Genomic DNA, 72,089 nt, shown 5'->3' with positions numbered 1-72,089 from the left:
AAGTGACATCATCTCATGATTTTTTTTCACTCAGTATGTAAGAATGATAGCAAAGTTTTGCCACTAGTTGGCAGTAGCACAACAGTAAATACATTAGTATGCACAAGTCAATATTGTTTTCAGGTGGAAATGTCATTATTCAACTTATACCCCTTACATACCCCTATTATTAATGGCACAGGAAGAGTGCCCCTTGTTATTGATAGCACAGGCAGAATGCCGCTTATTTTTAATAATGCAAACTGAGTGCCCCCAATTAGGGTTGTTTCTATACCAATATTTTGATTTGGGTTCGATACCATAAAAAAGTATTGCGATACTCTATACCTTTCGATACCACGCAAAAATAAAATAAAACACAAAAAAGCCTTTTGATTATTGAAACATAAAACATTTATTGAATTAAACAGAAAAACCTGCACCAGATATCAGATTGTCAGAGTTCGATATTGAATTTGACAATGTAACAATGCTAATGAGGAGCCTTGGCTTCACCTCTCCTGCCCGACTCCTCTTTAGGCAAATAATTCATTCTATGTTTTACAAACTCTACCCCAACATTAACCCCATGTTGCCCATTATGTGAGATGGTACACTACTTTGGGGGTCACTTACTATTAATGTGAGGCACATGGGGTCCAGTCCAAATGTGCCCAGCCTGACAATAAAAAGAAGTGACCCCCATCATGTTTAAAACATGGCAGTGGCAAGATTGGGGTTAATGAGTCACATTAACCCCAATCTTGCTGGCTGCCTGATACAAATGTTTTTTGCCTGCCTTTATTTTGAGGCAGGCTAATCACTCTAGATTTTCACTTTGCGGTTGTGGGGTACCTTCTATGCTGGCTGTTCAGGGCGCTGGGGCTTACAGTGAGCTGTGCACTCAGGAGGAGGATTCTGCCGCTGCTGCCGTTTGCTGAGCTCACTAACTCAGCCGGCGCAGCGGTAACTTTATTACCTCCCCCGTCCCTCTTCTTGCTTTCATTAATAGCAAAACATTCATTGGCGCACCGTGAAAGTGGTGCGGGCAGCTTCAGAGCCCGCTCACTTCATTGGTCTTACAGCGGCCTCGTCATAGGAAGGAGGGATTCCCTCCCTCTGTCCCTTCCTCCCTCCTTCTCCACTGTCTGCCGAGCGCGCTCAGCACGGCACACGCCATATTGTCATATAAGAGGAGCTCAGTCTAGCGCAGTATAGTACCGAAAAGATGAACATCCCGATAACGAATCGATACTGGCATAAAAGTATAGATTGGGTATCGAAAGTTTAAAACCCGAAACAACCCTACCCCTAATTATTAATAGTGCAGGCAAAGTGCCCCTTATTATTTAATTGTTCTCTTTCTACAATTGACGGTTTTGTGTTTATTGTAATTTATTTTGTGTCATACATTTTTTTGTATTTGCCAAAAATGTATATAAAATGTCCTGGTCTATACAGATATATCTGTATATGCAAAAAAGGCCAAGGCAGCACTGGCCTTTTTTGCATATATCTAACAGGACCGGGTCAGTGGTCTGCTTCAAGGTATTGCACCAGCTTTGATTTGTGTGCTGCTCTTCAACTTTTTTAATACAGATATATCTGTAGATTCCAGAAAATTCCATTATACATCTGAATACAAAAATACTACTGAGGCTTTTAGCCATAGATAATCTTCCATTTGTTAGCATTGAGCTCTATGGCTCAGTGGTTAGAGTCTTTGCCTTCAATGCAGACGGTTGTGGGTTTGGCAGAGACTTTATAAATGTTAAATACAAAGTTGACTTTTTACTGTGCCTCTTTCGCTACATTTTATATCTGTATGACATTTCGCTATTTTTTCTTACAAACATTCTACACTATTTTAATAAAATTATTGGAATTTTTTCTGTATTAACAAAACATAAAAAATAGTACTGTGACCATGACTGCAAATTTTGTGGACAATCTTAATCCTATGTGAGCTGCAGACCTCTTGATCTTTCCTTTAAAAACAGGGAAGATTGTGATCTTGTGTTGCTTATTATTATTCATAATAACAATAATGACTTTCTTCTTCCAGCAATCCAACACAATATGTGGAAAAGAAGAAAGTTTCCAAAATTCAACGTACAAGTTATCTATTGGTTCATGTGTCAATGCTGCCATCTACTGGTCACTTTCTAGTAAGGCAGGATTTACTTATGTGCCATAGCAAACGATGTCGTTACTTAGATTAAAGCGGATATCACACGAGAAGTATTAATATGGGCATTTCAAATAAAGTATTATTGTAATATCCATGCAATAAAACTATTGTTTAATATTTTATATACATAGCATTCTCCTGTCTGATAGCTCCCCCTGTTGTTTATCCTTCTGCTTCACCTTCTGAATTCAGAGGTGGACTAAGATGCTCAGTAGCTTCCTTACTCCCCTCCACTCCCCTCTGGGTCTATATGTGAGGGGCTATTTTATATGTGAGGGAGGAACGGGGTTAACAAGAGCTATTAGCAATGTAACCAGGGGGGAAAGGGAAGAAAGTCCTCCAGATAAGGGAGTAAAACACTGTTCAAAATTCATGGAATAGCCCCTTTAAATAAGAAACAATCCTATTCTGAAAAGGGCTTTCCAGGCTACCCTAAAATGTGTCCAATGCCACTAAATGCTTTAAAATAAAAAATAACCAAATAGCATCATATACTAGGGTAGTGGTTTATACTAGAGTAATAGTGGCTCTCCCAAATTATTCCCTTGGAATGGTGCTCTTGTCGGAGGTGGTTCACCTGCCCACTGGTAAGTATGTAAGTGATAAAAGTAAGAAAAGTCGACAGGCACTCTATATCTGGTTTTAGAGGATATTTATTGGTTGATATTGTACAAGGTTTTTATAAAAAATATTGCTATTTAATTTTTAAAAAATTGAAATATTAAAATGTTGAAATCCCTTATTTGTTATGGTGGGGGAAGGGTGGTGTGGTCTGGGTACCAAGGTGTAACCTGAAAAATATCCTGATGAGGGAGGGGTTGATGTGGACACCTAGGTGGAGGGGGACTAAATGGTGGAACAAAAAATTAAATTCAAATAGTGAAACAGAAAATTATTGTAAAGAATTATTATTAAAAAAAAAAAGAGAAAAAAAGAAAAAAAAAAAAATGAAGAAATGAAAAAAGAGGAAAACATCCAGATCCAGCCAAACAAGATACACATGGATAACATAAAGCAAAGGCATACACGGAACACAAGAAATTAAGACTTTAGACCAAAAATAACCTCACTATCCATGATAACTATCAATATTTTGAATTCCAATACCCCAGGAAACAAACAAAAATACTGGATGTACAAAAAATTGTCAAAAAAATACAATCTGACTAAAAACGCATATACCCCCAGAAAAACGCGTCAAAAACGCACCTGCGTTTTTTTATGCCATTCAGTTCACAAACATATAAATATTCTATCTCTGGCAACAAAACGAGGAAAAAACTAAACAATACCTTAAAAAGAGAATATAGATAAAGGAATACCATTAAATAAGATCGAAACACATTTACAATTAAACACAAAGAAAAAAATCACAATTAAATTAAACTTCCTTCCCTAAAAACATGATAATTGGTAACACCCAACTCCAATTAGCAATATCCAGGCCGGGTTTTTGGTGGGACAACACAAAAAGTGGGTATAAAAAGTGGGCAGTTTAATGAATCCAATATGGCCACTGATGAAGAGGTAGGAACACCTCGAAACGCGTATGGCAATTGGCAACTTCGCATATACAATTTTGCGACTACCCACCAAAACCCACGCCTCAACTAAGAAGATCTTGAGAAGATCGGAACCTCATAAGAAACTTTATTGGAACTTTATTGGAACACCTTTGCGACTTATAGAAAGAAAAAGTCACTTACTGAACGGCTAACAACCACGTGACTAAGCACGTGAGACGCCAACCCAGTGAAAAAAAGGCGCGCAACACACCACGTGCACGGACAAACTATCAGCGCATCAACTACTGCCTATTCAGAAGCCGATCCAGCGAAAGAAAGCAGTGGAACACATAGTGCGCATCAGTTAGAGCTCTATCGAACAGGTACCTAACTCAGACCAAAGGGTGAATACAATTACTGTGTGGGACGCCACCAGCAACTAACTGTAAGCAAATATGACATTACCAACTCTTGGCTTGAACTAAGGACAAGTTCCACCTATATCATCGCATGTGGATATACCTGTAGAGACTATTTCTCAGCTATCCTATTTTATCTTTATTTTTATTTTTATTTTTTATTTTTATTTTTATTTTTCTTCTTTTTTCTATCCATTAAGTCCAACATATATATATATATATATATATATATATATATATATACACCTGCATTTTATCCTAAACTTTTGGACATATCTTGGAGACATTTTTGAACATCATCAGATCCTTTTATATTTTCATATCGAATATTTTCATATCGAATATTTTCTTCACTTTGTACTAGACCAATTTGCAAATCAACTTTTTTCACTCTCGATCATATTTCGAACCATCATATACTAACCTGTTTCTCTGTGCCACAGCTCCTGCCCTCCTCCCCACTGTTTACAAGCGTTGATGTGCAGGTATACCGTATGGCGCCTGGATGCAGCAACCAATCACTGTCCTCACGGGACCAATGAAATCAGTGATTATGGCAGTATGGTGAATCTCATGAACATCTATGGTAAATTCAAAATAGCTGCAAATAATATAATAGATGAATGTACCTTTAAGTATCATTAAAGGATAACTGTCATATATTTTTTTATTTGCTACTTTATCAGAGCTAGGCATGTATACCTGAGTTAGCCTGTCAATGATTGCCAAAAGATCTGTAATTACCTTATAATAACAGCTTTCATTAATGTCTCCTGTCTCTTTCCACTGCTCCTGTAAAAGACCGTTGCTATGGCTCATCTGTCTCCGGCTAGGAAGACAGAGGGGCGGTCCTTCACACTGCATGCCTGCATTAGGCTTCAGAGTGAGGAGGCGTGTCTCTCAGTAATCCAATCTGATTGGCTGGCAGGAAGCTGCTGGCTACAGCAAGTTTGTATGTGACCTAAGGGAATGCAGTTTTGGCCTCAGAGAACTGGCAGAGGAGCCATCTTGAGAAGATCCTCATAATGTAGGATTCAAAACAGCCGTAACTAAGGGGAAAACTCAAGGAAAACAGTGATAAGTGAAGAAACTAAAGATTGCTTTTTGCAGCAGTAAGATATGCTAAAATAAAATAAAAATTTATGAAAATATGACAGTTATCCTTTAAATAAGCTCCCATATATGAAAACTGGTAAAGACAAAAAGTAGCAGTTCTGTCAATAGAGGCTATCGTTATTCTAGTAAAAGAACCATGACTCGGCTCAGTAGCATACCTACCACATGGACAGTCCACACGACTGCTATGGTGCCCTAAGGGGCAGGGGTGCATCTAGCCTTTGTGCTGCCTGAAGCAAGAGCTGAAATGGCGCCCCAACCCCCCAGTGCCAATTTCTTAACCTAACCTCTTCCCTCCAGCCTTAATGTTAAAAACATACTTAGAAAACATTACATACAGTTCTACAAAACATACAGGGTAATACAGCGCCACATACGTACTGTGCCCACTGTGCTTCCCAATACTATACTGCAGAAACAGATAATCCCCCTTCTGCTGCCCCCCTCTTGCCCCTAACCAGGTGCTGCCTGAGGCAATCGCCTCACCTTGCCTCATTGGTGGTACAGCCCTGCTAAGGGGAGAGGGTTCAGCATTATGCTGCTTCTCCTGTTCCCTACATAGATTTACTGCATTTTCCATCCTCTGCCACTTGGCGGAGTGCAATGCATAAATCGTCTACATTTTATTGGGTTCAGTAGTGAAAATTCCTATGCATTGACCTCCCCGTGGTGGTGTTTGCAGTCACCAGTTTTGTGATATACTGTGTCTAGGGAAGCAGGTTTTCCTATGTATTATACCAGTTGTCCAGGGTAAATACATTGTGAATATGGTGTTTAGAATGAGCACCATATTTATAATGCACTTAAGACCGATAAAGTGGGTGAGTTTGGAAATTTTACACTTTTTGTATTAAAAATGTCTATCTCTTCATAAAACAAAAATGTAAATTCATGAGAATTCATGTTTTATGTTCCACGTTACCTGGAAGTGTTTGATGCACGTGTACTGGGAAACTAGGTGGTACATGGGTGGGGGCTCTCTGTATGCACCTGAACTGGCTGCATATGTTACAAGCCATTTTTGTATGCTATACAGTATATATATATATATATATATATATATATACAGGTCCTTCTAAAAAAATTAGCATATTGTGATAAAGTTCATTATTTTCTGTAATGTACTGATAAACATTAGACTTTCATATATTTTAAATTCATTACACACCAACTGAAGTAGTTCAAGCCTTTTATTGTTTTAATATTGATGATTTTGGCATACAGCTCATGAAAACCCCAATTCCTATCTCAAAAAATTTGCATATCATGAAAAGGTTCTCTAAACGAGCTATTAACCTAATCATCTGAATCAACTAATTAACTCTAAACACCTGCAAAAGATTCCTGAGGCTTTTAAAAACTCCCAGCCTGGTTCATTACTCAAAACCGCAATCATGGGTAAGACTGCCGACCTGACTGCTGTCCAGAAGGCCATCATTGACACCCTCAAGCAAGAGGGTAAGACACAGAAAGAAATTTCTGAACGAATAGGCTGTTCCCAGAGTGCTGTATCAAGGCACCTTAGTGGGAAGTCTGTGGGAAGGAAAAAGTGTGGCAGAAAACGCTGCACAACGAGAAGAGGTGACCGGACCCTGAGGAAGATTGTGGAGAAGGACCGATTCCAGACCTTGGGGGACCTGCGGAAGCAGTGGACTGAGTCTGGAGTAGAAACATCCAGAGCCACCGTGTACAGGCGTGTGCAGGAAATGGGCTACAGGTGCCGCATTCCCCAGGTCAAGCCACTTTTGAACCAGAAACAGCGGCAGAAGCGCCTGACCTGGGCTACAGAGAAGCAGCACTGGACTGTTGCTCAGTGGTCCAAAGTACTTTTTTCGGATGAAAGCAAATTTTGCACGTCATTCGGAAATCAAGGTGCCAGAGTCTGGAGGAAGACTGGGGAGAGGGAAATGCCAAAATGCCTGAAGTCCAGTGTCAAGTACCCACAGTCAGTGATGGTCTGGGGTGCCATGTCAGCTGCTGGTGTTGGTCCACTGTGTTTTATCAAGGGCAGGGTCAATGCAGCTAGCTATCAGGAGATTTTGGAGCACTTCATGCTTCCATCTGCTGAAAAGCTTTATGGAGATGAAGATTTCATTTTTCAGCACGACCTGGCACCTGCTCACAGTGCCAAAACCACTGGTAAATGGTTTACTGACCATGGTATTACTGTGCTCAATTGGCCTGCCAACTCTCCTGACCTGAACCCCATAGAGAATCTGTGGGATATTGGGAAGAGAAAGTTGAGAGAAGCAAGACCTAACACTCTGGATGAGCTTAAGGCCGCTATCGAAGCATCCTGGGCCTCCATAACACCTCAGCAGTGCCACAGGCTGATTGCCTCCATGCCACGCCGCATTGAAGCAGTCATTTCTGCAAAAGGATTCCCGACCAAGTATTGAGTGCATAACTGAACATCATTATTTGAAGGTTGACTTTATTTGTATTAAAAACACTTTTCTTTTATTGGTCGGATGAAATATGCTAATTTTTTTAGATAGGAATTTGGGGTTTTCATGAGCTGTATGCCAAAATCATCAATATTAAAACAATAAAAGGCTTTGAACGACTTCAGTTGGTGTGTAATGAATCTAAAATATATGAAAGTCTAATGTTTATCAGTACATTACAGAAAATAATGCACTTTATCACAATATGCAAATTTTTTGAGAAGGACCTGTATATATATTTGTTTTTCTATTACTGTGGATATCAAGGATTTAGCTATATCAGTGCTGAGGCCAGGGGCAGATCGGCCATAGACCCTACACGGAAATTTCCCGCTGGGCCAATGCCTAGGAGGGCCACCCAAGCCCTCCTCACAGCCGACAGCCAGGTACATAATGATCTCATTCTTTCTTACGCAATTGGCCAGCAGCCGCAGGTGCCCTCCTGAATCCTCAGGACAGTGATACAGTTGAATACTGTGGAGCAGATGGCAGTATTATGTGCTGCACTGTGGTATTTGGTTCAGCTGGGACGGTGTCATTGGCGGATCTAGGGAGGGGCAATGGGGCAATTGCCCCCCCCCCCCCCCCCGTCGCCGCAACGGGTCTCACACTGACAATATCAGATTCAAACTTTAGTTCAGACTTCAGTAGTAGTGTAGCGCATGCGCAGCAAGCAGGTCTGACTCTGGCCGGAGCAGCTGCGGGCGGCACTGTCTGCACTCTGCAGTGTACTGTTGTAAAGGCTAAGGCAGTGTTTAAACCTACTAACGTTACGTCACCCACTTCATCAGGCAAGCGGCAGCGCCTACTCCTCCTCCTGCTTCATTAATAAAGTGGGAGGAGCTGGCGAGTGACACAGTGAGTGACGTCACGTGCGTGCCTGCTACGCTCTGTCGCAACGGCCAGCCGCTGCCGCCAGTTTATTCTAGTAGTGACTGTGAGGACTGAGGAGTCAGTCACTTGAGTGAGAGTCCAGACTGTGAGACTTTACTTGATAGTCTTGAGTAAATTAGAAGACAGTGACAGACTAGTACCGGCAGTATTAGTAAGTAGTGAAGTGATGAGTCATGAGTATTATATGTTTAAACTGATGCACTTTGTTTAAACTGATGATCTATCCTCTGGATGGATCATCAGCATCTGATCGGCGGGGGTCCGACACCCAGGACCCCCGCCGATCAGCTGTTTGGGAAGGCAGCGGCGCTCCAGCAGCGCCGCGGCCTTCTCACTGTTTACCGCTGCCCGAGTGACGTCATGACTAGTATCAACTGGCCTGGGCACGGCTATGCTCCGTTTACTTGAATGTTTAGGAAAAGAGACCTGTTTTGAGGCTGTTGTATTATATCTATAATGAATACATCTGTGGCAAGCTTTACAGTTCTATTGTAGATGAAAGGTGGCCACTGATTTCTATTTTAATTTTTAGGATAATGGGATGCTAGTGCTACGAATTGGAACTTACATAGGCCCACACCAGCATTGTGCAGTGTACTCAGGAGGTAGGTGATGCTTTCTCTGTGTCACTGCTATAAGTCAGTGAGTAAGTTACCCCCAGGGCTGGCTTAATTGGAATGTTCTGCTTTTCAGGCTCCTCAGACACTGTGACCTACTTGGAGTAAAAGGAAAAGACATCCTGTATGTCGGGGACCACATCTTTAGAGACATTTCGAAATCCCAAAAAAGGCAGGACTGGAGAACTTTTCCAGTTGTGCCTGAACTGGCCAAAGAGCTCAACGTCTGGACTGAGAAGAGCGTTGTCCGGATCCGGCGTGTACTCCACTTGCCGGAATTACACGCCGGATCCGGAAAAACGCAAGTGTACTGAAAGCATTTCAAGACGGATCCGTCTTCAAAATGCTTTCAGTGTTACTATGGCAGCCAGGACGCTATTAAAGTCCTGGTTGCCATAGTAGTAGTGGGGAGCAGGGGAGCAGTATACTTACAGTCCGCGTGGCTCCCGGGGCGCTCCAGAGTGACGTCAGAGCGCCCCATGCGCATGGATGACGTGCCATGCGATCACGTGATCCATGCGCTTGGGGCGCCCTGACGTCACTCTGGAGCGCCCCGGGAGCCGCACGGACGGTAAGTATGCTGCTTCCCCGCTCCCCGCTACTCTTTACCATGGCTGCCAGGACTTTAGCGTCCCTGCAGCCATGGTAACCTACTCTAAAAAAGCTGAACGTCGGATCCGGCAATGTGCCGAAACGACGTTTAGCTTAAGGCCGGATCCGGATCAATGCCTTTCAATGGCCATTAATTCCGGATCTGGCCTTGCGGAAAGTCTTCAGGATTTTTGGCCGGAGCAAAAAGCGCAGCATGCTGCGGTATTTTCTCCGGCCAAAAAACATTCCGTTCCGGAACTGAAGACATCCTGATGCATCCTGAACGGATTTCTCTCCATTCAGAATGCATTAGGATAAAACTGATCAGGATTCTTCCGGCATAGAGCCCCGACGACGGAACTCTATGCCGGAAGACAAGAACGCAGGTGTGAAAGAGCCTTAAGTGTGGCCTCTGCAGAGAGATCATTCTCAACCCTCCGTCGTGTTAAAATATGGCTTCGGTCACGAATGTCAGAGGAAAGATTAAATGGATTGAGTTTGCTTTACATTCATAGAGATGTTCCTGTGAATACTGACCGAATAATTGAGCTATTTGCAAAGCAAGGAAAACGCAGTATTGAGCTAATTCTGTAAATTATTCATGTTATTTAATGTACAAATGTGATGTGTCTGTTGCTTTTAGTGTTTGGAAAGTGACACTGTTATCAGTATATTTCTACCTTTTTACACATAATTGTGCAATGTGTGTTACTGTTTTGTCTGGGAATATTCTGTTCTATAATCAGTATACAAACTCCTGATGAAAATGTCTCCAAAACTGTTAAATAAAGTTACATGTGGTTAAATATCACCTATTTGTTTGTAATTTTTAAAATCCGTAATTTGGAAAGATAAATGTGACTTTTTAAATCAGGTTAGAGCTGTATGATAGGTTAAATAAAATAGTCTGTTCTGTAAGCAACACATTATTTTCTGTCTGCCCCCACAAAACAATCTGGAAGTGCCCCTCCCGAGACCAGGCTCTGGATCCGCCATTGGACGGTGTATTGGCTCTGCACTATGGTATTGTTGGCGCTGCCTAAATATTTTGCCCGGCCTTCAGTCAATTTGGACCCGCCTGGCTAAGGCAGCAGTCAAATCTGGGCCTAATGCCCTAAGAACACTATGGCCTTTTAGCCACATAATAGAAGACACCAGAATTATACATTTCACATGGCTGGTGGGCGTCTGGTACAGGAGTCTGGTGTATTGTGGTGCAGGAGCTTTGAAGTGCTTGGCAAGTGCTCCATCTTCTTTATTGTTTACATTGCTCTATACTGCAATGGGACATGAAGAGGGAATTGGCTACTCGTTCGGTCCCTTCAATTCCTACTTTACCTGCCTCTTTTCTCCCTTCCCATAAATAACCACACAACGCTACTGCTTGGATTTAATCGGCCACAGCAGCCGTTTATTAAATAAATACATAACATAATTAACATAAATTAACCCATGACGAGGCAGGTCCTAGAAGCACCAATAGTCTCATAAACACCGGGAAAAACCCTGCGACTCCATCTTGCCCCCAGCCGTTGAACCCAGCTCGGAGGCAGCAACTGATGGACGCCTAGTTCGTTAATCCCAGCTCCTCCATGAGAGTCCAGCCCCTCCCGCGGGGCCCTCCCATCCTCAGATCCCACCATCTTTTTCCACTTCAAGGACCTCCCCCGCCTCCAAGAACGCGCAGATTGACTTCCTCAAACCTGCGCGTCCCTCCACATCTGCAACGCTATTTCCACTCCATTCTGAATCCCCAACGACCACAAATCCTGTCCCCACCGCGTTCAGATGCACCCCATCCATCCTCCAAAATGCACCAACTCCCTTCTCCAACTCCTCATGCCGCACCGCCACAGCCCCATTCCTTGCCATAAATCGACCCACCGCCCTATTCGCCTTAATCCGGGCCTTATTAATGCTCTCCACGGACCGTGCCTCCCTCCACGACTTACGCGGCACGATGTCCGACCAAACCGTAACCACCCCAGGGAACAACGCCCAGATCCTCAACAAGTCAAATTTTACATCCCGTATCAATTCCCGAAATGGGCGCCTCCCCAAGTCATTTCCCCCAACATGTAGCACCAACACATCCGGGGCCCGATCCAACCGAGCAAACCTCTGTACCTCCCGCAACACCCCCCCCCCCCCAAAAGCATCCCTCTAACCCCCAACCACCTCACCGTAGCCACCTCAGCACTCAACCCCAGCTGCCGACCATTCGGCCTCACATCCGCCCGGAGCGCCCCCCAAAAGACGTAGGAATGACCTAAAATCCACACCAAAGCCGCCGGCAAACCTGCAAACAAACAAAAACACAATTAACACCAACCCATATCACTGTGCCCCAACTACAAAAAACCCAGCCTAACATAAGACCGAAATCGCACCGACTCCCAACGCCCGATCCTCATAATGACCTCATCACTGACCCCCAACCTGGCCGCCTCAGTCGCAGCGCCAATCCGAAATGAGTGCCCGGAATACTCTGTCTCCCGAACCCCCAATGCCCTCAAACATTTCCGAAAAACAGCCACGAATTGAAATCTGGACAAAAAGGAACCATCTGCATGGCGGAAAAACGGCAATGAATCCCGCACAACACTCAAACGATAATTCCCCACACACCTAACCGGGCACATGCCACACCCTGGAACAGGAAACAACGTAAACCGCTGCCCACTGCCTTCCTGATCAGTCTTCGACCTACGAATCCGAACCACAACCTGGTCCTCGCCCCACCAACCCTCACTTTTCAAATGCCCCAACAACATCACCATCTTAACACACCCATCCTCCCCACCGGCTCCCCAGCCACCGATCCACTCCTCCCAGATGTCCCACGCCTTACCATACTCCCTCCACGTACCCGGGCTCAGCGAATCCCTAAGCAACCCCATCACCTCTCCTCCAAGATCCCCCACAGCCATGACGGACACTCCAGACCCTCCAACTCCGCTTCTGGCGCTAGAAGCCGGAACCGCTCCCACTGTGAACGAGAATCCGCCACAGAATTAGACACACCAGCGACATGCTCCGCCACCAACCACACGTTCAATGACAAGCACCGCAACACCAAAAACTGCAAAAGCCGCACCACTGGAGGAGAAGATGCAGACAAACTGTTGATAGCCTGAACTACCCCCAAGTTATCGCAATGAAAACGCACCTTCCTATTTTCAAACTGTCCCCCCCCCCACAACACAACCGCCATGACAATAGGAAACAACTCTAACAAAGCAACATTCTTCACCCAACCCCGCACCACCCAAGACTCCGGCCACCCGCCCGCACACCATTGCCCCTGACAATACGCACCAAAACCAGCACCCCCGGCCGCATCTGTATACAACTCAAAATCCGCGGTGTCACAAACTTCCCCCATAACCAACGTCCGCCCATTATACTGCCCCAAAAACTCTGCCCAAACCCTCAAATCCCCTTTTAACTCTTTCCGCAACCTAACAAAATGATAAGGCGCAGACACACCAGCCGTAGCAGCAGCCAACCTCCTACAGAAAATCCTACCCATTGGCATAATCTGACATGCAAAATTAAGCTTCCCCAACAACGACTGTAAATCCCTCAACCTAATCTTATCCCGCACAATGGCCCTATCAATTTCCTGCCGTAAATCACGTAACTTGTCCTCCGGAAGCCTACACTCCATCCGCTCCGTGTCTATCACAATCCCCAGGAAGCATAATTCCGTCACCGGACCCACCGTCTTCTCCCCCGCTAACGGCACCCCAAAACGCGCAAACACCGACTGCACTGTGTGCAACAACAACGAACACACCCGAGAATTCGCAGGCCCCAGACACAAAAAATCATCTAAGTAATGAATAACCGAAGAACAACCCGAAACCTCCCTCACTACCCACTCCAAAAAAGAGCTAAACGTCTCGAAGTACGCATACGAGAGAGAACACCCCATTGGTAAACACCTATCCACAAAATACTCCCCCTCCCAAATGGGCCCCCAACGGACCCTCAAAGCACACATACACTTCCCCACGCGCCCGATCATCCAACCTCTGCACCTCCTCCTCCCCCCCAGCCTGAGTCTCCACCGACACCGCACCCCCGCACGACCCCACCACCGGTCCCGGCGGCACCCCCCCACGCCGGCAATGGTGACACCCCTCCTGACCCCAGACTGGACAACCAACCCGCCAGTCCCCCCAACAACTGCCCCAACCCTTTACCTAAATCCCCCATGGCCACCCCCCCCCCCAGCACCCCCCGCCGGGAAGCCCTGCGCTAACAAGGGACCCCAAGCAAGCTCACCAGGCACCACGGGCGCTGTGACTCCCGCTGCCGCCAATCCTGACTCCCGCTGCACGGACTCTCCTTCGGCGCTGCTCCTGGACGTCGACGGTAACTCATCCCGGACGACTGGCACGGCCCTCTGGATAACGCTGGCAGGCCGCTGACACGGCTCCCCCGTCGCCTGGAACGTCGCTGGGCCTGCACAGCTCTTCTCTCACACACTGTGCAGCCCGAACCACCTGGAACTCCTCACACAGCTGAGTAGACCGCCCGCTGGGACCTGGGCTGGGCCGGTCCACCGTTCCTGGTCCTGCATCCCCACGACTAGCAGCAGAGAGCGGGGGAAGGGGCGTCCCGCTCTGCTCCGGGCCCCGCCGTGTGGTGGGATTCCTCCCGCGACGAGAGGGCCTTGCAGAAGACCGGGCAGACCCTCTCCGCCGGGGAGGGTCCCTTGAGGGGCTCCCGACTCGGCGCCGGACCCTGGGAGTGCTTTCCGGGCTTAGGCGCGCCGGCGGGACGCCACGCCGCGGCCGGACCGCCCGTACATTGGGGGTAGCTGCAGGAGCAGGAGCTAAAACACACGCACCAACCTGCTCCTGCAACCAGCCAGGCCCCCGCACCTCCGCCTCCCTGCGCAGCCGTTCCAGCATCTCCTCCACAGACCACGCCGGCGCCGCCATGCTCCTCCGTTCGCTTCCCCTGGCCGAATGCCACTAACACCGCCTCCCCCTCGCTCTGCCTCATAGCCCCTCCCCCGTTCGCATGGCAACACGCGCCATTACCTAACCCCTCCTCCGATCCTTAACACCTTACCTGCCTGTCCCCTCACGCCAAACCCTCTTCATGAGCGGCTTCCGCCTAACGCTCCGCTCCATGTCCGGCCTAACTAACCAGCAATACCCAGCACAGCCACTACTAACAATACAGTTTGTGCACTACTGAGCATGCACCCGAGCCCCTCTGCCTCTCTAGAGTACATTCACATTGTACAAATGCACCCTTCTGTCATTTATTTGTTTGCTTTTTTTTTTTTTTACTTATGGTAAATGCAACAATCCTACCTGTAGTTTACAAACATTTTTACCCTGGGTTCAGACCTGAGCGTTCTGAAACGAGCGCTCTGTATGCGCGATTGTACGGGCGTTTACAATCGCGCATACAGAGACAGGCGTGCACACATTGTCGCGCGTTCCCGAATATCTATGTGGGCGCGACAAACGCCCCAAAAAAAGCTCAAGAACTTGTTTGAGCGTCGGGCGTTTTACAGCGCAATCGTACGCGCTGTAAAACGCCCAGGTGAGAACCATTCCCATAGGGAAGCATTGGTTTCTCCTTGTTGAGCGTTTTACAGCGCGTAGGAACGCGCTGTAAAACGCTCAGGTGTGAACTTAGGGTTATGGCAGTTTTTGGCAATAAAAAAAAGTTGAAGGACTCCTTTTTGCAATTTTTTAAACATGTTTTTACGCTGTCCTCACCACTTTTGAGTGGCGGGGGCTGGGACGGGACTTCGGGTCCAGCACATTTACAATCATTTGCACCTGAAAAAAGACATAAAACACGAAAAAAAAACTACCGCAGTCCGGGGCTGACTGAATGCCAAAGGTGCACCTAATTTATGATGAGGCCCATGTCTTGTCAAATTAGGCAAATCCTCCGGCAGCACGGGGAAAGGGGGGGGAATAAAGGTCGGCGTGAAAAGCTAGTCTTTCTAAATGACGCCCATTGAATGGGGCTAAACCGTGAGTAGACACCTGCCATGGTTTCCAGCGGCGTCCTTGCAGAAACATGTCCTTTCTTGGTGCAGTCACCACGGCCACATGAACAGCAACTTGGTCTCCTATTGAAAACAGTGGGAGCCACTTACGGGAGCCACTTTGTTATTTTGGTACAGAATTCCAGCCAAATTCCACGAGGCTTGAAAACAGTTGAATGAAGTCAGATGACCAGTTTTGGACCTCCAACAATCTAATACTGATGGGATATCGAAAAGATCGACCATCGATTTGAAAAACCTGCATAACCCCTCTAAGTTATGCCCCTGCTAGATACCTAGAAGGTCATTTATCAAACTGGTGTAAAGTAGAACTGGCTTAGTTTCCCATAGCAACCAATCAGATTCCACCTTTCATTTTGGACACCTCCTTTGGAAAATGAAAGGAGCAATCTGATTGGTTTCTATGGGCAACTAAGCCAGTTCTACTTTACACCAGTTTGATAAATGACCCCCCTAATATTCTATGGCAGTCAGTGTCCCCCACTGATGTTTTAGTCTACTTTCCCTTTAATAAATCTTCACATTTATAGAGCATCTGGACCCTGCAGAAAAAAAGAAAGAAAAGAAAGAAAGCCGATAGTTCTACAAACCACCGAATGATTGATATCATGTTTATTTTCACCTGCTTTGCTCCAGAAGACTTGACTTTTTTCCTTTACCGTCTCTCGTTTGCTTAACATGTCTCACAATCGCAGTGAAAGCTTTCGGGCATTCAGCATTGTGGACGTTACCACACCCAGAGCGACTGCCAGATATCATCATGTACTCGGTACCTGCGAGGCTGGATTTCTTGCTGGGATAAATTCATACAAGCATGAAGGTTACAGACTGACCTAAATTGTACAAGCAGCACGAACCTGAGGCAGATCACGGCTCCGGCACACATCTCCTCCTCTTCTATTGTCACACCAGAAGTGATTTCTAATTGTTTCTGCTGTTTTTCAAATGTGACATCAGGAAATGGCTGCCATTCCAGATTTATCATTGTATAACTAGATGGATTTTTAATTCAGGAACCTAGGAGAGTCTGGTGACAACCCCTCACCAGAGCCGCATTAGCCGCCATCTCCTATTTCCAGTGTATAGGTCTCGTGGGCAATGTGGTCACTTCTGTTACCAAGGGGAATTTAGACACTGTATGTAGGTATTATTTGAGAACTGAATGCGGTATTGTGTGTGAAGTATACGACAGTGTTATTTGAGCACTATCTGGTAGTATTAGGCTACATTCACACGACAGTAAGTGTTTTGCAGTTGACAAATTGCGGATCCGCAAAACACGGAAATTGCTTATTCTTGTCCGTAATTGCAGACAAGAATAGGACATGCTTTCTATATTTTTGCAGAGCCGCGGAACGGAATTACGGATGTGGACAGCACACAGTGTGCTGTCCACATCTTTTGAGGCCCCAGTAAAATGAATGGGTTCACAGCTATTCCGCAAAATTGAGGAACGGATGCTGACCCAGAATTACTGAATGCATCCTTATTTGGATATTGTATGGTCATACAGTGGCTGTATTACATGGGCATTGTCCACTGTGGAGGTCACTGTTAAGGGGGTGGGGTGCTGGGGAGGTCATCTTTAAATCACAATCACGGTCCAATCACAGCAGAGCGTCACAGCCAGGGAGAAGGTGAGTTTTTTTTTTCTCCCAGGTTGTGACGCTCCGCTGTGATTGGACCACGCTGTGATTGGACCACGCTGTGATTGGACCACGCTAGAGCCAGAGAGAAGGAGACGCCCATTGAGAAACAGGGCAGTCTCCTCCTCCCCGTACCGATGCTATTTATTAGCATACCAGTGGGGAAAAGTGCAGGGGGGCACAGCGGGCAAACGGAGAGGCGCCCAGACCAACTAGTAAGCAATATTACATCCATGCACTATGCCCTATTTATCCTGCTAGGTATTTCATAATGTCTGGACCCAGGTCCTCTTTAAGGGGGTGCTGTCATGGTGACTGTTATGGGGAATAGTTCAAAATAAAATAAACAGTGTGTAGCTAACGGGGTATATAGCGTTACTAGCGAGGGCATGGATTGGCTTCCTGGGCACCCTTGAAACAAATCCAATGAACACACAAACAACCAACGCTTCATAGTCGAGCAGCGCACAACACATGCTATTACATGCAGCGATCTCCTCCGCAATATGAGGAGGAGCGATCGCTATGCCAACGCTCGTCCCCATGCCGTCGAGTGGTTTGCCAGCTGTTAGCGCGATCTGCTGTCGGCAACCACAGATTTTTAGGCATGCTTAAAAATTATAATTGCCCAATGAAGAAGCGTTTGTTCATTCATCAGGCAATCGGCAGCAGTATTATACTGCAAGATGATCGCTAAAGAGCTTTCATATAGCCGCTTGTTAGCGATCATCTTCCGTAAAAATCGGCAGGTGTAATACAGCTTAGGGGGTTCATGCACACGACCGTATGTATTTTGCGGTCCGCAATACAAAGATCCGCAAAAAAATACGAATGACGCCCGCGTGCAGAACGGAACATCTGACCCCTAATAGAACAGTCCTGGCCTTGTCCGTAATGCGGATAATAATAGTACATGTTCTATTGTTTTGCAGAACGGACATACGGAAACGGACTACACATGGTGTAATGTCCGTTTTTGTTTTTTTGGGGGACCCACTGAATGGTTCCACATACGTTCCACAAAAAAAAAACGGAACGGACATGGAAAGAAAATACATTTGTGTGCATAAGCCCTTAAGTGTCAACCCAAATCCTTCCCCACCATGTCATCCATCAAAGTTATGACTGCCTCCAGACGTACCACTAACATAATAAACTGCTGTGTCATATAATATTTAGATGCTCATAAAAATGACTGTAGTAACGGAATAAGAACAGCTTTGTACGCGCACAAGAACAACAGATGTTCAGTCTTAAAAACATAGACACTATCTGGGCAAATGCACCAAGGACTAATTTTCTAAGGATGTGTGTGTCTAGGGAATTAGAAACACTTGGCAATGATTAATAGTTGTGTGATGACACAATATGCTGTTTGCATGTTTAATATAACCTCTAAAAACAGCATGTAAATCACTCAATAAATCCATCATCACTGAAGACTGACTATTAGCACGTTAGCCTAGGTCCACCATGTGGTAGGCAAAGCATTCTTGGAAATTCTTCTGACGTATACATCTGATGTTGTAATGTTAAACTGACTTATGCAGCTAAATATGCCTGCCATTCAGAAAAATGTATGCACTATTCTAAAAATCTGGGACTGTTGGATCCCAATGTATACCGGCCAAGTAAATGCCACAAGGACCCCCTCCTTTTGGCATACGTTTGCCTGATACATTCTATGGACACGTCAGCATTTACGTCACATTTTCCCAGCATATGCTCTGTCCGTTTGTTGTCCGAATTGAGCCTAATTTAGACTAATCAAGACAGAAGCCAAAGTTAGACTGGGTTTACAAAGGGGTTGATGGGTTTTCCAGCTTTCCAGGGTTTTCTATGAAACTGCAATTCATACTTAAAAAATAAATGAAAAAAAACACAACTAGAGATGACTGAAGTTTTGAAAAATTCAATTCAGCAGCTTCTCCAAATTTCATCAAGAAATTAGATTAGTTACGAATTATCGCTTTTCATTGTATGGAGCGGGCGCTATGATGGGAAACGGTGATCATGCCACCAACCCACGGTAGACCGATGAGGGGTCAAATGATATAACACACAGTTCATCAGTTTACTCACGGTTAGCAGATAGCCTCCCTGGGCTGGCAGTACAGTGTTGAGGTGGACAGCACGAAATCCTCCGGGGCACGCTCTGTGGTAGGAAGCATCAGCCATGATGGTGGTTGAGGTGCCCTTGATGTTAAGGGTGCTTAGGGTGCTTGTTGCGGCTGAGTGCTTTGATGGATTTTGTCGTGATGCCAGTACCGTTAATGGTGCTCCAACCATAGGTAGTAATAATGAGATAGACAGTGGTAAGATGCAACTCACAACTTTTACAGTTGCAGTCGTTTTTCAGTTGCAGTAGTAAAATTATGCAGTCTTTAGATGGTACAGAGACGTTACTGCAAATCCACTGTTTAAGGCTTGTCAGGTGCTTGGTTGGTTTTGGAGCAGTGGGTTACTTCACTATCAGTGGAATCTTGGTGAGGTTGCCGGAGGCTAGGAAATCCTTCACCTGCAATATCCCAACGTTCTGTTATGCCTGGGTTATGGCTTTTATCCTTTGGATGAAGTTGAATTAGTTCTTTTCTCTTGTCCCTCTCTGGACTAGAACTTTACTTTAGAGCTGAAGTGCTGGATCTGCACCTTTTCACTCTCTGATCTTCACACTGACCTGTGGTCTCAATTGAACTGATCTGCTCTACCACTGACCTGAACTGAACTAAGAACTCCTCTGTTCACTCCTGTCTCACTAGGCCTGACCTGAGTATATATAGGAACTAAACTTTATCCCCATCTAGTGGCGGGATGTCTAAATTGCACCTAATAGGCCTGTTAACAGTCACACAAATACAAAGTTATACATTACAGTACAATGCAATTATTATGATCAAAGGTACTTTTAAGCAGTGCCCACACACACGTAGTGGGACGCTGCACTTGCACGGGAAGAGGCCATCCTCTCCAGTCTTAACTGAAGAAAACCCGCCAAAGGACCTGTGGCGAACGTGATGAAGTCACCGCACACACCCAGCATGATCACATTAATTATTTGATTAATCCTGACTATGGGGCTCATTTGATTTTATCCATCCTGGAACAGACTGCACCTTATGTGATGTACATATTTAACTTCCATGAGAAACAGTCTTCACTGCAGAGGAACTGGGGCGGGAATACCAGGCTTGTTAAATACTTCCTGTAATTTCCATGGTGTGGACTTATATACTTTCTTATCGCATACACCAGATGATTGTTTTCTTTCATTTCCCCCCCCCCCCAAACTACTATACAATATAGGGCACTGTACTTGGTATACTGTGAAGAGGCTGTAGCACTCATCCAAGGACCATGGCTGCTGCAAACAGGTGACTGGCAAGAGTGTGAAGATCCACATCCACATGAATGACAGGACCCAAGGTGTCCCAGCAAAGGATTGCCCAAAATATCACACTGCCATCATCAGTTTGACTTCTTCCAAAAGTGCATCTTGGTGCCATGCCTTCTGCAGGTAAGAGACACACATCCAGGCAACCATCCAAATGACATCCAACAAATTGGGGTTCATCAAACAAGGCCACTGGTCCAGTTTTGATGCTTACATGCCCATTGTAACCATTTTCAGCAGAAGATTCAGGTCAGCGTGTGCACTCTGACCTGACTGTGCCTATGTAGTCCCACACCCAGTAGGTTGGGATTCCCTGTGAACTTAGAAACTGCATGGCCAAACATAGGAGTTAGCAAGATAACCTGCCACTACAGCCATTCAGACTTTACTGCAGTGAAGGACACCGTTAAGACACCCTTCACATTTGGACACGTCCTGGCCAGACGTGCCTTTAAAACCCTGTATCCCGCAGTGGACACTACAACTATTATTGCCCAGGTCCTGTTGCCAGCCAAAGATGCATAGTACAGTGGGGCTGTGTATTACATGGGTTTTTGCCATTTTGACTGTGGAGCTTCATGAATGAAACCCTGATGCTGCCAGCAGGTCGAGAGAAGGTCTTAGGGGACAACAGTAGTATTCAAAAGTTGCAGACGTGTCCTCCCACTGCTTGCCAGATGAAATAAAGTGTAGCTGAAATCTATGCCAACTCTTATCTGCTGTAAATTTACATTTCTGGTGCATTGAAAGTCAGAGCAGAGGATGCACCATATTAAGAAACCTGTTTTAATAAATTTGGACCATCTTACACCAGTGTACTTTTTTTTTTGTAAGACTGAAGTATGAGTATTATACACCATCAATTTGCCTCTATTGGAACTGTGTGCCCTCATCTGAAAAACGAACTAAGTATTGAACTGTGTAACCACCAAGTTTATCTGCCTAAGTAAAGCTGAACTTTGTTTGCATTTCACAGCCTCCCCCTTATCACGTCATCAATGTCCTGCTGGCTCTTGGCCACATTACACCAGGATAAGATCCAGCCCTCACTATATACGTCTCCTGCACAGAAGCACCGCTAACTCTACACACACAGAGGAAAAGCTGAGGGAAGGCCGCGGGGCTCACAGGAGTGTCGATGCCATATCAAACAGCTGATCGGAGGGGTCCTGGGTGTCAGATCCCCACCGATCAGATACTGATGACCTATCCAGAGGATAGCAATCAATTAAACGGTAACGGCAGCTTGACAAGGGCTACCATGTAGCCGAAACGTTGCACTTTGGCTTTCTGTGTACACATTCGTTGAAGTACGTCTAATAAAGGAATACCTGGAGATGCTGCCGTTTTCCATTAATTGATTGCTATTCGGTGGACTGCTGAGGATCTGCGGTCGTGGTTTGGCTGGTGCATTCTGGTTAGGTCGATAAGGCTCGTGGATGCTGCTTTGCAACGCTATTTACTACTATCCAGAGGATAGGTCATCAGCGTTAAAATGTCAGAAAACCCCTTTAACTAGAAATATATATGGGGGATATACTTAGGAGGAAGCCATAGGCGAAACATGCATTGGGGTGGGAGTCATTTTATTGGTTAGTATTATTTCATTTTTTGATATATTGGTGACTTTATGCTATTTCTGGAGATTTCTTTCACTTTATAGTATTTAACATTTTCCTGGGATGTATTTGTCCATATATACCGTATTTCTAGTTACAGCACTTCCTTATCATTGATTGTATATGTATACCAATGATGCTCAACTGGTTGCCACTTTTTTGGAATTGCTGTATGTCAATTTTTAATCATATTTAATAAAATATATTTTTATTATTCTGTGGTGTTGATTTGGTAGGTGTTCTCAGCTCTCCAAAGATTAAGCTTTTATTTACCCATGTTCAGTAAATTAAAGCTGTGATCCTTTACATCCATTAAGTGCTGCATTTCTATAGTATTGTGCCTGGCAGGGGCGCAGCTAAAGGCTCATGGGCCCTGGTGCAAGAGTTCAGCTTGGGCCCCCCCTTCCCTCAGTGCTTTGTGGCAGGGAAGCACATAGCCTTCGTGCTGCTGGAGGCAAAAATTGAAATGGCAGCCCCCCCCCCCCCCCCCCAACACCACCACCACCACCAATGCCAACTCTAGACCTAACACCTTCCCTCCAGCCAAAGTTGTAACTTGACCTGCATGCACTTTCTATAATACTGGTGTCTTCTTATGCGGCACAAGGGTCTTTGGGCCCCCTCAGGCTCCTGGGCCTGGTAGCGACTGCTACCTCTGCAACCCCTATAGCTATGCCCCTGGTGCCTGATGACTTTGAAGTCGGGTCCCTGGACTTATGGCACCATGCGCCCAGTGAGGGTTGTGCTATTGTGCTGCTTCATGTCTACTTTCTTGTCACCATGTTAATGTCTTCTTTCAGATTTCACAACTACTGAGACAATATGAACACACACTGAGTGCACGGTGACATTTGTAATATAAAAATACTTTTATTCTTTGCTCTCAGTGTCATCAGAACATAAATCAGCATGCGAGTCTGACAGGTTTCTAAATCTTTCATGATATCTTCTAGTTGTCCGTTCTCGAATCTTGGTGGTGACCCAATACTTCTGAGAATGCATGTATATCTTGCATAACTTAAACTTGCGAATAACAATAAGCACTAGCTTCACGAATATGGGAGATCTCAGAGTGTAAAATATAAAGATTTGAACACCCTGGGTATAGGAGATAAAATAAGAGCATTAGGAACAGTTCAGCAAAATCTAGCAAGTCGTATCAGGAAAATGTAGCATATGGATATCATAAAGAAGGTCCCCTGTTTGGGACCGCCTCCTTTATTAGCTTGAGTTAATTACAGACTGTTTTACATGGTTGGCAATCAAATTTAATACCCAGCAACGAACTGTACACCCTACTGAGAAACTTCACAGTGAACCATTGCCCAGGAGGCCACAAGGGCCCTCTTTATGGCCACCAGTTACAAAAACAAAATGACCTGTTGGTCCCTGTATCTGTTACTTATGTGCCCAGCTGGTCCCTGCAGGTGCCCTTCTGAATTCAGCTGTATCACCATCCTCAGGACACAGGTGTCTCAGACTACAGGCTGTAAGAGGCCTGTGGCATGCACTGCGGATGGTAGCATGGAACGATACCTAAAATAAGTATTTTATTGTCCCTTGGGGGCACTATAGGAGCTAATACTAGGGGTACAATAAAGGGAACTGTCTCTTCATTCAATAAATACTTTTGAGACTAAAAAGTAGAGGTCCAACCTCTGGGACCCCACAGATTACTAGAACATAGGGACTAGGTCCTTTAGGGTCAGTCCTTGTACAATGGTTCTCCTTGCCACCTACTGTGCAAGGAAATACTGGACTAGCACTGCAGACCCTTCATTCTGAGGATTGTTGCCCTTGCGAAAGTTGGACCCTCAGCAATCAGTAGTCAATAGAATATTCTAGCCATACGCTGCACATTTGTTTATTAGTACCATCTACTGTATCACATACTTGTTATAAACTTTTTCTAGAGTCCTTAGATGTTAAAGTCATTTACCTGAGTTGAGCAGCATAAGCAAAATATGAAGCTGAAAATTAAATAAGTATTGTCATCAGTCTCTATGAGCATCAAATAGCCAGCTACCCAGGTGATTCCCAGTAGAGACACGACAGAGAATGTGGCCAATATCTTCTTTAAAAAGGAAATTCTTTTTGTTCTAGGTACAAAACACAAAAAGACAATATTAGTGAATATCTATAATAAACTAGCTAATAAGGATTGTCTAGAGGGTTAGGTAGGGTAGGTAGGCTTTGGTCCCAATTTGGTGATGCTTTATGATGGTGGTACACTTCAGGACGATTTTCCAAAGTATACCTCCAAAGAAAGGCTGCAGTGTATGCCACACAGTGCTCTAAAACACCCATACAACCCTTTATGAAAAAAAAAAAAAAAGTATACCGTGGTATACAGTTTAGGGAGCATCACCGTTTAGCTTTTCTCTCGGCGTGCGCTGCCGTGCTGCCGCCGAGACTCCGCCCCACCCCATTATAGTTAACATGGCAAGAACGGTAGTCCGAGGGCACGCTTTCACTAGCGACAGGACGGATCCGACAGGCTGTTCATCCAACAGGCTGTTCCGGTATTGAGATCCGTCATAGGATCTCAATAGCGGAAAATAAATGCTTCCGTTTTGTCCCCATTGAGAAAAAAACATAACTGAACAGAACGGAGTGCTCCAAAATGCATTCCGTTCCGTTCTCATACCGGAGAGCAAACCAAAATGCTACGGTTTGCTTTCCGTCCTGAGATGCGGAGCAAGACGCACAATGCAAGTCAATGGCAACGGATCTGTTTTCTCTGACACAATCTGGCACAATAGAAAATGGATCCGTCTCTATTGACTTTCAATGGAGTTCATGAAGGATCCGTCTTGGCTTCCCGACCCATGACGTACTACTACGTCATGGATACCACTGCGTTCCGGCAATTTGACGTAATAGTACGTCATGGTGATCGCGCGGGCACTGGAGTGGTGTGCGCGCGATCACTGCAGGGGCCCGGCAGTCCCTGATAGCCGGCCCCTTGCTGTATCTGCAGGCATGCTATTGCTATGCTATGCTATTATTGTGTAAAACTTAAATAAATAAGAAAAAGTAGACATATTAGGTATTGACACATCCATAATGATCTTCTCTATAAAAAAGCCACATGACCTAATCCCTCAGGTAAACAATGCAAACATAAATAAATAAATAAATAAAAACTGCACCAAAACAACCAATTTTTTGGTCCCCTTGCCCCATAAAGTGTAATAATGAATGATAAAAAAAAATCATATGTACCCAAAAATGGTACAAATAAAAACGTCAACTCTTACTGCAAAAAACGAGCCCCTGCACAAGACGATCGGCAGAAAAATAAAAAAAATAGGGCGTTCAGAAAATGGAGATACAAAAACCTAATTTATGTTTTCAAAAAACTGAAACAAACATCATAGAAAGTAGACATATTTGATATAATTGCGTCCGTAACAACCTGCTGATAACATGGTTATAAGGGAAAATATTAGCATTCTGAATACACCGGAGTGACGTCACCACAGGTTCTGTTCCTCCACACAGCTAAGGCTAGTTTCACACTAGCGTTCGTCGGTCCGTTCGTGAGCTCCGTTTGAAGGAGCTCACGAGCGGACCCGAACGCCTCTGTCCAGCCCTGATGCAGTCTGAATGGAGCGGATCCGCTCAGACTGCATCAGTCTGGCGGCGTTCAGCCTCCGCTCCGCTCGCCTCCGCACGGACAGGCGGACAGCTGAACGCTGCTTGCAGCGTTCAGCTGTCCGCCTGGCCGTGCGGAGGCGTGCGGATCCGTCCAGACTTACAATGTAAGTCAATGGGAACGGATCCGCTTGAAGAGGTCACCATATGGCTCAATCTTCAAGCGGATCCGTCCCCCATTGACTTTACATTGAAAGTCTGAACGGATCCGCTCAGGCATCTTGCGCACTTAGAAAATTTTCTAAGTTATTAATGCAGACGGATCCGTACTGAACGGAGCCTCCGTCTGCATTAATATGATCGGATCCGTTCAGAACGGATCCGATCAAGCGCTAGTGTGAAAGTAGCCTGAGATGAAGACAGAAGGAGATGCCGGCTTCGCGATTAAGTGGACTAAGGTGAGTTACATTTATTTTTATTTATTTTCAACCCCTCAAGCAACATTTTAGTAACAATCAGCACCCAGTAATTACATTTGCAGGGGGCAGTGGGAGCCCACCTCCTCTGTCTAACTGCTTAGATGCCATGGTTGTTATTAACTGGTACATCTAGAGAGGGATCGTTGCCCAACTACCTGTCAGTGCTGGACTACTGTGGTGATCATGCAGGCACAGCTCCTGTGTCCGCACAATCACCATGTCGTAACTGTGCAGTACGCAGCCCTGTAGGGTATTGCGATAGTGAGGTCACGGTTACTTAGGCAAACAAGGGTTGCTCTGGGTTACTCACAGTTTTCTTGAAAGACCCTGGGCAGGCGTACAGCAGTGATGGAGAGGCTGGCACAGGAGACCTCTGGGGCACTCTCAGTGTATAGGGACCAGGCCTGATGGTAGATGAGGTGCCCTGGATGTTGCAGGTGTTTAATGTGCCGGGGGCAAGGTCCCTTTAAGATTCGTGACGCCAGTGCCGGTAACGGTGGCACACCGATTTATGATAGGAATAATTGAGGAACACGATATTGTGGTGAACCAGTCTGGGTTCAGTTCCACATGCAATCAAGTTGTTACAGGCAGGCTTTCACAAAATGGCAGGCACAATGTTCTTGCAAGATACTCAGAGGGTTAAAACCATGTTATAAGAGAAAATAATAATGATTGGGTCTCCATCCCGTCTCCTAGCAACCTGTGCGTGAAAATCGCACAGCATCCGCACTTGCTTGCGGATTCTTGCGATTTTCAGGCAACCCCATTCATTTCTATGGGGTCTGCGTTACGTGAAAAACGCACAAAATAGAGCATGCTGCGATTTTCACGCAACGCATAAGTGATGCGTAAAAATCACCGCTCATGTGAACAGCCTCATAGAAATGAATGTGGGCTGCAATGCGCTCAACTCACGCATCGCATCCGCGCGGAATACTCACACGTGTGAAAGGGGCTTTAGGCTACTTTCACACTGGCGTTTCTGGGTCCGCTTGTGAGATCCGTTTCAGGGCTCTCACAAGCGGCCCAAAACGGATCAGTTCAGCCCCAATGCATTCTGAAGGGATAAGGATCCTTTCAGAATGCATCAATTTGTCTGCGTTTGGTCTCCGTTGCGTTTTTTAGACTGTCACTAAAACGCAGCTTTCAGCGTTTTGGTGACCGTCTGACTATGCGGAGCCTAACGGAACCGTCTAGACTTACAATGTAAGTCAATGGGGGACGGATCCGTTTTGACTTAGACTTTTTATTTAATGAATAATGCAAACTGATCCGTTATTAACGGATCCAAGCGTTTGCATTATTCGTGAGGATCCGTATGTGCAGATAAAAGACAGATCCGCACAAAACGCGAGTGTGAAAGTAGCCTTACAGTGATAGGCTATAATGCAATGGCATTGTTACATCCCCTAGTGGGACTGAAAAAGTGTATAATTTAAGGTTAAAGAGCATCTGTCAGCAGTATCAACCTTATTAAAGGGGTTGTCCCATAAAGATGACTTAGCTCCTATCCACAGGAAAGGGGATGAGTATCTGATTGTCGGGGTCCAACAGATAAGGACTCCTTCCTGATCACAACAAAGAGGGCCCGTCCTTCTCTGTTTGAATGGTATAGCAGTCACGCAAGCACGCTGCTGCTCCATTCAGCTCTATGGAGCTTCCGGAGATAGGACCAATAGGGTCCATTCAGACGTCCGTAGTGTCCGTAGCGGACCGCAAAACACTGACACTGCACATCGCTGGCATTTAATAGAGGATTCCTATTCTTGTCCACATCTGCGGACAGGAATAGGACATGCTCTATTTTGCGGGACGGATCCAGACCCATTCTATGGACGTCTGAATGGACCCTCAATCAGCTGCATCATCTTACCTGGCCCTGTTAATCAAGTGGAAGGGGGGGGTGTCCAACACTGCAGAGTGGTAGCCCTAATTTAAATATTTATTAAACAATGATTTCTGTAATGGCACAAAGGATCTGCTAAAGAAAAAATAGTATGCTTTTAATCCTTAGGGTCAGCCCTACCAGCAATTGCTCTCGGTTTAACAGAGTTGATCCTGCTGACAGATGCTCTTTAGTAACATTTTAAAAAAAATATATATATATAAATTTTTTCCACATAAAGGGATTATTAGGCTTTTACTATTGAAGACCTAGCCTCAGGATAGGTTATCAATATGATCAACAGGGGTCCGACACCCGATACCCCCGCCGATCAGCTGCTTTGCCATAGACATACAGCAGCGGACAGAAAGAGAGAAGGGAGACGGCACATGCGCACTGCACGCCATCTCCTCATACAGCTGATCGGCAGGATAGGTCATCAATAGAAAATTCTCGGACAACCCATTTAAGGCCTCATGCACACGACCGTGATGTGTTTTGCTGTCCGCAAATCGCGTATCCGCAAAACACGGATGGCGTCCGTGCAGGTTCCGCAATTTGCGGAACGGCACGCACAGCCTTCAATAAATGCCTATTCTTGTCCGCAATTCTGCAAAAAATGTCCGTTCTGCAAAAAAATAGAACATGTCCTATTATTGTCCGCATTATGGACAAGGATAGTGCTGTTCTATTAGGGGCCAGCTGTTCCGTTCTGCAAAATACGGAATGCACATGGACTTCATCTATATTTTTTGCGGATCCGTTTTTTGCGGACTGCAAAATACATACAGTCTTGTGCATGAGGCCTAAGTTATGTGGCATTTTTGGGTCTCTGGTGTTTGTTTTTTAACAGCATGTAAAAGCTTTTGGCATTTTGCCTCCTTTTTCTCTATGGGGGATAAAACAGCAGAAGAGAATGTTGTTCACATACTGTACTTGTTTAGAAAAGGACGATACTTAAAAAACACTATAAAAAACAGCATGCCATATGGAAAAACGTAAGCAGTTTCTACTGTGTTTTTGGAGTGAACAAAACCCGCCAGAGCAAATATGTGTGTAGGGCCTAAAAGCCAATGCCCAAACACTTGCCTGACCATTCTGCCCCTGATATCTACATATACCAGTTACCTTGTTAGTTCTGGCTTGTTTTTCCAAATTGTTAACACAACTCCTATCACAATGCATATATTCGCTATAAGGATGAGGCCAACAGGCAGGAGAAAAGACCATAGCATTGGCTTTGAAATATCAAACTGCTTTTCTTTATTTTCAGCAAGAAGCCAGCAGCTGTAAATAGGCAGAATAAGCTGTAATTAATATCAAAATTAATTGAAATAGACAAACATGTTTAAAAATATTCCCAAAAATAAGAATCGCCTTATGCCAAAAAATAAAGTATAAATGATTAGTATCATTGTACCCAGCGATCACATAAAAAAGAATGCCAGGATTGTTTTTTACTGAGCCTGCATCCCCAAAAATGAGTAAAAAGCAATCAAGAATACAATGATACAAGTAAAAGCAAACCCAAAAATATAAAAATGTTAGAGCATATGGTGTCACAAACCCTTTTTTTTTTTCTTTTTAAAAAGTTTTTTTTTTGTGTACAGAAGTAGTAAAGATTAAAAGACCTATACATATTTCTTATGGGTACAATGCACAGAATTAGGTTAGCACCTTATTCAGGGGGAAAGGGGGAATTGTGTATTTTTTCCATTTCCCCCTAGAAGTTAAACATTAAATTTTATGTAACCAAAAATGGAAACCATTTCAGCTCAACTAAAAACTCTGAAATGAGCCATTCCACCATTATACCTCCTGGAAATGTATGAATAAACTGACAATTTCGTGTTACCATTACACATGCCAATAGGGTGTGTCCCAAAACACTATGCAATCCTTGCTGACAGTAAGAAAATCTGTTCCACAACGGTTTATCATGGGAAACGCAAGTACTGTATTTTTTCCCCAAAAGTGGGGGGGGATGTCACTGTGTCTTATGGGGTGAATACTGAGCGCTTCCATTATAGCAGCGCTTATTAGTACCGGAGGACCGGAAGGCGTGAAGGCTCTGTACTCACCCCTTCATAGTCCTCCGCTGTCGGTTCTATGGTTGCGTCACAGAGCGCCCTCATGCTGTGCACATCAGGACGGCAGGAGGAAGAAGATTGCCGGAGGTGAGGAGTGGCGGCGTCCTGAGCAAGAGAGGTAAGTGTTTTATTTTATGTGCTCTGTGGCATGGGGGCTGATGAGAGGCATATGGGGGCTGATGACAGGCATATGGGGGCTGATGACAGGCATATGGGGGCTGATAAGAGGCATATAGGGGCTCTTATCTGAGGTCTGATTGGGGGTCTGATCTGAGGTCTAATGAAAAATATTTTTTATTATTGTCCTCCTCTAAAACCTAGGTGCGTCTTATAGGGCAAAAAATACGGTATTTACTGTAAAACAGACATGTCAGAAGAGGTGACAGGTCCTCTTTAAAGGTGTCACCCAGATTTGGGCTATAAATCCCTTTTTTTAATACTTTTTTTGGTCACATTGTTTTTTGAAAGATTATATAGCTTGCCACTGCATGGGAGCAATTGCTTATAAAAATAATGCAATAAATATTATTATTATCTGATTTACATTAAAGGGGTTGTCTCACTTCAGTAAATAGCATTTATGATGCAAAGAAAGTTTATACAAGGCACTTACTAATTTACTTTGATTGCCTACTTTGCTGGCTGGGTTCATTTTTCCATCACATTATACACTGCTCGTTTCCATGGATACGACCACCTTGTTACCCAGCAGTGGTGGCCGTGCTTGCACAATATAGAAAAAAGTGCAGGTATCACTGGTGGCTGGGACTGTGGGAGTACATACAGTCCAACACTTTTGTCTGTAATGTGCAAGCATGGTCATCTTGTTGGATTGCAGGGTGGTTGTAACCATGTGTAACGCCCCAGAGTGGCATTACCACCTTTTTGTGCACCCCCACTATCTTATATGGTTGATTCTGTATCATCTTGCATATTTATTGCCATGTCCTGCATAATGTGTATTCATATTTCCTTATAAATAACCATTTAAGTGTAATGTACCTGGTTCACCAGCAGATGGTGACAGTATTGGCAGAGCTAGTTTCCCTGGAGTGGAACCTTCTATCCATTCCAGCCCTCTCTGGAGAGGGAGGTGTTAGTTAGAAGTTAGTCCAGAGTAGCCCCTGTATGGGGAAGCAGCAGGCCGTCGTCCCTCCTGGACGTCCCTGCAGAGTTTGAGGGTACCCCCTGTAAGGGGGAAGATGTGTGTCGGCCAGCAGAGCACTTTCTGCTCTGCTGGGCCTAAGGGCCCATGCTACAAGCTTCAGAGCCAGGAAGAAAGATTCCCTGGATAAGACAGGGATAAAGACAAAAGATAAAGAAAAAAGATACAGTTCAAGAGGAAGACAGAGTCAGACTACAAAAAGCTAAGTTCGGCAGAGAGAAAAAGTTTCTATTTAAAGGGATTCTGTCACCTCCCCTCAGCCCAAAAACTATTTTAAAGCAGCCATGAAGCACAGCTTACCTGGATTAGGCTGTGCTCTTTTATCTTGAAATCCGTCCAGCAGTTACTGCAAAAAACGACTTTGATCGATATGTAAATGTGTCCTGAAGGTGCCCAGAGGGGCGTTTTGTTCTTCTTAGAGAGCCCAGTACCGCCCCTCTTTCAGTGCCCAGCCCGCCTTCCTTGAACTGTCTAACCGCCGCCCCCAGCCTGCCACAGCCTCTCCTCCCTCTCCTTCCTCTCCTCCCCCTCCCTCACGCCGAACGAAGTCTCGCACAGGCGCAGTACCCACTGAGGGCTGCGCCTGTGCGATCATCAGGAGACTGAGGGCGGCAGCTTCATCTTCGTCACTGGGCATGCGCCGAGCCCAGTGACGTCCGATGTTAGCTCTTTCCCTCAGTCAGCCTGGTAGGATGCGCAGAGGATTGCCGATCGGCTGCTGCACCCTGCGCTTTCTCCAGTCTGCCTGCCACAGTGAAGACGGCCAGCGATTTCTTTCCACACCCTCCCTTCAGGAAAGAAATAAGTATTTGTTTTTGCTCAGTGAAAATGTATAAATTCAGTAAAGCTTTACTTAGTATAATAATACCTAATTCGCCCCAACAAATACTTATTTCTTTCCTGAAGGGAGGGTGGGGAAAGAAATCGCTGGCCGTCTTCACTGTGGCAGGCAGACTGGAGAAAGCGCAGGGTGCAGCAGCCGATCGGCAATCCTCTGCGCATCCTACCAGGCTGACTGAGGGAAAGAGCTAACATCGGACGTCACTGGGCTCGGCGCATGCCCAGTGACGAAGATCTGGGCACCTTCAGGACACATTTACATATCGATCAAAGTCGTTTTTTGCAGTAACTGCTGGACGGATTTCAAGATAAAAGAGCACAGCTTAATCCAGGTAAGCTGTGCTGCATGGCTGCTTTTAAATTGTTTTTTGGCTTAGGGGAGGTGACAGAATCCCTTTAATGCAGCCAACATAGCAGGACTGAAGGAGTACATATATAGCAGAGCTGATTGTGTTTGCCAGCTAAAACTTATGCCAAAATCTGCTGATGACCAAGATAAAGTTTGGAAGATTGTTCTCTGATGTAAGTTAATTCAAGTAAAGCTGTTTTCAACGTTAATACAAGTTTGGACTCAAGTTATTTCATCCTCACCCTTACCACCTAACCATTTCAGTTGCACCGCTGCGGACGACTACACCCGGGGTTCAGGATATCCAGGTAGGAGCACCATGACAAGTGCAGAAGCCGCACCTAAAGGGACACTATAGGCAACCCTTACACCACTCTTGCATTCCTACACCTGGGTACCACCAGTGCTAACTACTTAGTGGGACCTAGTCCCTAATTGCTGAAATGCAACTGGCGTCACAACAAAAACCTTTAAGCACTGATAACATCTTAAAGTGACCCACTGGCTGACGTCTCACCCGTGGCATGCTGCACATGGAAACAAGCAGTTTATAATATGATGGAAAAATGAATCTACCATAGCTAGCAAAGTAGGCAATATGGACAATCAAAGTACATTGGTAACCAGTGATGGTCAGCTTGCAGTGTTCGCCAGCGAACACATGCGGGCTGCCATCTTTAGTAAGGTAGACTCACCCACCCGGCGATGCACAGATAAGTCCTTACCTGTGTCGGGAGCCGGTCTGAAATCAAATGCAGTCACCGGGAGCAGGCAGTTCCGTGAACAGCCCTAAGAAGGCCCCCGGAGGCTGTTCTCGGAACTGGCTTCTCCCGGTGACTGCATTTGATTTCAGACCGGCTCCAGGCACAGGTAAGAGCTTACCTGTGCATCGCCGGACGGGTGAGTCTACCTTACTAAAGATGGCAGCCTGCATGTGTTTGCTGGCGAACACTGTGAACTGACCATCACTGTTGGTAACTACCTTGTATTAATATTCTTTACATGTAAATGCTATTTGCTGAAGTGAGACAACCCTTGAAGTTACAGCCCTTTTAATCCCTGTATCTAAAAGGCTGAAGCTCAGCCTTTAGGCCCTTCATTAACTGCAAGTATTTGATGGTACCTGTGATTGGTCCTTACATTATAGTAAATCTCACTGAATTATCACCTTCATGAAGTATCTTCTATAGAAAAGCAACTTAAGCATACAGTGCTTGTGGCGAAACCAACCTCGCCACGGTGTTTTTGAGGGGGGTGTTTGCCAGCCTCTTGCCTCAGGATTATGGCCCATACTAACTTTAAAGGAGAAGACAGACCGGCCGCACAGCTTAAATCTGTCTTTGGAATTGTATTTTATGTTATTATGCGTTCGGTTAAATTGCATGTTATTTGAGGGTACCCAGATAGCTAATAGTATTGTATTCGTGTATTCTGAGTGCCATTCACCTAATGATATGCACTCAGACTTGAGCTATCTGGGGATATGTTAAATGTCTGTGTTTGCTGTGGGAGTGTGACATTGTGTGTTTGGGTGGTGATTCCTGTCCTGTTGTCTCCACATGTGTATTGGCGATTTCCCTTTGTCCTGAGACATAATTGGATTGCTCCTCGGGTGTCGCCAGGGCAGAGAGGAGGAAACCATGACGCATTGTGGGGATGTGTTGTGTCTGTGTATCCTGAATTGCTGCATATCTGTCCTGTGTCACAGTCTCCCTTCTGGTCCCCTAAGGGCGTGGCCACCAGATGGGGACCTGCATAAATACGGGCGAGTAGCCCTCAATAAAGAGTTCCTGTTTTATCCTTCATCATGTTGAGACTGGTGTTTGGATAACTGATCAAAACTGGGGGATTGCTATATGCTGAAGATTTGCTATACTCCCCTGGCATAACTACTAGCTCTTGTAAGAGCTGTTCCTGCTCTCTGGTTTTAGGAGAGGTTCACCCACTGGAGCCTGGAGCCTTGTCGTAGGTCCAGGGTGGGTAGGAGACGGTGAGATCTCAACCAAGCTACGGCGGTTCGTGGGGTCTGCAGTGCGTACGGTGTCAAGTGGAGTGCTTGGAGTCCTCGGAAAGCACTAGGAGCATCTATCGACGGAGGTACCCGGTCGGGGTGCTAGGAGATCCGTTACAGTGCTGTATACACAAGTCATGACATTGACTTCAGGAGCTCGAGGTTTGGAATGATAAAATGTTGAGCATTATTAGTATACTTACAATTCCTTTCGGTTATAGTTGTTTTGTCCTGGGTACGTTGCTGCAATTGTTATGGCAACAATTATTGCAGGGAGTCCTGAGAACACAGAAAATTAATTTTAATTTAATATTATTGTACGTATATGACAATGCCTCTAAGGCAAGTGAAACATTCTGTGTAATTACCCTGTCCAGGATATCTTGGTCCTAAATGTCCAGACTTTTTATTTATTTTCTTTATAGTTCATTATTGCATAAATTACTTTTAACTAAAGTAAAGTATTTTAAATGGGTTCGACATTTAGTTTTTAATATATATAGTCTCAGATTATAGGGTAGCTATGGAGACTGGACTTTATTTTTTAATTTTTAACATGGTATGTCTCCCATGAGGTCATAAAAGAGCTCTGGAGGGACAATCACTCGATAGAAGCCCAGGTGAAAACAGCACCCACTAGTGACAGTCGTCACTGGCAGAACTGAGCTGGGTATGCTAGGACCCAGTGGCTCTTCTGTGCTGAGAGACACACAATGATCACATGTAATTTGATCTCCTTGTTCAATAGAGAAAGTGGCATTGCCACTGTCTGTATTTACTGCAGGACTCTCGCTAAGCACTGTGTAAGACACTGCCATAGACAACAGTGGTTACACAGCTCTTCCATCTTCTCATTAGTTCCTCATCTGTCTCTAACAGTCCGGAACCTAACCTGCTAGATTGCAGGATCAGATGCTTTAAACCCATTTTGTACATTTACAATGGCAAGGGTTTCAAGCCCAGGACCATGGATGGCACATCCTGGTCCTTATCAGGTTAAAGTGGTTGTCCAGCAGGGAAAAATTATGGGCAAAGGGCTTAATAAATAAAAGTGATAGTCACCTTCTTGATCCTCTTCCACTCCCGTTCCAACCCTTATCAGATCCTCAATGGTCTCTAGTTCCTGGTCCTGTCCTGATGCACAGGCACTGCCAGCAAATGCCCAATCAACCAATCACTGGCATGTTCAGCCATCACTTGATTTAAAGCAAGTGACAGGATCTTATTGTTCTTCAGAGAGGTTAGGTCACAGCTGCTGGCCTTCCAAATATCTAACGTTTGTATGGATAATGTGTCAGATAATACCTTTAAAGTGATATCGACCCTTGAGTACATTTTATTTTATGTAAATTGACTTAAAGGGGTTTTCCAGGATTTTAATATTGATGACCTATCCTCAAGATAGGTCATCAATAACAGATTGGTGGGGGTCCGACAACCAGCACCCCTGCCAATCAGCTGGTTAAAGGGAAGGCCACGCTCTGCGACAGGGCATCTGTCATGGATGATGTTGCAGATAGCTGGAAGTTATGGATAAACATCCGACTGGCTTGATCCCAAACTAAGGAGCATAAAGGTGACCCCTGTAAAACTCTAAGAGCTCACCCTGGCTGCTAAGCACATACAAGGGTCTCAGAGGTAGACGATTGCATGCCCTCATACCTAGACTGTGTGACACCTGAAAACCCTATAATAGTGAGGGGACACGACCACCGGCTCCCTGCACTTAATACGGATGGAGTCAGGGTCACCTAGAATCAAGCCAGCAAGGAAACACAATACATGAAAGGACTTATCTGAACAAGCAGTAACAGAAGTCTCCAGCAGTGATCACTTCAATCCAGGAAGTAGTATAAACCGCAAAGTGAGGCAGTATGGAAGGGAATACAAAGGGAGGCAATTAGTGTAAATAGGTGACAGCTGGGAGAAGGAAAGGAGATGACAAAGTGAAACCAAAACAAAGAACATCATGCAAGAGGTACAGAAGAACGTCTACCAGACCTTCTCAGAGAGCTGGCGATGACAGCATCGGTGAGCAGAGGAAAGTTCAATGGGATGGTTTGTTCCTATACACTTGAATCGGAATGAGCCGTCCCAGTGAAATTAATGGGAAGGGTTGTAATTACACCTGCTCACCAATGTCCTTTCGATGGTGAGCAGGTAAACGAACAAGGGAAGGCTGCGCTCTCACAAAGTGCGGCCTTCCCTTCAACCAGCTGTTTTTGGACCCCCGCCGATCTGATATTGATGACGTATCCTGAGGATAGGTCATCAATATTAAAATCCTGGAAAACCCCTTTAATATTTTGTGCTAAATTTCATAATATATCCTTCTAGTGGCCAGAGTTTTGTTTTTAGACCCAGAGTCTCAAATCTAAAACTTAATTTAAAAGTTAACAGGCTGGCAGCGTGCAGTCACCACTAGAAGGAGCTTAGGAGAATAATTCATTCTGCTTTACATAGAACTCAATAATTTGTTGGTATGCAGAAAGCTCCTAAAATACCCCAGGGAGATTTGGAACTCTGTATCAGAAAAACAAAGCTACTACTTTATTCAGAACAGAACTGCCAGAAAAGTCTCTGTGTCTCTATCTCTTTCCCCTCCTTGACTCTCCAGAATCGAATTACACAAAATTCAAATCCTGAAAAATCAAATTTCCAAATTTTTGATTCTAGTTCTTATTAAACATACATAAACAAATAACAATAATGTAAACTATAGAAACAGATATAGATAATTTACCCCATCCAATTACAAGTGCACTTGTTATAAAATGCTCAGGCAAATAATGAGAGGCAGTAATAATGCGGAAATAAAATTCCACTCCCAATAGTGCCGTCAGTACAAATGTTGTCAGTAGGAAGTAGTGCTGCAGAGCAGCCAGCCCCGTACACATTCCATCATACACCTTCTCTAGGTCACTCCAAAAAAAGCTGTTTTCTGAAGAATCCTGGTTTGGATTTGCAGAGACAACTGTGTATTCTGATGTCTCCATTGCAACAATAAAGAGGATGTAGAAGATCAGCAAAGATGAGCAGAAACTTATCAGAATCCATGAAATTGACTTTTTCTTCCTGGAAATATAAAGTGGTCAAACAGAAGTGATGAATGGAAAATTCCAACTGCAAATATAAACCAATGTGCATATATAGAACTGTAAAGAAAGTAATAAATGACAAAAAGAAAGCATTTAAATCACTAAAACAGGAGGGTAGCGAGGAAGCACTAAAAAATGATAAAGGAAAAAAATGTAAAAAACTAATAAAAGCAACCAAACTCGAGACCAAGAGATTAAATGCCAAAGAGAGCAAAACTAACCCTAAAATGTTTTTTAATTATATAAATGTTAAAAAGTATAAATCTGAAGGTGTCGGCCCTCTACAGAGCAATGACGGAGGAGTTGCAGAGAGCGATGAGTAGAAAGCAAAGCTGTTAAATATTTTTTCTCCAATGTATTCACTGAAGAAAATAAACTGTCAGATGAAATGCAGAATGTAAAAGTTAATTCCCCATTACAAGTGTCCTGTCTGACCCAGGAAGAAGTACAGCAGCGTCTTAAAAAGATTAAAATAGACAAATCGCCAGGACTAGATGGCATACACCCCCGTATCCTAATGGAATTAAGTAATGTCATAGCTAGACTCTTATTTTTGATATTTGCAGACTCTATACTGACAGGGAGTGTTCCACAGGATTGGCGCATGGCAAATGTGGTGCCAATATTCAAAAAGGGTCCAAAAACAGAGCCTGGAAACTATAGGCCGGTAAGTTTAACATCTGTCGTGGGTAAATTGTTTGAAGGTTTTCTAAGAGATGCTATCTTGGAGTGCCTCAATGAAAATAAGCAAATAACACCATTTCAGCATGGCTTCATGAGGGATCGGTCATGTCAAACTAATTTAATCAGTTTCTATGAGGAGGTAAGTTCTAGACTTGACAGCAGCGAATCAATGGATGTCGTATATCTGGACTTCTCCAAAGCATTTGACACTGTACCACATAAAAGGTTAGTATATAAAATGAGAATGCTCGGACTGGGAGAAAACGTCTGTATGTGGGTAAGTAACTGGCTCAATGATAGAAAACAGAGGGTGGTTATTAGTGGTACACACTCAGATTGGGTCACTGTCACTAGTGGGGTACCTCAGGGGTCAGTATTGGGCCCTATTCTCTTCAATATATTTATTAATGATAGAAGTCTTGCATAGTAAAATATAAATTTTTGCAGATGACACTAAACTGTGTAAAGTAATTAACACGGAAGAGGACCGTATGCTGCTACAAATGGATCTGGATAGATTGGAGGCTTGGGCAGATAAGTGGCAGATGAGGTTTAATACTGACAAACGCAAGGAATAATGTAAGTCACCCGTACATACTAAGGCTCCATTCACACGTCTGTGGTGTGTTGCGGACCCCCAAATTGCGGATCCGCAACACACCCACCCGGCACCCCTATAGAAATGCCTATTCTTGTCCGCAGCTGCGGACAAGGATAGGACATGTTCTATCTTTTGCGGAGCTGCGGACCCGAAGATCGGGGCCGCCCTTCGCAAATGCGGATGCGGACAGCACACTGTGTGCTGTCCGCATCCATTCCGTCCCCATAGAAAAATAATGGGTCCGCAACCGTTCCGCAAAATTGCGGAACGGATATGCACCCATTTGCAGACGTGTGAATGGAGCCTAAATGGTAAAACACTGGGTAACACTGACATGGAAAAGGACCTAGGAATTTTAGTGAACAGCAAACTAGGCTGTAAAAACCAGTGTCAGGCCAATAAGATAATGGGTTGCATCAAAAGAGGCCTAGATACCCGTGATGAGAACATAGTCCTACCACTTTACAAATCGCTAGTCAGACCACACATGGAGTACTGTGTACAGTTCTGGGCTCCTGTGAACAAGGCAGACATAGCAGAGCTGGAGAGGGTCCAGAGGAGGGCAACTAAAGTAATAACTGGAATGGGGCAACTACAGTACCCTGAAAGATTATCAACATTAGGGTTATTCACTTTAGAAAAAAGACGACTGAGGAGAGATCTAATAACTATGTATAAATATATCAGGGGTCAGTACAGAGATCTCTCCCATCATCTATTCATTCCCAGGACGGTGACTGTGACGAGGGGACATCCTCTGCGTCTGGAGGAAAAAAGGTTTGTACACAAACATAGAAGAGGATTCTTTACGGTAAGAGCAGTGAGACTATGGAGCTCTCTGCCTGAGGAGGTGGTGATGCTGAGTACAATAAAGGAATTCAAGAGGGGCCTGGACGTATTTCTGGAGTGTAATAATATTACAGGCTATAGCTACTAGAGAAGGGTCGTTGATCCAGGGAGTTATTCTGATTACCTGATTGGAGTCGGGAAGGAATTTTTTTCCCCTTAAGTGGGGAAAATTGGCTTCTACCTCACAGTTTTTTTTTGCCTTCCTCTGGATCAACTTGCAGGATAACAGGCCGAACTGGATGAACAAATGTCTTTTTTCGACCTTATATACTATGTTACTACTATTTTACTATGTTCTACTGTATATAGGTGATATATTATACATTGTTTACTGGATTAATTAGTATGTAGAGAAAATAAAAAGTTCATTTTCATATACTCTGTTTGAGAATTTTGAATTAGTAGAAGGGGGACCTTTATTTAAAAATAAAGGGGGGAATTTATGAAGCCTGCACTCCAGAATTTAAGTTCCAAAAAGATGAAACCATAGGGCTTTGCCACTTTTGTTACTTTTTTTGTGACCCCAGTGAAGGGAAAAGAAAATAGAGTAACATCACAAGACAGCAGTGTTAGACTTAAAGGGATTCTGTCACCTCCCCTCAGCCAAAAAACGATTTAAAAGCAGCCATGAAGCACAGCTTACCTGGATTAGGCTGTGCTCTTTTATCTTGAAATCCGTCCAGCAGTTACTGCAAAAAACGACTTTGATCGATATCTAAATGTGTCCTGAAGGTGCCCAGAGGGGCGTTTTTTTCTTCTTAGTGAGCCCAGTACCGCCCCTCTTTCAGTGCCCAGCCCGCCTTCCTTGTACTGTCTAACCGCCGCCCCCAGCATGCCACAGCCTCCCCTCCCTCTCCTCCCCCTCCCTCACGCCGAACGAAGTCTCGCACAGGCGCAGTACCCACTGAGGGCTGCGCCTGTGCGATCAGCAGGAGACTGAGGGCAGCAGCTTCATCTTCGTCACTGGGCATGCGCTGAGCCCAGTGACGTCCGATGCTTGCTCTTCCCTGCTGACTGAGGGAAGAGCTAACATCGGACGTCACTGGGCTCGGCGCATGCCCAGTGACGAGGATGAAGCTCCTGCCCTCAGTCTCCTGCTGATCGCACAGGCGCAGCCCTCAGTGGGTACTGCGCCTGTGCGAGACTTCGTTCGGCGTGAGGGAGGGGGAGGAGAGGGAGGAGAGGCTGTGGCAGGCTGGGGGCGGCGGTTAGAAAGTACAAGGAAGGCGGGCTGGGCACTGTAAGAGGGGCGGTACTGGGCTCTCTAAGAAGAACAAAACGCCCCTCTGGGCACCTTCAGGACACATTTAGATATCGATCAAAGTCGTTTTTTGCAGTAACTGCTGGACGGATTTCAAGATAAAAGAGCACAGCTTAATCCAGGTAAGCTGTGCTTCATGGCTGCTTTTAAATCGTTTTTTGGCTGAGGGGAGGTGACAGAATCCCTTTAAAGGATTTTTCTGGGAACCACATATTGATGACACATCCACAGAACAATATGAGATTAGTGAGGGTCTGACTCCTGACATCACCATGATCAGAAGTTACCAATAGCTGATATTCCAGAAGGGAACAGTGTGTGGAGCTGGAACACCACAGCGTTGTACACTGTATGGTGGCTGTTCTCTGGTAGTGCAGCTGATCACGTGAATAGAAACCGAGCTGCAGAAATTAAGAATGGCCACTACACAGAGTACAGATCTGTGGTGTTCCAGCTCCAAGTACTGTTATTTCCGCTAACACCTGTTATCAATATGTTAATCCTGAAAAAAAAACCTTTAAAGGGGCACCAAACTGATAAAACATTGTGCAACATTTGATAAATTTGGTGCAAATTACAGCAAAGTAGTTGTCCCACATTCTGGAGGACCTGGCATGTTCACACACTACATAGGAACTGCATTTCCCCCTGAATGATTGAACATTTTCTTCCAGGTTACCTTGTAGATTGCAGCAGATTGCTGAAGGTCCAAGTGGGACACCCTGTGATCAGATCACTGTTGGGGGATCCTTTCAATGAAAACATAGGGGGAACATTTACTAACCTGTTTATGGTGTAAATAGGTTGCACATTTTGTCGCTAGCCATTTGTGCTGCAAAATGTGCAACATTTCCCATTTCATAAAACAGGGCGTGCCATGGGCGAGGAGTGGGTGGTGCCGAAATCCAGCAACATTTATCTTTCTTCACATTTTTTGACATGAAAAAAGACTTAAATCAATGGGAGCTAGGAGGCTGTTGTAGATATAAGTGTGTCGCATGGCATGGCCAAAAGATGCGCCATATATATCACAGGCGCTCTGCAAAAATTTGATTCGTCCTCCAGAAGCACAGGGGGAACTAAGACCGGGGTACAATACATCAGTCTTGATTAATGTCCTCCCATATTGTCCTAATCGGGCATTCCTTTTAAGTCACCTATTCTGTGTTCACTGTCACACAATGCTCTGCAGCAGCCATGTTGGTGACTCAAGTAGCCTCATATATTGTACGACCCAACATGAGATGCAGTATTCAGCTGCAGCACGTGCTGCGTTACAACATGAGGTACACACTCTGTCTACCCAGGGACAAAAGGCAATTGAGATCCTCTATGGGGATACAGAGGTAAGAGGCTAACAAGCCTTTTCTGTCCCAGAGCATGAGTGAGAGGTGACCTCCCCAGTTTCCATCTTCCCTGAGTTGGAAAACTAAAAAAAATCTTCAGGATTGGTGTTTTTAATAACTTACCTGGCATAGAATAAAAATATAACAGTTATGCTTAGTCCAGTCACAGAAAGCGCACAACCAATCACAGACACAATGTTCAAGGAAGCAAAATTTATGTTTTCTTTAAATTTCTAAGTAAAAAACACAAATATACATATTGGAATATCAGTAGTAATAATTGACCTTGGTGCAGCAATTCCAATGTAGACATAGTAGTTAGTCCATTGTTAAAAACATTTATTTACGGACCACAGGCAATGGCTTTTGGTGTGTAAGATCATAACAGCTTCTATAAGGCCGCTCTTATGGCACAGTGTGCATTTCCTGACAATAGTAAAGGGGGCGCCAAAGGTGCTAATGTGGGAGCAGGGTCATCAATAGAAGAAGCTGAAGAGGGAATTATCCAACCTAAGGCCAGTCCCCCACTGTTGTAATATGCTTCTGAGCAACTACCCACGCTGCTAATTCCTATGACTATCTTGTGTTATGGCACATCCGTTTTTTACACAGAATTTTCGCTAGAACCGTTAGAAAGTAAAAAGGGAAGACATTTAATTAGAAATGCTAGAATCACCTCATTATGTGGTTTATAGATAAGGCTTCCAGCTCTAACAGATGTGATGTGTGAATGGTAGTCTATAAATACTTGTTTATTACGCTCCTACATATGGCAGCTGCAGTTAAATACCACAGATGCAAAACTACAGTGAGCACATCGGGTGTGAAGATTGCCTTACAATGCTAAAACTCAAACCGTAAGGAAAGGAAAAAACATTTCTATTATTACCCCTGCTGATCTATAGAACAACGAGGCTTCTATGCTTGACCGTTCCTCACCATTACTTGGAGATCTCTGTATCTCTGTATAATAGGACTGTAATAAATATGCAATCCCTTAATTCTAGTGAAGGGTTCCCACCAAGCCTATCTCCTGACACATCTATGTGACTTATCAGAATTAAAAAATGAGGCTTCGTGGGCATGTGCTACAATATGCTTATTTGTGCCTATGCTACCCCTAAAATTGCATTTCGCAAAACCACCCGACTAACACTGATGGCATACAGTATTTGCACACTCTAGCAACAGGTTTTCTCACTATCGGGCCTCATGCACATGACCGTATGCATTTTGTAGTCCGCAAACTGCAGATCCGCAAAGTACGGATACCGGACGAGTGTATCCCGCAATTTCTGCGGAACCTATTGCAAAACAGACAAGATTAGAACGTGTTCTATTATTTTGCAGGACGGACATGCGGAGAGCATACAGCGATGAATGGGTCCACATCCAATCCACAAAAAGTGCAGATTAAATGCAGAACAAAAATATGGTCATGTTCATGAAGCATTAAAGAAAAGCAGTGAATAATGGAATCATACATAGTATCTAGAGATATATGGAGCCTAATGTACTTTAGATTTCATTTGTGAGTGGGGGCAGAGGCATAATTCAAAGCTCCTGGGCCTCGATGCAAAATCTGTAACAGGGTCATTTTATGTGGCAGAGGAGAACTTGGGCTCTATCCAACACCAGGGACTAAGTGTGCCTGCTACATCGTTACTGTGTTCCTGAGTGCGGGGGGATGGTTTATTTCTGAACATAATAGAACTAAATTAACATACCATTAAAACAGCAAAGTTAGTTGTATGATGACAGGTGCACTGTAATGATATGATGGAATTAGAAGAGGTCTCATTTGGTGACATCTGGTTTGAAATTTTCTTCTGGCAGCCGGTTGTATTCCATTCGTTCCATTCATAGTCCCAGAAAACGCAAGCATATTGAACCAGAGTATATGATGGATCAAACTATAATGAAATAAATCCAGAAGGAAATAAAATATTTTATTCAGCTAAAAATCCCTTTACAACAGTATCAGCCAAAAGTCATGTTTTGCGGGTCGGCAAATATTTATGCAAACACCCACTACACTGATACATCTGTGGTCAGCAAAACTCAGGGGACACAATAAAGTATAATCCTCCGAAATAAAGCCATAATAAAAAAAATGCACCTGATGATTGAAGCTGAATTCAACATTTGCACGTGCTCTAGAAATACTGGCGGAAATTATCTTCTTTCGAAACCCCAATTTTTTTTCATGTTTAGATGGGAATAAGTTATCATTCTGGTACAGAACAAATCCAACAGTGTCATTATCATATATTTCTGCACGAGAAAAAAAGAAGCAAAAGTTTAGAACATGTATTATTCGTTTTTATCCTGGTATAAATGACCTGTATGTAAATAAAAAAATAAAAACTTTTTAGTGTAATACATTTTATCCTGATGCACTTGGCACCTAATAGCTACAGTACCAGTTAATTCAGTTGAAACAAAATTGAAGCTCATTTCATTTGATTTCCCAATCCCCATCAGCGCTATCTCAGGTTGTATAGCAGCTAGACATATGGGGGAAATTTAAGCACTCTATTATGCCTCAAAAGTATAGTTTGGCTACTTCCACACTATGTCACGAGGGTGTCAAGAACCACGCCTGACTCCGTTATACCCGGGGTCAGGAAGTCGCAGCGGTTGGCTGCGCGCTCTATGTAGAAAGATAGGGCTGTTTCTTTATGGTAGCTTTCTGGGTTTGCTTTGCAACCCTTTTTGTCTCACTCAGGCATTCGTAGCTCCTTCTCCTCAGCTGTTCCTTGTCCAGCACTCCCAACCTCCTTATATTCCCCTCTCCCACTTCTCTGGTTGCCAGATATAGAGCTTCCTGCCTGGACTTCTATACTGACCCACTGGAGCTGTTTTGCTGCGTTCCATAGTTGTTGTTCCAGAACGTTACCCTCCGGATCCCTGTTGGGCCTTTGTGATCTGCTGTTGTCGCCCACCTGGGATTATATGTTTGTCTGTATTGTCTGTCCTCTCCCTGGTGTTTTCCTCTTAGTGTCAGTGGTGCGGACTAGTGATCCCACCGCCCCGTTCACTACCTAGGGCTCATCTTAGGGAAAGCCAGGGTTTAGGCACGTGATCGGCGTACGGGTGAGGAACCCGTCTAGGGACGTCAGGGCTGTCAGGTGCCAGCCGCAAGGTGAGTCAGGGGTCACCACCTTTCCCTCGCCCTTGGGCAGGGCCCTCCCTTTGCGTGACGCCGGTCATTACACACTAGCGTTTTTGCTGGATCCAACAGGGTTCAGCAAAAACGCTTCCTTTACTGATAATGCAACCAACTGCATCCATTATGAACGGATCCGATTGTATTATCTTTAACATTGCCAAGACAGATCTGTCATAAACTCCATTTAAAGTCAATGGAGAACGGATCTGTTTTCTACTGTGGCAGATTGTGTCAGAGAAAACGGATCCGTCCCCATTGACTTGCATTGGGGGTCATGACGGATTTATCTTGCTCCGCATCCTAGGATGAAAAGCAAACTACAACATGTTGCGGTTTGCTCTCCGATTTGGGAGCACAACTAAACGGAACAGAATGCATTTTGGAGCATTCCATTCTGTTCAGTTTTGTCCCTATTGACAATGAATGGGGACAAAACTGAAGCATTTTTTCCAGTATTGAGCCCCCATGACGAATTTCAATACCGGAAAACTAAAACGCTAGTGTGAAAGTAGCCTTAAAGACAAATTACAATGCTTTTAGAGGGTCTTCAGACCGTTTCACTTTTAAAAAAATAATTTTTTTAAAGTATGTTTTACCCAATCATTCTTAATAAGAAAGAGAAAAAATAATTTTAGAAATGTTTTGCTAATTTATTAAAAAGGAAAAACTAAAATTGTGCATAGATATTCAGACCCTTTGCTATGACATTTCAAATAAATTGTGGGGGCTCTAAGTTTAGTTGATTGGACATGATTTAGAAAGACACAGCCCAGTCTATATAAAATCTCACAGCTGACAATGCATATAAGAGCAACAACCAAGCCATAAGGAGAAAAGAACTGCCTGTAGAACTCAGAGACAGGAATGTGTGGAGGCACAGATCTGGAGAAGGGTACAAACAATTCTGCTATACTGAAAGTTCCCAACAGCACAGTGGCCTCTAATTCTTAAATAGAAGAATTTTGGAATAACCAAGGCTTTTCTTAGAGCTGGTTATACCACCAAACTAAGTAATGGACCTTGGTAAGAGAGGTGACCAAGAACTCAATGGTCACTCTGGCTGAGCTCCAAGATCCTCTGCAGATGGGAGAAACTTCTAGAAGGTCAACCATAACTGCAGCATTCCACAAATCTCGGCAGAATGGCCAGAAAGAACCATCTCCTCAGTAAAAAACACATGAAAGTTTGCAAAAAAGAAAAGCACCTAAAGGACTCTCTAACCAGGAGAAACAAGATTATCTGGTCTAATGAAACCAAGATTGAACTTTTTGGTCTCAATTATAAGAGCTATGTCTGGAGGAAATAGGCACTGCTAATCATCTACCCAATATCTTCCCTACAGTGATGCATGGTTGTGGCAGCATCATGATCTGGAGGGTTTTTTTCAGTTGCTGGAACAGGGACACAGTTCAGAGTTAAGCCAACGCTGAATGTGGCAAAGTAAAGAGATGCTCTTTATGAAAACCCAATCCAGAGTGCTTTGGAACTCAAACAGGGCCAAAGGATCACATTCCAACAAGATAATAAACCTAAGCACACTGCCAAGACAACACAAGAATAGCTTAGGGACAACTTTGTAAATGTCCTTGAGTGGCCCAGAGGGAGCTTTGACTTTAACTCAACATCAATCTCTGGAGGGAACTAAAAATGGCTGTCTACCGATGGCCCCCATTCATCCTGACCAGTGGCAGACTGGCAACTTAAAGTGACCCTGGAAAAAAGTAAAAGTGGCCTATTCCAGTTGACAGAAGGTGGGAGTAACACAATTAGGCAGGTTTTTCCATACCATCTGCACTGCAGGACACAGGCATCTTCCAGCCTGAGGCCTTAGATGCCTGCATACCTGTGCCATTTGTATACTGCCTCATAGGCTTCAAGTCTAGTGGCCTGTTTCCTATGAGGGTGAACAGTGAGGCAGAAAGCCATGGGTAATGGTGATACAGTTGAATTCAAGAGGGCACCTGTGGTACACGGCTGGGTACATAATTACCTGATGTTAATTAATGTTGAAAGTGACAGATGGTTACGTACCCAGCGGCCTGAGGAGGACTCGTGTAACCCCCTGGGCATTTGCCCACCTGGAGATTTCCATGTATGATCTATGGCCAGTTCACCCCTGAACCTGATAGAGTTATGAGGATCTGCAGAGAAAAATGGTAGAAAATCCCCAAATCCACAGGTGTGCAAACCTAGTGGCAGCATATCCAAGAAGACTGGAGGCTGTAATCGGTGTCAAAGGTGCTTCAACTATGTAAAGGATCTGAAGATTTTTGTTTTCCTGTACAATAAATTAGCAAAGATGTCTGACATTCTGTTTTCACTTTATCATTATGGGATTTTAAGTGAAAAATGATGGGGATAAAATGCTCACTTTTTCATGGTAAGAAAGGTGATACGAAGTGAAGTGGCCTCCGTTGACCACCAGATTTACAATAATTAACACCAGAACGTTAAATATACATAATAAATTGTTTCTCACTCCAGTGCGCAGAGGATCAAGACTGGCAAGATCTTGTTTAAAAGCTTAAAGTATTACCTGCAGATCGCATTCCTAACCATTTTTATAAATGTTCTATCTCAGGCTGTATGAAAGCTGACGCCACAATTACAGTCTTGGTTTGAAGTTTAGATTCTCTGTTGCTCTTGCTATTTTTGAAAAGTGGGTGGGAATGCTGGCATGGTTAACTAAGTGAGTAGGTATATGCAAGATTTATCAAATGGTGGTACAATCTTATTCCAGTATCGGAGTAACGTAAACACTAGAGTTAAATCTGTAGACATGGTCATTTATCGAACGGGTGTAAAGTAAAATTGTCTTAGTTGCCCATAGCAACTAGTCAGATTCTACATTTCATTTTCCAAAGGAGCTGTCAAAAATGAAAGGTGGAATCTGATTGGTGGCTATGGGCAACTAAGCCAGTTCTACTTTACACCAGTTTGATAAATGACCCCAGTTATCTTTAAAGATGTGCCAAAATGTATCATGCAATGTCGAATAAATTTCCCCCTATGACTCGAAGGCCACTTTACTTCTTCAAGAGAAATAATTATTTAGAAATGAATTAGCCAAGAATTTTGGACCTAAAAATGAATTTGGTATAAAATATCAATTACTTTTCACGCTGAGGTAAATTTTATTGTATGCAACATGTCCACATTGCCTATTTTGTACAGTACATTTCAAAACATCAATGTATTTGATGACATGGAACCACACAGGGTCTCCATTACAGAACTGCACTGGGCAGAAGGTAAAGGTATTCACAACCCTATAGAAGTAAGGTATTTACTTAGTTTAATACTTCTTAAAACTAAATGTACTTTGTAGTTCTAAGTAAAAAAAAAAATAGGTTTAAAGGATAAAGGATTTACTTATTTTAGCAGCTGAAGCCCACAATTTTTGGACAGGAGGAGCTATTTATTTGCCCTCTCAATATAGGATGATCTCTGGCAAAGTTTGATCGGGTCATCAGCTGAAGGCCCCCCTTAATTGACCCAATAGGTCACATAGCCTTAGGTACTTACCTCCTACTGGCTTGAGAAAAACCTGAACTTCTGCTGTTTCATTGAGTACAAACTGTGATGTGTTATTATCTACAATGACTCTACTGGACACCAGATCTTCTGTGAAACCTACGGTATACACACAGAAAGAAAATCATGGAGTATCGAATCCAGATATAAAGCATAATCACATCAGTGACAAAATAATGAACCCTAAAGATTACAATTATGCTGCTGGCTGCTCAGGACAGAAGGACCTGGTGTTTGGTTCCCCCTTCATGCTGTTTATAATAAATTAGGGCCAATTTCCACCCACTGACTTCCTAACAATATATGGTAGTTTCTCTGGAGATGAGAGGTCAACACATCTTTTTCTCTACCAAGTCGCAAAGTGGATGGACTAACATGATCTCTCCAAAGCCACATAGAGGTTATAGGGTCTTCCACAATGCCAATGTTCCCTTGATCACTATAACAGTTAAAAATATTTAGCATTGCATGAACTTAACCCCTTAGTGACAAGCCAGTTTTTTTCTAATCTGTTTTTATTTTCTGATTACAGATTTCTTTATTTTGTTTACTGAACATGATAATAGGGGCGGCCATCTTGCCTATGCTGTTCTTAACAGCATTTAGAAACCATTTAAAAAAAATTCTTTATGGCAGCCCCGTGTCCATAGACACAATGGTCAGGAGCTGACCCTATTGACTTCTATGGGAGAGTTTTCTAGGCATGCTCTGTGACCTGTGCAGAGATCATTGTACAATGAAAGAATAGATAAGCTCTGATAATCACCTATTGTGAATGGAGGATTCTGTCTTATCTATACACAGAGGTGATATCATTACAGCCAGGATTAGAATGACAGATAAGAACTGTAGTAAAGTGATCTGTACAGTCCAGACCAAGAAGTGGGGGTATATTATTAGGCTTCGTGGCCAGTGCGAAAACTGCAGGATTTTATGGTTTTTGTTTAAATATAGTGACATGGAAAATGAAAAATAACATCATCAAAAACTCTTTAAAAATATGTTAAACATAAAAACATGATTTAAACAATAGGTCATTTCCTGATGACACATTTCCTTTTTTTAATGACCAAGAGTTTTATTTTTTCATCGTCACCTTCCACGAGCTATTTTATTTTTCCATTGATGTAGCCATATGAGGGGTTGTTTTTTGCGGGACAAGTTTGTAGTCTTTAATGGTACCATTTTGGGGTACACATAACTTACTGATTAACTTTTACTAACTCTTTCTGGGAGGGGATGGGAAAAACAGCAATACTGAGACAGAGTTTTATGTTATACATTTAGCTTGGTTCATTTTTCAGCATAAATAACACAATACCTTTATTCTTTGGGTCAGTATGATTACAGCTTTACCAAATACATATAGCTGGCATAGATTTAAGGGTTTTTTTATGCCAAAAACAGGTGCAGAAACTGATGAATGAGACAGGCCTGCTGGCCCACCCTCCTCACTGCCCACGCAATGCCCCCTTTTCTCAGTACTCTAGAAAAGAGGTATAAGTGGTGTACATGGGAAAAAAGACCATTGCGTCAAAATCTGTGCCTTAAATACACCAAAAAGTGGCGTATTTTTTTCATTAATGACCCTTTTTTACGTTTTAGTATTTTTTTTTAATCTTTTTTTTAAAAGAAGAATTTTTTTTTGTATCATCGCATCCCAAGACCCATAACTTGTATTTTTTTTTATTTTTTTTATGGCGCTGCGTGAGGGCTTGATTTATGCAGAATGCTTTGTAGTTTTCATTAGTATCATTTTGGGGTATATAACACTTTTAGATGAGGTGAATAAGCAAAAAGCAGCAATTCTAGCATTTTTTGTTTTATGGCGTTTACCGTACGGGATAAATTACATGATACCATAATTCTATTATCGTGACAGATGCTACGATATCAAATATGTGAAGGGTATTTTATTTTTGCAATTTTTTCCATTGAAAACTATTTAACTGAAAAAGAGGAATTTTATTAACTTGATTTATTTTTATTTAATAAACCTTTTTTTATTTCAACTTTTTTTTAACTATTAAAGGGGTACTCCAGTAAAGTAACTTAATTTTTGTAAAACTGCATTAAGGCTGCAAACTGTGAGCCAACCAGAACCCATACCTATACATATAACCAGAGCTTCAATTTACCTTGCAATCCATTTGTCCAACTCCTGTGTGAGCCTGCAACCAGGGCCGTTTCTATAGCCGGGCGTGTGTCTCAAGCAAGAAGAGGGGGGCGCCGTCGGCATCTGTTTACAGGCTAAGCTAAAAGTGCCACTGCGCTCCACTATGGCAGATCGCGCTAATCTCTGGCTGCAGGCTGCCCTGTTAACAAGTCTTAAGTTCAATGTTTTGTTAATCTGAATTTTATGTGATGGATCAGAACACAATAGTAGAAAAATATATAAATAAAACTATTGTTTAGAAATATAAAACAGAAAATCGGCATGTGCGTATGTATTCACCCCCTTTATTAGGAAGCCCATAAAAAGCTCTGGTGCAACCAATTACCTTCAGAAGTCACATAATTAGTGAAATGATGTCCACCTGTGTGCAATCTAAGTGTCACATGATCTGTCATTACATATACACACCTTTTATTAAAGGCTCCAGAGGCTGCAACACCTAAGCAAGAGGCATCACTAACCAAACACAGCCATAAAGACCAAGGAACTCTCCAAACAAGTAAGGGACAATGTTGTTCAGAAGTACAAGTCAGGGGTAGGTTATAAAAAAGTATCCAAATCTTTGATAATCCCCAGGAGCACCATCAAATCTATCATAACCAAATGGAAAGTACATGGCACAACAGCAAACCTGCCAAGAGACGGCCACCCACCAAAACTTACGGATCGGGCAAGGAGGGCATTAATCAGAGAGGCAGCACAGAGACCTAAGGTAACCCTGGAGGAGCTGCAGAGTTCCAGAGCAGAGACTGGAGTATCTGTACATAGGACGACAATAAGCCGTAGACTCCATAGAGTTGGGCTTTATGGCAGAGTGGTCAGAAGAAAGCCATTACTTTCATGGCATGTGTGAGACTCCCAAAATGTATGGAGGAAGGTGCTCTGGTCTGATGAGACTAAAATTGAAGTTTTCGGCCATCAAAGAAAACGCTATGTCTGGCGCAAACCCAACACTTTGCATCACCCAAAGAACACCATCCCCAGAATGAAACATGGTGGTGTCAGCATCATGCTGGGGGGATGTTTTTCAGCAGCCGGGACTGGGAAACTGGTCAGAGTTGAGGGAAAGATGGATGGTGCTAAATACAGGGATATTATTGAGCAAAACCTGTACCACTCTGTGCGTGATCTGAGGTTAGGACGGAGGTTCACTTTCCAGCAGGACAATGACCCCAAACACACTGCTAAAGCAACACGAGTGGTTTAAAGGGAATCTGTCACCTCCATATGGCCATATACAGTGCTTACATGGCTCTGTAGCACACCTATACAGGATTGTAACAGTACCTTTGTCTTTGTCTTTAGACTTGCACCAGCAGGAAAAACTGAGTTTAATTCATATGCAAATGAGCACTCGCAAGTGCCCAGGGAGGAGTTCAGTGTGTAGGAGCCCAGGCTGCTCTGCCTTCTTTTCACTTTACTCCTCCCCAGTCTCTGCCTTTGCCGGCCCTCAAGTCCGGACCTATCGATGAGGCAAGAGACTTGGAGGGCGGGCAAAGGCAGAGACTGGGAAGGAGTAAAGTGAAAAGAAGGCAGAGCAGCCTGGGCTCCTACACACTGAACTCCTCCCTGGGCACTTGCGAGTGTGCATTTGCATATGAATTAAACTCTGTTTTTCCTGCTGGTGCAAGTCTAAAGACAAAGACAAAGGTACTGTTACAATCCTGTATAGGTGTGCTACAGAGCCATGTAAGCACTGTATATGGCCATATGGAGGTGACAGACTCCCTTTAAGGGGAAACATGTAAATGTGTTGGAATGGCCTAGTCAAACCCAGATCTCAATCCAACAGAAAATCTGTGGTCAGACTTAAAGATTGCTGTTCACAAGGGCAAACATCCAACTTGAAGGAGCTGGAGCAGTTCTGAAAGGAGGAATGGGCAAAAATCCCAGTGGTAAGATGTGGCAAGCTCATAGAGACTTAACAAAAGCGACTCGGAGCTGTGATTGCCGCAAAAGGTGGCTCTACAAAGTATTGACTTTAGGGGGGTGAATAGTTATGCACATTGAATTTTTCTGTTATTTTGTCCTATTTGTTGTTTGCTATACAATAAAAAAATAATAAAAACATCTTCGTAGTTTAGGGCATGTTCTGTAAATTAAATTATGCTAATCCTCAAACAATCCATGTTAATTCCAGGTTGTGAGGTACCAAAATACAAAAAAAGTCAAGGGGGTGAATACTTTTGCAAGGCACTGTATATACAGTTGCAAGAAAAAGTATGTGAACCCTTTGCAATGATATGGATTTCTGCACAAATTGGTCATAAAATGTGATCTGCTCTTCATCTAAGTCACAACAATAGACAATCACAGTCTGCTTAAACTAATAACACACAAAGAATTAAATGTTACCATGTTTTTATTAAACACACCATGTAAACATTCACAGTGCAGGTGTGAAAAGTATGTGAACCCCTAGACTAATGACATCTCCAAGAGCTATTTGGAGTGAGGTGTCAGCCAACTGGAGTCCAATCAATGAGATGAGATTGGAGGTGTTGGTTACAGCTGTCCTGCCCTATAAAAAACACACAAAGCATTGCCTAATGTGAATGATGCCTCGCACAAAAGAGCTCTCAGAAGACCTATGATTGAGAATTGTTGACTTGCATAAAGCTGGAAAGGGTTATAAAAGTATCTCCAAAAGCCTTGCTGTTCATAAGTCCACGGTAAGACAAATTGTCTATAAATGGAGAAAGTTCAGCACTTCTGCTACTCTCCCTAGGAGTGGCCGTCCTGTAAAGATTGCAAGAAAATTTAGACTAAAACCTTCAGGATCACAGGTGCATATACATGAGGCAAACATAATTACAAAAAACAAAATGGCTGCACACCATTATATATACAAACATTAGAGCTAGGAAATGGGGGTCATTCTAGATAAAAGTGGTACAATACCGACTATAAATGAGTATACATGAATAATGGAAGCTCTTAGCGCACATACGTTTCGGGCCCATCTACCAGGCGTCAAGGTGGCTTCCGCAGATGGGTCCCTATCACTAAAGAAACTGCCTCACTTTGGACTTACTTAAGCCTACAATATTCAGGGCAGTGTAGGAACCAGCTACAAACATATTCTGCTCAGAAGTCCCAGGTAGATGGGCGTGTCCAGTCTAAAAGGGGTGCCACCCTGTAAGGGGTGCCGTCCTGTAAAGATGACAGCAAGAGCACAGCGCAGACTGCTCAATGAGGTGAAGAAGAATCCTAGAGTGTCAGCTAAAGACTTACAAAAGTCTCTGGCATATGCTAACATCCCTGTTAGCGAATCTATGATACGTAAAACACTAAACAAGAATGGATTTCATGGGAGGATACCACAGAGGAAGCCACTGCTGTCCAAAAAAAAGATTGCTGCATGTTTACAGTTTGCACAAGAGCACCTGGATGTTCCACAACAGTACTGGCAAAATATTCCGTGGACAGATGAAACCAAAGTTGAGTTGTTTGGAAGAAACACACAACACTATGTGTGGAGAAAAAGAGGCACAGCACACAACATCAAAACCTCATCCCAACTGTGAAGTATGGTGGTGGGGGCATCATGGTTTGGGGCTGCTTTGCTGCATCAGGGCCTGGACTGATTGCTATCATCGAAGGAAAAATGAATTCCCAAGTTATCAAGACATTTTGCAGGAGAACTTAAGGCCATCTGTTCACCAGCTGAAGCTCAACAGAAGATGGGTGTTGCAACAGGACAACGGCCCAAAGCATAGAAGTAAATTAACAACAGAATGGCTTAAACAGAAGAAAATACGCCTTCTGGAGTGGCCCATTCAGAGTCCTGACCTCAACCCGATTGAGATGCTGTGGCATGACCTCAAGAAAGCGATTCACACCAAACTGTTCTGTAAAGAGGAATGGTCAAGAATTACTCCTGACCGTTGTGCACGTCTGATCTGCAACTACAGGAAATGTTTGGTTGAAGTTATTGCTGCAAAAGGAGGTTCAACCAGTTATTAAATCCAAGGGTTCACATACTTTTTCCACCTGCACTGTGAATATTTACATGGTGTGTTCAATAAAAACATGGTAACATTTAATTATTTGTGTGTTATTAGTTTAAGCAGACTGTGATTGTCTATTGTTGTGACTTAGATGAAGATCAGATCACATTTTATGACCAATTTGTGCAGAAATCCATATCATTCCAAAGGGTTCACATACTTTTTCTTGCAACTGTATGTACACACATGGATGCTGCATAGCTGACACAAATATTGTCACATTAATAAATATATGTATCAGCTATGCAGCATACATATACAGTACAGACCAAAAGTTTGGACACACCTTCTCATCCAAAGAGTTTTCTTTATTTTCATGACTATGAAAATTGTAGATTCACACTGAAGGCATCAAAACTATGAATTAACACATGTGGAATTATATACATAACAAAAAAGTGTGAAACAACTGAAAATATGTCATATTCTAGGTTCTTCAAAGTAGCCACCTTTTGCTTTGATTACTGCTTTGCACACTCTTGGCATTCTCTTGATGAGCTTCAAGAGGTAGTCCCCTGAAATGGTCTTCCAACAGTCTTGAAGGAGTTCCCAGAGATTCTTAGCACTTGTTGGCCCTTTTGCCTTCACTCTGCGGTCCAGCTCACCCCAAACCATCTTGATTGGGTTCAGGTCTGGTGACTGTGAAGGGCAGGTCACCTGGCGCAGCACCCCATCATTCTCCTTCATGGTCAAATAGCCCTTACACAGCCTGGAGGTGTGTTTGGTGTCATTGTCCTGTTGAAAAATAAATGATGGTCCAACTAAACGCAAACCGGATGGAATAGCATGCCGCTGCAAGATGCTGTGGTAGCCTTGCTGGTTTAGTATGCCTTCAATTTTGAAAAAATCCCCAACAGTGTCACAAGCAAAGCACCCCCACACCATCACACCTCCTCCTCCATGCTTCACGGTGGGAACCAGGCATGTAGAGTCCATCTGTTCACCTTTTCTGCGTCGCACAGTGGTTGGAACCAAAGATCTCAAATTTGGACTCATCAGACCAAAGCACAGATTTCCACTGGTCTAATGTCCATTCCTTGTGTTCTTTAGCCCAAACAAGTCTCTTCTGCTTGTTGCCTGTCCTTAGCAGTGGTTTCCTAGCAGATATTCTACCATGAAGGCCTGATTCACACAGTCTCCTCTTAACAGTTGTTCTAGAGATGTGTCTGCTGCTAGAACTCTGTGTGGCATTGACCTGGTCTCTAATCTGAGCTGCTGTTAACCTGCGATTTCTGAGGCTGGTGACTCGGATGAACTTATCCTCCGCAGCAGAGGTGACTCTTGGTCTTCCTTTCCTGGGGCGGTCCGCATGTGAGCCAGTTTCTTTGTAGTGCTTGATGGTTTTTGTGACTGCACTTGGGGACACTTTCAAAGTTTTCCCAATTGTTCGGACTGACTGACCTTCATTTCTTAAAGTAATGATGGCCACTCGTTTTTCTTTACTTAGCTGCTTTTTTCTTGCCATAATAGAAATTCTAACAGTCTATCCAGTAGGACTATCAGCTGTGTATCCACCTGACTTCTCCACAACACAACTGATTCTCCCAACCCCATTTATAAGGCAAGAAATCCCACTTATTAAACCTGACAGGGCACACCTGTGAAGTGAAGACCATTTCAGGTGACTACCTCTTGAAGCTCATCAAGAGAATGCCAAGAGTGTGCAAAGCAGTAATCAAAGCAAAAGGTGGCTACTTTGAAGAACCTAGAATATGACATATTTTCAGTTGTTTCACACTTTTTTGTTATGTATATAATTCCACATGTGTTAATTCATAGTTTTGATGCCTTCAGTGTGAATCTACAATTTTCATAGTCATGAAAATAAAGAAAACTCTTTGAATGAGAAGGTGTGTCCAAACTTTTGGTCTGTACTGTATATATACTTTTCTAATGCCCAAGGCAACCTTCCAACTTTATATGTATAATACAAAGGCTGCCGTACACATCATATACATATATATATATATATATATATATATATATATATAAAATCAGCTATGCAGCATGCATACTCATATTATATATGTAAATTTATGCTGCATATAATATACATATATATTACAGTGCCATGTAAATAACATCGGCCCCTCCAATGCAGCCCCATGTAAATCACATTACCCCCCCCCCTCCCTTCAGCCCCTCCAACATATAGTCCCAGAAGCAAAGTGTACATGAATGAGATTTATCTAATACACATTGCTTGTACTGTATTTGGGCTCATGCACACGGCTGTTGACCAGTCGTTCCATTCATTTGGACCGCAATTTGTGTGTGGTTTCTACTGATCCATCCACACCACAAATAAAACATGTTCTATTTTTTTGTGGTGCGAAAGCATGGTGAGAAACCACACAAAGCATTACTTCATAGTGCTTCTGTGGGGTTCCGTGCCTCCGTTCTGCACCACACCTTTCATTCGTGATGCAGTGCACAACAGCTGGGGCCTATATACTGTGGACCCGCTGTTTGCGGCCTGCACGCGTTCGTGTGCATGCGCCCTTAAAGGAAACCGGTCACCTCCCAAAACCATCCCAAGCCGCCAGCAGTACCTGCGTGTAGACAGCAGCGTGTTTCTGATGATGCCTTACTTCCTGAAGGCAGATGCAGCAAAAGTACTGAAAACGTTACTTTATCCCCTGCCCGGCGCGCTTCTCCACACATGCTTAAAGTCAAGGGGGAAGCGGCCTGCTTGCTTCAAGTCACGGTAACCACGCCTCTTCGCTGTGACTGACAGCTGGCTATTCGACAAAGGCAGCCGAACTCTCATGCATAAGAGCTGTCAGTCACAGCGAAGAGGCAGGGAAGGGGGCGTTGTTACCGTGACTTGAAGCAAGCAGGCCGCTGCCTCTGTGACTTTAAGCATGTGTGGAGAGGCGCGCTGGGCAGGGGATAAAACAACGTTTTCAGTACTTTTGCTGCATCTGCCTTCAGGAAGAAAGGCATCATCAGAAACACGCTGCTGGCTACCCGCAAGTACTGCTGGCAGCTTGGGATGGTTTTGGGAGGTGACAGGTTCCCTTTAGGTCTCATGTACACGACCGTAGTTGTGGTCCGCATCTGAGCCGCAGTTTTTGACCCATTCACTTCAACGGGGCCGCAAAAGATGCGGACAGCACTCTGTGTGCTGTCCGCATCCTTTGCTCCGTTCTGTGGCCCCGCAAAAGAAATATAGCATGTCCTATTCTTGTCCGTGATGCGGACAAGAATAGGCATGTTTACAATGGGCCGCCCGTTCCTTTTAGCGGAAGACACACAGGCGGCTTCCGTTTTTTGCGGAGCGCAAAAAACGGCATGGTCGTGTGCATGAGGCCTTAAGCTGCGTTTTTTCCACACAAGGGGGCACTATGGGGGACATTAGCTCAACTGGGGGCATTACAAGGGGGTATTTTTTGCACTGTCACATTATAAGGAGAATTATTTCTACTGAGGGGGCATTATGGTGGGCTTTATTACTCCCCCATGGTATGAGCCCCGTAGTAGCAGCACCAGCCTCTCTGCTATCCCTCTGCCCCTTCTCCAAATCCTTATTATGAAATCTTCCTTATTAGGATAAAACACAACATCAGCTCCGCCGAGCCCCCGGCCAAAGTGTGGAAGTGGCGTCCGAGATCCCGAAGGGCCAAGCCAAGTAATTGTAAGTTTTCATATGAAATATGTTAATGTTATCCACATATAGCCTACACTGTGCCACACAATATACAGTTTCTTCTGTAAAAGTCATCAAGTGTCATTATTTTTCGCCCCAGGGCCCGCCCCCATTTCACCTAAAACCAGCTAAGTCTCAAGTATAAGTTTAACGAAATGCACTTGTAAAAGTAAGTGTCCCTGAATGGCAGTTAGGAAATGTGGTCACCCTACTTCACAGCCGACAGCCGAGAACCAGGAAGCGGTGAGTACAGAGCCTTCACCGCTTCCTGGTCCTCCATACTAATGAGCGCTGCCATAATGGAAGCGCTCATTAGTATTCGCCCCACAAGACGCAGGGGCATTTCCCCCCCACTTTTGTAACCGGATTACCCCTTTAAATTGTTTTACAAGAGAACTATAATAATAAGCAAACTTTCTTGGGAGAAATATATTGTACCAAACTGTTACAAAGCTCACAAGAAATGAGATTTCTTACTAATTTCAAGCCTACATAAAACACTTGTTTCCCAGATACCTTCAAAAATTCTCATTCTTATTGCTTTATCATTATCTTCCTCAATTTCCTGTTAGTAGAAGCTCGGTGATTGAACTTTGCTTTCATGACTGTACCTTATGTTATTACACAGTAATTTATTGCAGCTCTTTGATCAGATCTGAACATTTCTCTTTCATCGCCTAACAAGTGATTAATGTTGTATCAGAGCACCCTAAGCATGATTCTCTTTGCCTACAAAAAAATGGCCCCATTTACTTTTATAATGGCATGACATTAAGGAGTAGAGACTAATAAATTAATGTTTTTTTTTAAATCTACAGTATACTGTATATGATAAGTAATATAATAAAATATGTCATATAATATATGATAAAACATATACAACAGGGTTGCAAAAAAATGAAGCCTCAAGCAGAGTTGTATTTATGCCTCACCCTGAATGGAGGCGTAATACGATTCCTGTTCTAGTGGGGCCATTATCGTACCTCGGTAGGTCTCCATTTGCAAATGTTAACATAGGTAGGTGTTTTCTGTCAGACTCCATACAAATCCGACAGAAAATAGATCTTAGCATGCTCCATTGTATGATAGATTGAGTCCTATAGGATTTTTTTCCTAGAAGCATTGCTTCCGTACATAACTCCGCGCATACAGAATGTGACCGGGCATGTGTGGCTAGCTGGACTAGATGAAATTCCAAGGGAATTGGTCCCTGAAATGTAATATTGGTGCAATGTGTTGTACCTCTTAAGGACATAAATGAGATTCCACTGAAATTCATTGCAGATAGCTGGCGCTTTTCAACAGCAACACTGGGCTGCACCACTGACAAAGCGGGACTACTGTTGTTAAGAGAAAATGCCTCCAATGTCTTGGTCAAACTATTGAAATGAAGAACACAATTTGCAAGTTAATTGAAAATCCAAATAGAAGTTTCTACACCTCGATATACATTTTACATAGAAACTTGGCTTAAAGCATACCTAAGCTCTCAACAAACTGCAGTAATCAATAGTACAGTCTGTATACATGAGGAATGGCACTATTTATGGCCACTATATCACGTGGATTTGCCATTTTGAATCATTTTTCATCTGTACATGCTGAGCATCTAGTTGGGTGGGGACTAGGTGCCATCCACTGCACACAGAAAATAGAGAAGAAGGACATTATGGAGAAGTATTGACCTGTATTGGTTGTGAATTTAGCATATGCTCTGAGATATAAATCTCCTACTCTTGAGTCCCGTCTCGCCCATGCCGCTGCTCACTTCTCCCCATCCCCTCCCCATAGACTTGTATTGACATGTATAATGTGATCCTCCTGTGGAGCTGCTCATGCAATGCATTTTTCAAAGTGAAAAGCAATTAGCGGGGGGAAGGTGAACATGAGAACTAGACATTTCTGACATTTCTTTTAATAATATTTGATAACAAAGGGGCTGGGAAACCAATATCCTCTCCTCTAAACACTGCATCAACTGATTTTGCACCAATGCAAAATCTGTAACAGGCCCCTAAGGTACTATTATAATGCTGGTATCTTGTTATATACTACTGCTACCTCTTAAGCCCCTATAGCCACGCCACTGGACAAAGAGACTGTGCAGTCTTTGGGAGAACATTTCATTGGGGTGAATGAGGAGGAATAAGGGATAAAAAGTAAATGACTCCAGTTAGAGAAATATCACTTATGGCTGGATTAAATACTTTAGTATTCTGTGCCTGAACTTTGTAAAATGTATTTTATTAGCAAGTAAGGTAGTTTTTCATTGTTTCTACGAAGAGGGCTTCATTTGCCTAATCTTCTCCCTGCTCTGAGTATGTTCCGATTTTAACGGTATCTGCATCCTAATGAAGCAGATACCGTTGAATTATATGGTGAAGCAGGGAGTCCTCTGCTCGCTGCCCTACCATTCATCATCCACTGCTCTTCCCAGCAGGAGGCACAATACAGTGACATCATTGCTCCTGCTGAACTGGGCAGGAGACTAGAGAGCGCGGAGGCCAAGGATTACTCCCCAGATGGGAAATCGGCCTGTGCATTCTGAGCTTAGCAGGTGTGATGACATCACCATGTTCTGCCTGCTGCTGGGGACAGCATGAGGTTCTCCATTAAGCATTGGAGTGGGTCATGGGAGTGTTACTTCTTTATGTTACTAACACTAAAGGGACTGCACTACCATGGGTGATATATTGGGGCATTTTACTGTGTGGGGATACTGTAGAGGCATTGTATTATGTCGGGACACTAAGGGAGCCTAACTACTGTGTGGAGCCACACATTAAAATCTGCCCATAGTGCCTCTACAAGTTACCTACACAGTTAAAGGGGTTCTGCAGTTTTTTAAACTGATGATCTATCCTCTGGATAGATCATCAGCATCTGACCGGAGGGGTCCGAAACCCGGGACCCCCGCCGATCAGCTGTTTGAGAAGGCAGCGGCGTTCCGGGAGCGCCGCGGCCTTATCACTGTTTACCGCTGGCCCAGTGACGTCACGACTAGTATCAACTGGCGGGGGCAGGGCGAAGCTCTGTTCACTTGAATGGAGCTTAGCCCCGCCCAGGCCAGTTGATACTAGTCATGACGACACTGGGCCAGCGGTAAACAGTGAGAAGGCCGCGGTGCTCCTGGAGTGGCGCTGCCTTCTCAAACAGCTGATCGGCGGAGGTCCCGGGTGTCGGACCCCCACCGGTCAAATGCTGATGATCTATCCAGAGGATAGATCATCAGTTTAAACAAACTGCAGAACCCCTTTAACTGTGTAGGTACCTTGTAGAGGCACTATGGGCAGATTTGAATGTGTGGGGCACTAAGGGGATATTCTACTATGTGTAGGCACTGAGAGGGCATTCTACTTTAAGGAGGGCATAACTACTGTGTGGGGGGCACTAATGGGGCATAACTGTAGGGGCACTAACAGGGTATTCTTACAGAGCACAGAGCATGAGGCACTATAGGGGGCACTGAACATGGGGCACAATATATAAAGAAGGCACAGATCCTGGCACCATATAAAGGATGCATAGAATGTGGGACCATGCTAAGGGGACACAGATCAAAAGCACTACATATAGGGGTCACAGATTGTAGCACTATATAAAGCGGACACAGAACCTCACACTATATACAGTGGACACAACATATGTGGCACTATATATAGCATGAGGTTATATATACATGGGGCACACAAACACAAATAGGGCAAAGGACATTTAAAAACATAGCACCAATAATAAGCGGTGGGGGGATGCAGCAGGAAAAGACAAGTGTTCCATATTTAGGCCAAAGTGGACAAAGCTACAATAAGCATGACATTAAAGCTAATGCATGTACTCAGTCTCACAAAAGCAGCCTCATGCTTAGGAAATGAGTATATAGAATATAGATTATATGTATAGACCTGAATTGTCCATATATCAATGTAGTTCCAGCTCCAGCACCACACTGCACCCTCCAACGCGTGTTCCCCATGCCATATCTTCCTCAGGGAGAGATCACTGAGGAAGATAAGCGAAACGCGCATACAAGCCACACTAGGACTTCTAGTGTAACACTTTACATACTTAGGCTACCTTCACACCTGTGTTTAGGTGCGGATCCGTTTTTTTTTTTTTGTTCATGATAATGCAAACGGATCCGTTTTGACTTTACATTGAAAGTCAATGGGGGACGGATCAGTTTGAAAATTGAGCCATATTGTGTCAACTTCAAACGGATCCGTCTCCATTGACTTACATTGTAAGTCTGGACGGATCAGTTTGCCTCCGCACGGCCAGGCGGACACCCGAACGCTGCAAACAGCGTTCGGGTGTCCGCCTGCTGAGCGGAGCAGAGGACAGACGGTGCCAGACTGATGCATTCTGAGCGGATCAGCATCCACTCAGAATGCATTAGGGCTGGACGGATCCTTCAAACGGAACTCACAAGCGGAGCCCCGAACGCTAATGTGAAAGTAGCCTAACACTTTACATACTTACATGGCAAGGGCTAACCTGACTATACAAATTATATCTGTATTGAGTTGTTTTTGAGCTGGTACTGTATCTATGTACTGTGCTTGGTTCTGGTGCTGTACTTGTGTAGTGAGATTGGTTATGGTGGTGTATTAATTTACTGTGATTGGTTCTGGTGCTTTATGTATGTACTGAGTTTGGTTATGGTGCTGTATTTATGTACTGTGCTTGGTCCTGCTGATGTCTTTATGTAATGAGCTTGGTTCTGGTGCTGTTCTTATGTAATGTGCTTGGTTCTGGATTTATGTACCATGCCTGGTTCTGGTGCTGTGTTTGCTTCTGGATTTATGTATTGTGCTTGATTCTGGTGCTGTATTTATGTACCATGCCTGGTTCTGGTGCTGTGTTCATGTACCTTGCTTGGTTCGTGTGATGTATTTAGGTAATGAGTTTAGTATGGCACCACTACTAGTGTGCATGAACAGTGTCCTTTCCCTTCACTGCTATGGGACTTCTGAAAAAATCCTAGCCAGCATTCAGCTATGTTTGTCAGTCTCACAGCGATGAATGAAGAGGTGACCATGTGCAATGAGCCGGACCGTGGTACTGTTACACGGACGCCAAAAATGCAGTTGGTCAGGATATGGGTATAATAGTCTATGGTTTTGTTTGTGATGCCAATTGCAGCGTGTGCAGAGTACTAATACAGGGCCCTTTAAGGTGTTGTGACTCACGTACCAAGCTAGGATTGCCAGAGTGGTGTAATGTCTCTGTGTAGTAATGGCAATAGTGTCAACGGTGTCTCCTACCTTGGTACGGCTGGACTCCCGGATCCTGGCTCACTTGCAATAAAATGAGTGTGGTGCTAGTAGGAGTAATTGAGGAACTTGCAGCAATAATTGAGATCAAACTTGTCTTTACTGGATGCAGCTTTCATCCAAGTGAGATACAGCATTAGTCTGAAGTCCCAGCAGGTATTGGCAATGTGTGGCAGGAATCTATCTTCTGCTCTATCATGTGCCTGGAGCTTTTGCAGGAAAAAGACATCTGCTTGTTGCTCTGTAATATGACAGGAATTTTTCTTCTGCACTATCTATCTTCTGCTGAATTGGGAACTGACTTGCTGAGGAGGAATTTGGCTTCTCCTGGGGTCTCTGGACGGTACTCACAGTTAACTTCACAGGGTATGCTTCTTCCTGGAATACTGAAGGTGGATGCTTGCTTCTACCAGCTGAGGCTGCAAGGCTCAGGCTGGGGATGATGATCAATTGTCTCAGCCGAGACAAGATCCTGGCTATGGATCCCTATATTTGGGAGCTCCTACTCGCACAGCCTTCCCCTAGCCGGGGTGGCTGGCACACTGACTATAACTTACTTCCCCACCCATGAGGAAGGATATGGGCGTAATCCACTCTGCTCACAGAGGGGGAGCTAAACTGGAATGAACTATTCCAGCTCAGAAACACTAAACTGTAACTAAGTCCCTGCTACACACATTTCTGCCACCTGCTGGTGAACATGAAAATTACAGCAGTTTACATTTACAAGGCTTAGAATGCACATTTGTGAGGGAATTACATGAAATTACACAAGATGACAATGTTAATGCCCTTAACAGGTTGTAGCGGGGTAAAAGAGTTTCGTAACATAACTTTGGGATGTTACACATGTATGTGCGGTTTGCTCTCCATTCATTTTGGGCAGCTCCCAGTAGTGGGACTTGCACCATCAGACTTTTATGGTATATCCTATTGATATTTCATAAATGTCCCAGATGGAACAGCCTCTATTAAGCATGAGCTGTGCATTCTTCTCTCTACAGAATTAAGTTACAATTTAAAATGTAACACCCTATAATGGTTGCGGAGGTGTGTGTGTGGTGGTGAGGGGTTGCCAAAAAGACTTTGTGCACAGGAATCTAAGGCTGGCCTTGGTCACTAATATCTGATTGGTGGGGGTCTAATGCCCGGCACCCCCTCCAATTTGCTGTTTCTTGAGGATAGGTCATCAATATTGTACTCCAGGAAAACCCCTTTAATGCAAATAACTTACATTTCTGCTTCTTGTTCTACAATTTCGTTGTTAAATTGATTAGGCTCAGCAGTTAAAATCTGGCTCACGGTAGTAACTGCAGAAACCACCACCTGAAGAAACAAAGTATTATTGTTATACAACTTATATTGCACTTATAGAAATATAACCATTGCTGGAGTTGGAAATGTATGTTCATAAGAGAAGGTGTGTAAGATTAAAGAGGTTGTCCAAGATTCTTATATTAATTACCTATTCTCAGGATAGGTCATCAATATCAGATAGGTGAGGGTTTGACTCCCAGCACAGCCCCGATCAGCTGTTTGAAGAAGCCACAAACCTGAGACCTGAGGATAGGTAATAAATAATAGAATCTCGGAAACACCCCTTTAAACTTTAATTATAAAGTGCAGTAGCATTATGGTGTAGTACAGTCATATGAAAATACAAATAAGGCTACTTTCACATTCGCGTTTAGTGCGGATCCGTCATGGACGAATCCGTTCAGATAGTACAGCCATCTGCATCCATTCAGAGCGGATCCGTTTGTATTATCTTTAACATAGCCAAGACGGATCCGTGGTGAACACCTTTGAAAGTCAATAGAGGACGGATTTGTCCCCATTGACTTACATTGTGTGTCAGGATGGATCCGTTTGGCTCAGTTTCATCAGACGGAATGGAGACTGAACTGATGCATTCAGAGCGGATCCTTTTCCATTCAGAATGCACTAGAATGCAAACTGATCCGTTTTGGACCGCTTGTGAGAGCCCTAAACAAATCTCAGAAACGGAAAGCAAAACGCGAATGTCAAAGTAGCCTTAGATTTCTCAACATAAATGTTACACTATTACAGTACTATTAACTGTAAATCACACAGAAGTTTTTGTATAACAGGGCAAGTGCCAGTCCTCTTTAGACTCAACTATAAATGAAATGCACATAAGGGTCCATTCACACGTCCGTAAGTGTTTTGCGGATCCCGAAAAAATGGATGCAGATCCCGAAAATGCGGATGCGGATCCCGAAAATGCGGATTCGCATCCGTTCCAGACCCATTGAAAGTAAATGGGTCCGCAAATTGCGGAGAGAATGGGGACCCAAATTATGGATGTGTGAATGGACCCTAAGATGAATGTTGTCTGAACCTGCAGATTTCAGTGAACAAATTTTTAGTGATTGGATATTAATCATTTTGGGCTAAAAATCTTTTTATTTTTTCAATTGGTCTTTTTAAAAAAATGAATAGCTTTTTTCCTACATGGTTACATTTCAGCCTATCTTCAGAGTATCAGTTTCGGACGGAGCTATCAGGTTGCTACTCTGCCCTTATCTCTAAACTCCTGACAGCTCATAAACACGCATTATAGCTAAATTGTTATCAAACCGATAAGACTATGGCTTAAATGAGTGTTTATGTGCTGTCAGGAGTTCAGAGATAAGGTGTAAGATCCTCACCTGCTTTGCACTCCAGGGGAACCAAGAGGGGTCCTCGTGGAGTTGCGGGACAGGTTATGCGTGTCTCTGATGCACCAGCGCTGACCCCTTTGCGAGCCAGTGCGGAGATGCGTTCGCGTGGACATCGGAGTGGAGGACCGTCGGAGTCCCGGGGACAGAGTGGCCAGGCGAGTGACAAGACGCCGCGGCCAGGGTTGTCTCCGGTGTCTCCTGCGACTTCCGTTTCCGCATCTGGGTCCACGCGCTCGCATACTCGCGCTGAGTCAATCATGCGTCCGTGCGTACGCACGAGGGCAGGTTCGCAAAGGGATACACGGTCGCGAGTACGCGCTTCTTATGCACTTCGTCGACCAGTGGCGCATATTATACTGACTCACAAGAGCAAAGTGGATTAGGGAGCCAGCCATGGGTTAATCAACTTGTGATTGCCCTAGGCCTTGTACTCAGGTGCGGGGCAATTTGTTCACCTATGGTAGTGGACACTTGGCACCCGGGGATTGGTCAGCAGGCATTTAAAAGGAGGTCTCTCAGGGTGATCAGTGCCCACTGTTATTTTCCCTCAACCAGGTATAGGTCACAACTCCTAGTGACTGAAGACTGCCAGGAACTTTGTCCTTTACAGCGGACCCAAGATCTGGAGTGACTCGACTGCCAAGTGCACAGCATCATTCAGCACTGGTTGGGACTATTCCTGGAATCTCCTTGCCTGGTTTTTTGTTATTATTCCTTGTTACCAGCAAGTGTCCTGGACGTTTATGTTTCTGGTGAATAAACACCTTTTTGCTTTCATCACTGGTCTGTTTGTTGGTGCCTTGCATTACAGAACAGTGGGACAACTAACAGTTGCCATGGACAAGATCCAGCAGCAGCTGAATGAATTAACGGGAGCCGTTAACCTGCTGTTCCAACGACGCCCAAATATACCAGCAGTCGCTGCAGCGCAAATCCAAGAGCAACTGACAACTGTGATGGAGGAGGTTCAGCAGCTTATCCAGGGAGCCTCAGCACTACCCGTCACTATCGCAAGGCATCAAACAGAACCTAAGATCCCTCTGCCTGACCCCTTCACAGGAGAGCGACAGGAGTTCTTAAACTTCAGGGACTCCTGTCTCCTTTATTTCCAGTTACGACCGATGGCTTCTGGCACTCTCAGGCAGAGAATTGGGATTGTAATGTCACTGCTACGTGGAGACCCCCAACGTTGGGCATTTAACTTGCCTCAAGACCATACAGCTTTTTCGTCAGTGGATGCCTTCTTCGAGGCTATGGCTGTGATTTACGATGACCCGGATCGTAATCGCACCGCAGAGACCAATCTTGAGCATATTCAACATGGCCGCCGCCCAGCTGAAGAATACGCTGCAGAATTCAGGCGATGGGCAGCTTTCACCACCTGGGGCGACGCAGCCCTACGCCATCGCTTCCGTTTGGGACTTTCGGATGCGGTCCGGGATCTTCTTTTGGCAATCGATGCCGACAGGCGAATCCGTGAGAGGCGAGTGGAACGGTCGTCTCGGTTTTCTTCCTCTCGACCACATCCAGGGCCTCTAAAATCGGCCAAAGAGCCAATGGAGGTTGGATCCTCCCATCTCACACAGGCAGAACGAGCTCGTCGCCAACAGAAAGGCCTGTGCCTATTTTGCGGAAAGTCTGGACACCTCATTAAAACCTGTCCCCTCCTGCCGGCGGGAAACGAATGAACCTAGGGGGCATAGAGGAGAACCCCCTAGGTGCTATTATCCCTCCTCCAAGCCGGGTGATGGTATCCATATCCTTACGGTGGCAAGACAAGGTCCATGAGTTTTCAGCACTAATCGATTCTGGGGCCGCTGGGAATTTTGTGGACTCAACCTTGGTTCGTCGACTTGGCATCCCGTTTATCCAGCCGAAAACCACCATGTCAGTGACCGCGATTGATGGTTCCCCTCTTCAAGATGGTTGTGCAGTGTGGATGACTCCGGGAATACAGGTAACGGTGGGGGCTGATCATCGGGAGACCTTAAGCCTTTTTGTCCTTGACATGCCATCCACTCCCGTGATTTTGGGTCTCCCTTGGTTAAGGCTCCATAATCCAGTAGTGGACTGGCGCTCGGGTCTTATCTGTCAGTGGAGTACGGAATGCCTTACTAAGTGTCTTCGTCCCGACCTGTCACTAGCCTCCATGGAAGTATTAAGTACTTTACCACAGCAGTATCATAATTTCCGAGATGTGTTCAGTCCTCAGGGGGCTGATGTATTACCTCCCCATAGGTCATATGATTGTCCTATAGACCTGTTGCCAGGCACCATGCCACCACGAGGGCATCTTTATAATCTCACTGGGCCTGAGGTTCAGGCTCAGCGGGAGTATATTAAAGAGAACCTTGAGAAGAATTTCATTCGTCCATCCACTTCCCCTGCTGGAGCTGGATTCTTCTTTGTGGAGAAGAAGGATGGAGGCTTGAGACCTTGCATCGATTATCGTGCCCTTAATCGGATTACGGTGAAGAATCGGTATCCACTGCCTCTGATTGATGATCTGTTTTCTCAGGTGGCAGGGGCCCGAGTCTTCACCAAACTCGATTTAAGGGGTGCTTATAATTTAGTTCGCATTAGAGAGGGTGACGAATGGAAGACCGCATTTAATACCAGAGACGGGCATTACGAGTATCTCGTGATGCCTTTCGGTCTCTGTAATGCTCCCGCGGTCTTCCAGGAGTTCATCAACGATGTTCTCAGAGATTTCTTGGATAGATGTGTTGTTGTCTATCTAGATGACATACTAATCTACTCCTCGGATCTGGTCTCTCATCGGAGACACGTGTGTCAGGTTTTCCAGAAGCTGAGGGAGAACCGCCTCTATGCCAAACTTGAGAAGTGTCTGTTTGAGGTGAAGGAGTTGCCTTTCCTGGGGTACATTATCTCAGAAAAGGGATTGGCTATGGACCCATCCAAACTTTCTGCTGTCTTGGATTGGCCTCAACCTAAGGATCTTAAGGGGTTGCAGCGTTTCTTAGGCTTTGCCAACTTCTACCGCAAGTTTATTAAGAATTTTTCTGCGATAGTAGTACCTCTCACCAACCTCACTAAGAAGGGAGCTAATCCTTCTAAGTGGACGAGAGAGGCAGTCAGAGCATTTGAGACGCTGAAACAGGCCTTTTGCACGGCACCAATTCTTACTCATCCAGACACCTCCAGACCTTTTGTTCTCGAGGTCGATGCCTCAGAGGTCGGTGTAGGGGCAGTTCTCTCACAGTATTCTGGGGACCCCGAGAGGTTACATCCCTGTGCCTTCTTCTCTCGGAAGCTCTCTCCAGCCGAGTGTAATTATGATATCGGTAATAGAGAGCTTCTGGGAGTAAGATTGGCTTTTCAAGAGTGGAGACATTGGCTAGAGGGTGCAGAACATCCCATCACGGTTTACACTGACCACAAAAATTTGGAGTATCTAGAGAGTGCCAAAAGACTCAACTCCCGACAAGCCAGGTGGGCATTGTTTTTCACCCGCTTCAATTTCCACCTCACTTATAAACCAGGTTCCAAAAACGTGAAGGCAGATGCCCTGTCCCGCTGCTTCCCTGAGGCTGCTTCCGTCCTGGACTCTGAGCCAGAAACCATTCTCCCAACTAAATGTTTTCTTGCTGCCCTGGGGGCCGCAGAAGTAATGGAGGACTTGTCCTCTCTTCTTGAGCCCTCACAGGCAGAGAGTCCACCTGACAAACCCGAGGGTCGATGGTTCGTACCCATTAACCTTCGATTGGAGGTCATCCGACAGCTTCATGACTCAAAGTCTGCCGGGCATTTGGGTGTTAAAAAAAAACTTGCCCTTGTTAAACGTCCCGTGTGGTGGCCCAACATGTCCGTGGATGTTAAGGCCTATATCCAGGCATGTACTGTTTGCGCCAGATGTAAACCGTCCCGGTCTGCCCCTTCTGGGACTTTACTCCCACTGCCTATTCCCCAGGCTCCATGGACTCACATTTCCATGGATTTCATCACAGATTTGCCAAGGTCCTCTGGAAGTACGGTAATCTGGGTAGTGGTGGACCGTTTTAGTAAAATGGCCCATTTTATCCCACTCCCTGGATTGCCCTCGGCCAGAGAATTGGCAGATCTGTTCTTGAATCATGTCTTTCGATTACACGGAGCGCCGGATGACATTGTTTCAGACAGAGGAGTGCAATTCATCTCCCGCTTCTGGCGTTCTTTCTGCTCCCGATTGGGTATTAATTTGTCTTTTTCTTCTGGTTTTCACCCAGAGACCAACGGTCAGACAGAAAGGACTAACCAGACCCTGGAGCAATATCTCCGGTGCTTCGTGTCAGACTGCCAGGAGGAATGGGCAGCGTATCTACCCTTTGCGGAGGTGGCTTATAATAACTCTGAGCATGCTTCCACTAAGATGTCTCCATTCAGGTGCGTGGGGGGCAGGGATCCAAGACTCTCTTCTTTGGCCGGACCCTCCACTGACTCACCGGTGGTGGATCAGTGGTTCAAGGATAGACGTCCCATTTGGTCGTCGGCCCAGCGGAATCTCCGCAGTGCGGTGGCGCAACAGAAGAAATTTGCTGATCGTCATCGCACCGTAGAGCAAAAGTTTAAGGTGGGAGATCAGGTGTGGGTCTCCACCCGGAACATTCCGCTGCGTCAGCCATCTTCCAAGTTGGGTCCTCGATTCATTGGCCCATACCCAGTGACACAAAAGATCAACCGAGTTACGTACAAGGTTGCTCTTCCACCATCGATCCGAGGAGTGAACACCTTTCATGTTTCACTTCTCAAATCGGCAGCCGACTCCGCTCCCTTCATTCAGACCCCATCCCGGCTGGAGGTCCAAGGGGTACCGGAGTTCGAAGTGAACAGAATTTTGGACTCTCGTTTTGTCCAAAGGTCTCTTCAATACTT

The 72,089-nt window shown here is 44.3% G+C and overlaps 1 protein-coding gene across 1 annotated transcript; it reads right to left on the bottom strand.

Moving 5' to 3' along the window:
- Positions 1 to 23,331: 23,331 nt before the first annotated feature.
- On the bottom strand, positions 23,332 to 50,001 carry ADGRG7 (adhesion G protein-coupled receptor G7). Its single transcript, XM_044285752.1, has 9 exons — positions 49,956 to 50,001; positions 49,417 to 49,524; positions 44,839 to 44,993; positions 44,447 to 44,632; positions 42,843 to 42,952; positions 37,788 to 37,955; positions 29,554 to 29,712; positions 24,401 to 24,560; positions 23,332 to 23,559 (listed from the first exon to the last, which is right to left on the bottom strand). The coding sequence occupies exons 1-9, from the start codon at positions 49,999 to 50,001 to the stop codon at positions 23,332 to 23,334; spliced, it is 1,320 nt and encodes a 439-aa protein (XP_044141687.1).
- Positions 50,002 to 72,089: the final 22,088 nt, after the last annotated feature.

The sequence above is a fragment of the Bufo gargarizans genome, chromosome 3, assembly GCF_014858855.1.
Source record: "Bufo gargarizans isolate SCDJY-AF-19 chromosome 3, ASM1485885v1, whole genome shotgun sequence".
NCBI classification, from domain to species: domain Eukaryota; kingdom Metazoa; phylum Chordata; class Amphibia; order Anura; family Bufonidae; genus Bufo; species Bufo gargarizans.
Note: the sequence above shows the minus strand (reverse complement) of the source record. Positions and strands in the feature narration are given on the sequence as shown.

Bases quoted from the DNA above. Each gene is read 5' to 3' on its own strand.
- ADGRG7 (XM_044285752.1), bottom strand. From the start codon at position 50,001: ATGGCCGCCCCTATTATCATGTTCAGTAAACAAAATAAAGAAATCT. The intron at 44,633-44,838 runs GTGCATTTTTTT...ATTTCATTATAG, and splicing joins AATTCAGCTTCAATCATCAG to TTTGATCCATCATATACTCT. The intron at 29,713-37,787 runs GTATGATGGAAT...GCCTATTTACAG, and splicing joins TGGAGTGACCTAGAGAAGGT to CTGCTGGCTTCTTGCTGAAA.